Source organism: Mustela nivalis (assembly GCF_964662115.1).
Source record: "Mustela nivalis genome assembly, chromosome: 1".
NCBI classification, from domain to species: Eukaryota; Metazoa; Chordata; class Mammalia; order Carnivora; family Mustelidae; genus Mustela; species Mustela nivalis.
In genome coordinates, this window is record NC_139020.1 from 32,461,168 (window position 1) to 32,533,256 (window position 72,089).

Sequence of the window (72,089 nt, forward strand, 5' to 3'; positions counted from 1 at the left end):
TTCAAAGTCTTCAAGAACAAAGCTTACTATAAGTCATTATTTGAAAACTATGCACACATGACATGTTTCCTCCCCACAGGAAGGAGCGTGGTGTCCTTATGATGGTTCCTGAAAGGTTAGCCTACACGACAGGATTGGAGAAGACGATACCGGGTGAAGGCTGTACTGGATCCCTGCAAAGGGTCTTAACACTGACCAACTAGTCCCTCTCCCTTCATATAGGTTGAAACGGAAGTTAAGTAGAGAGAAATTTGGTCCCGTTTGTATTTTTGGAGCTCATGAAGGTAGTCATTAAAACAGAAGTGAGGGGCGCCTGGGTGGCTCAGTGGGTTAAGCCGCTGCCTTCGGCTCAGGTCATGATCTCAGGGTCCTGGGATCGAGTCCCGCATCGGGCTCTCTGCTCAGCAGGGAGCCTGCTTCCCTCTCTCTCTCTCTCTCTCTGGCTGCCTCTCTGTCTACTTGTGATTTCTCTCTGTCAAATTAATAAATAAAAAAATAAAATCTTTAAAAAAAAAAAAAAAAACAGAAGTGAGAACAAAATGTGCAGACAGGAAAAAGATCTGAGACAAGGATCCTATTTCCAAGTAGACTAGAGTAGACATTGAATTAACATCTCAATTCCTGTGTCACCTTTAAGTATTGAGAATGGAGTGGGTGGTCCTGACTAGGATTCAGCTGAAGACCGAGTAGAGGTCTTCCTATAAGACAGCAAGCTGTCTGGGCAGGTCTAAGCCATAGTTAGAGCAAGAATACAGTGGAGTCTCTGGTTTAAACATCGCTAGAGGGGTGTGGGGAAAAGCCTAAAAGCATCACAGCAGAGTGTTAATTAACTGCATGCATTCAAGACAGTGACTGTGTGGCTTTATTCCAACCACACTTCTTAGGAGCTGTGTGACTTTGGGCAGATTACATAACCTCACTGAACTTCCATTCCATCATCTATATGAGATTATTAATAGTGCCTTCCTTTCAGGGCTGTTATTAAATTAATCAGTTATAACCGTAAGACACTTAGAATACTATCTACTACCTGATAAACATTATATGCCTGCTTGTTAAATAAGTAGAGTCAGCAGAGGGTGATGGTCAAGTTCCTTGTGAGTTATCACAGTGTTTCTCCTTGCAAGAGCACAATCAACTATACTAGCCACAAGCACTTTCTAATGAATGCTTATAGGACAGGGATCAATGCCCAAAGCAAGGTGACATGTGCTTTCCTCCACTAACCAGAGAAGAAGGCAGGAGGCAACATATAGACCAGAGATCCCTTCAATGCCAATGAATTTGTATAAACTTCTTTCTATATCAATATGTCATATAAGAAAAGATAAAAAAGAAGTCTGTTTGAAAGAAATCATAAAAAACTGAGCATTTAACCTAAAGAAAAATAGTAACATGTTTTCTAAATTCTCTCTCTCTTTTTTAAAATAACCCCAGGGACATTTGTGGATAAAAAGAGAGGTAAGATTAATTACAAGGAGGGGTGCCTGAGTGATTCAGTGGGTTAAGCATTTGCCTTCAGCTCAGGTCATGATCCCAGGGTCATGACTGAGCCCTGCATTGGGTTCCCTGCTCAGTGGGAGTCTGCTTCCCCCTCTCCCTCTGTGTGCTGCTTCCTTTGCTTGTGCTCATCTCTCTTTCTGCCAAATGAAAAAATAAATTTTTTTTTAAAGAGATTAATTACAGGTGGAAAAACCACTTTAATTATTTTGTTTTTTCATTGAATTATATTTGGTAGATCTAAATCATTGTGTTAAATTCAGACCCCACAAAAATATCTTCTTGCTTCTCTATTTCTTGTCTTGTTTTAGTCAATAAATATTAAAGTACAAATACTGTCATCAGTCAAATCAGGGTAAGTTTTTTGTTTTTTGTTTTCCTTTACAAAATGTGATCTGGATTTTTGAAATGTTTGAGACTTACACCTTGGACCTATCTCTATCAAACAAGTTGACCTATATCCAATTTCACAACTTTTCATTTTAATTTCAAACTGAATATGAAATCTCTAATAGCAATCTCAGAAACTTTAAAGGAAATATTTTAGAAAATATTTTAATGGGGAAAAGACAGCATAAGTCAAATTTAAGTAACATCACAAGTGTTATGGATCTACAGTGTCTTTATATTTTTAGATAGATTGGGACAATTATAGTTTTCTATGGCTGTTCATAATTAGCTTTTTGATAACATGAATCAATATTAATGAAATATTTAATAAGATACCATATAAAGTTCCTTGGAACATGTTATTGAATTTAATATAAAGTATGGAACATCCATTTTGATTTTACAATTTCTGAAAGTATTAAAATACTTCTCTTTTAGAATTTTATATTAATTGAACATAGTTATACATCTTTTAAAATTATTTCAATAAATATACTTTTGTGTCTGCATAAATAGGAGAGAAATTCATGCAAAATCTAAACAGTCTTAGGTAAAGTTTAATTTTAGTAAAAGAACAAATTAATTGTCATGTTTATACTATTGACAATGACGATCATTATTTGGTTTGAAGTAATGTATTAATCCACTCCAGCTACTCATGTTAGGAAGAAAAGGATATTATTGGAATTCCACAATGTATATAAATCTCCACCCATTTCAGTAAGGCAAAGGGACTTATTAAAAACTAGCAAATTAACATTCTTTTACAAAAAAGAAAACACAAACCCTCATTTAAAAAAATTTTTTTTGATCATAGCATTTGTACCAACCTCATGAAACTTCTAAAAGTAAGGTTGTATACCTCTCTTTCTCCTAGGATAGTAACTCTTTGAAGTGACAAGCAAATAATAAGAGAACAAGGTAGAAACAGAGTGATGAAGTAACTTGTTCAAGGTCATCCAGATAATTAATGGTAAAGACTAGAATAGAAACACAAATCTTTAGGCTAAAGTAACATACATGTAATTGGCTAGAAGATAGTTAACCAGGAAAAATACAATGAGGAAGCAAGCGGAGGGCTTTTAACCCCAGTTTATGCAGCTGTGGCCTTTGATAGTGAATCTCAGAAATGACAAAAGCAGACTGCACGTCCTCTTTACCCCCTTAAACCAGGCTAGTTTTCTCTCCTTTTCATTGCAGTAATAGCAGACTTTCCAAGGAGATGCAATCTTTATTTAAAGAATTTTGTAGAAAGCGTTGGCAGACAAGACACATTCAAAAGGAATATTTAGACTCACCCCCAGCATTTCTATAGGACATTAAATAAGACAGTGAACAACCAGAAGGAGAAATTTAGTCTCTGAAATCTATGCAATAGTATTAAGTGTTTTTCTATTTTAGAGTGCAACATTTGTGCAATTCCAAGATGGTTCCGCAGTATAACGGGTGTACTGGGTCAGGACAAGAGGTCTGCAGGGTTAGAGAGAGATGTGACCCCATGGAGACTGCCTCCCTGTTTTATACCATGTGCTCAGTACCAGAAATCTGAAAATGTCTACTCATGTGGCCCCGAGTCTGTTTTCAGGGCTTGTGCAAGCCCATTTCCCAATTCAGTCCTCCAGTGTGTAGACCTGAAAGTTGAGGGATAACCCAAAGAGGTCTTTTTCTGGGGAAAGGTATTAGATAGAATTTGGAGTCCATATGTGTATGCTTGAAGTCTTCCATCATCTAGGATGAAATCAAATGTGGAATAAGATCTCCTTGAGTTGTTGGGTTCCAGGATGGAACTCCAAAAATTACTGGAATTTCAATCTTTATGACCTGGTCTTCCATGTCATTATGAAGGTAAATTTCCAGGACAGAAGGCTGGATATGTTGTATTTAATAGTTCTGTACCTTGATTTAAAATATTTAAATATTTATACACCGAGTGGGTATACAGCCCTCCCATGCGGCCTATGGCACCTGCTTTCAGTACAATTGCCCCATTCTCATCTCATCCTTCTTTCCACCCAGACTCACCTCTTGTTGGATAAATACACTTAATTAAAAATAATTAGCAGAAAACCTGGTAAGAGCATTCTGTTACTAAAATAACATTTTGACCCCTCCCATCAGAGTGCTATATTCACACTCCTTAATCGCGCACAAAAGGTATACCCAAAACTCTCCTATCTGTCTACTCTCTCTGTCTCTCATCTTCCATGCCTTTACACGTATTGGTCCTTTACCTGGAACCTCTTTCTTATTACCTCAGACTGAATAGTTCTTATTCCTCCTTTAAGATTCAGCTCTTGTGGGCACCTGAGTGGCTCAGTTGATTAAGCAACTGCCTTCAGCTCAGGTCATGATCCCAGGGTCCTGGGATCAAGCCCCACATGGGGTTCTCTGCTCAGCAGGGAGCCTGCTCCCCCATCTCTCTCTGCCTGCCTCTCTGCTACTTGTGATTTCTGTCTGTCAAATAAATGAATAAATAAAATCTTAAAAAAAAAAAAGATTCAGCTCTTGTCTTCTCTCTTCTGTGAAGCTTTCTTTGGTCCAACACACCAGTTAGGGGGCTGTTTTTGTGCTCTTACCTCTGCCTATTTACACTGGAATTCCCAACTATTCTTATTTCTTTGTCTGTCAATTCTAAAAGCTAAGCAGCTAGAGATTAGTGGTTGTGTTATTTTACTTTATTCATGAAAGCATCTACAAACATTTGTTCAGATCTGCTCCAGTCCATACACCATGCAAATCACTAGCTATGTGATGATGAAATACATGGGCCTTGTCAGCGAGGATACAACAGTAAAGCAAGGTTACGGTCACTGAACTCTGTGACCCGGGCTTAGATGGAGTTAAGATAGGTGGTCCCAGCAACTCGGAGGAAGGCCACACACTTCAGTCTTCCTAGAGGAGAATCACGCTGCAGAAAGTGGCTTTGGGCTGACACTTGTGTGGGATGAGTGCCCGATAGACCCAACGGTGTCTCATAGTATGCCTTTAGGAATGCTTTCATAATCACTATGTTGGCACTAATCCAAGATTGTAACAAATCTGGTGTGTCCTGGTGTGGACTGTAGAAGTACTAGAAGCAAATAAAGTAAAGACAGAGGGATGAAGGAGGAGGTTTTAATCAGAATCACGACAAAGTCATTGTCCAGCCACTCTAAGCTGAGAAGGCACAATTAATAGAGTCAGTGTAGGGGTTTAGAAAATGAATAGAGCATTTATCTAAGCATTCTAGAGGTGAGTTAGAGTCTTCATGACCCATTGCAGTATTTATTCTTATTTTAAAAGACCTGCGCTTATAAATGAAAAAAAAAATATATATATATATATTTTACACTGTATAAGTCATGTTACTTAACACAAACTAAGTACTTCATTTCAACTTTTTGGTTCATAGGAATGGCAGTTGATCCTTTCCTTGTCTCTGGAATATGATGAAACAAGTATGCTAGGAAAGAATAATCTAATAATACAGTAATTATGAGTGAATACTGCTTTAATCAGTCACACATTGGAATAAATTATCAATTCCTAATGTCTATCTACACATAGATTTATGATAGCTGTGGAGTACTATTTAAAATTTATTCCATATGATATGTTCAGGTTTTCTCAACGATTTCTTTATTCTGTTTATAATGTATCAATTTAAAAATATCAGTTATTATTAGAGATGGATGTTTATTCACTTAATATAGGTTTGCAGTCTGAATTCCCTCCCTTCCTCTTTCTTTCTTTCTTTCTTTCTTTCTTTCTTTCTTTCTTTCTTTCTTTCTTTCTTTCTTTCTTTCTTTCTTTTACCTCTTCCTTTCCTCCCTTCCTTCCTTCCTTCTTTCTGTCCTTCCTTCCTTCCTTCCAGAGATCAATAGATAGAACCCCATACTGAATGAAGCAAAAAACATGCCCATTCTTGTTTAAATGTGTCAGGGTTAACATGGTTTCCTCCTTTTCTGAGCAAATCAGTTTGGTAATACATAAAATTAGCCCTTAAGAAATCTTTAAACAAATATAATTGTATCTGTTAAAAATCATACCATGAGAATAAGGCTTTGTCTACTTGACCTTTGCTGATTTCAGTAATGCCATTTCCCAAAGCAATTGTGATAGCAAGTACACTGGTGAATTATATTGAATAGTCTAGATTTAATGAATTAGTTTAGGTCATGCTACTTCAGGCCATAGAATAGACTTAAGGGAAATATTTCATAGATATAATTTATAAAAGATAATCTTTATGAAAAAGCTCTATGTAATCAGTAACTTTTTGGAGTACATATTGAAGGGGGATAAAAACCTAAAATTTGTTACAAAATATAATTTATTTAAAATTATTTTTGGAATAGTTTCAAATATCAATTACATTTAACAAAAGCTACAATTAATATCTCTGATCAAATAAAAAAAGATTAAATAGTTTTAAAATATGTAAATACTATGTTAATTTCTACTCTTTTTTTCATCATATATGTAAGTTTATTCCTTCCAAAAGTGTTAACAACAACCTATTTTTATAGCAGGAAGCTTCTTTTTTTAAATTTTTTTTAAAAGATTTTATTTATTCATTTGATAGACAGAGATCACAAATAGGTAGAGAGGCAGGCAGAAAGAGAGGAAGGGAAGCAGGCTTCCTGCTGAGCAAAGAAGCCCAATGCGGGGCTCAATCTCAGGACCCTGAGATCATGACCTGAGCCAAAGGCCGAGGCTTTAACCCACTGAGCCACCCAGGCACTCCATAGCAAGAAACTTCTTGACAGAGATTTAGTACATGGTAAACTGAACATTAAAATTAGACATATAGATATATAATTAAATATCATGTATATATTTAACAGATAAATTGCAATTAAACAAAAGAGAGATGGAACCAGAAACTGTAACATAAAAAAGATGATATTTACCAATCAGTCATAATGTGTGACTTTATTTGAGCCTTTGATAAAATAAATAATCTTTAAAGCATTATAAAATTTGTGAGATACTTAAAATTTTGAAGATGTAATTAAAGATAATTGTTAAATTCTTTAGATGTGATAATGATATTGTTAGTATATAATAAAAATAGATCCCTTATATTTTAGAGCTACACAATGAAATACTTAAAGAATGTTAGTTTGGGATTTGTTTAAAAATAGTATAAGGAGGAGGGGATGGAATAAAAAAATGGATGAAATTATATTGACCAGGGGTTAATAACTTTTAACATGAGATGATAAGTTTATAGAAGTTTATTGTTCTAGTCTGAATATATTTGAGATTTTCCTAACAAAGCAAAAAGTAAAGGTGTGTGTTGCCACAACACAGATTACTGACTTTCTATGAAATAGCTAACCAGCAGTATAAATTTCTTGGTAGTCTCACGTCTTTCATTAACTGAGAGAATAAATAAGCAATGCTTATCTTGATCTGTTCTCTCACCAAAATAAAAAAGAAAAGCAAGCAGAGACTCAAGACAATAGCTCTCATTATTTGTGTCTTTTACATGCCAGGAACTATATTGAATGTGGAAATCAAATTTTCTGATTTAATTCTCCAATTATTCTACAGTATTCATTTTACACATAGGAAAACTGAGGCTCAGGTATTGGGAAAGCCAACATTAACATCCAAGTATGTTCAGTGCCATTGTGATCCAAACACTAAGTGCTTTCATCCAAAGCAACTAAGATGGTACCTTAACATTCAAGGATCATGTAATCGAAGTACATAAATGCCAACTAAATCAATATCTGCAAAATCAATTGAATAAAGGAAAGATATTAATTTGTATTTTGTATAGGAAATGGAAACACCAGGAATTTCAAGTATACAGAGAATTAATACGATGTTTTGAAGATTATTAGAAGGGCTGTGGACATAGGAGGCGTCAAAAGACGACTACTGCACTACTGATTTCAAAGGTACAAGAGCAAAGTTGGTGTTGTGGACTGAAAAAATGCTCTTTAAAAAATGTCCATATCCTAATCCCTGGAACCTGCTAAAAAGTTATTATAAAAGCAAAATGGATTTTGTATATTTGATTACATTGAGGATTATTTCATATTATCTGAGTTGGTCCAATATGATCACACCAGTCCTTAAAAGAAGGAAGGAAGATCAGAGTCAAAGAAAGTGATAGGATGGTGTCAGGAAATGTGGCCACACACTGGAACTAAGAACCAAGGAGTGTTGGCTAGAAGGGACAAGGAAACAGATCCTCTCCCTAGAGCTCCCAGAGAGAATGTAGCCCTGTTGACCTGTTTTGGACTTCTTGTCTACAAAGCTGTGAGATAATAAATTTCATATTATTTAAAGACACCAGTTGTATGGTGAATTGTCACAGCAGCAATAAGAAATTAATACAGCTGGAATCCAGATGCTGCTGCTTGCCATTGCCATGGTCACTTGTAGCCAAGAGCTAGTGACTGTATTTTGGAATCCTGAAACTAGCCGCAAGCAAGAACATATCTGTGGTCCTGGATGGCAGTAGCAATCATGGCAAGCAGATGATCTCTCCCTGACACCTTCCAAATAATTCACAAATAGTACTCTAGCTACAAAGGTCAGTAGGAATATAGTTGTAAATTTTATAATTATTTTGGTACATCAAGATACAAAAAAGGAGGTAAGAATGGATATTGAGGACCAATCAATTCTATTCAGCACACACAATTACCCTATTTACCTGGATATTCCTTAAACTTAACACAGTTAACTTTCTTTGGTAAAACAGATGTCCTTTTGTATTTCTGAAATTTCAAAAATGCTTATTAAATATATTAATACTTAAACAATTTTTGCCATATTTTGTTAAGACTTCATTTAAAATATATAGATTTTGCTTTCACTTGAAAAAAATTCCTTTTTTTGAGTAGACGTCTATATAAATTGAATTATTATCTCATTGTTTTATGCAATAGCCAAATTGAACCCGGCTCTCTAATTGTGATTTGTATTGCTCTTTACTATGTACTCACATTCAAATTTTATGACCTACTCTATTTTATAACCTACTGTGTAATAGTTCAGCCCTTAATTAATGTGTTTTCATAGCAAGATTCAACAAAGGACTTAATATGGACTTTAAAATTTAGACAGATATTAACATTTTAGTGGTATATTTATGTCTGCATGTAAATAGTCATTTAATGAACACAGTAGTAAATTCAGGATAATATAAATTATAAGAGTTTTTATTGGAAATTATAAAAATTACAATGTTTTCATCTTTCTTCAGTTATGACGCATTTTATAATGAGTACCATGTTGTCTCAGAATTAAAGAACACAAATAATTTATGAGTTTTGTCCTAAAATATTGACGCCATAACAAAGAAAGAAATTGGAAATAAGCATCAGGCAGACATTTTTAAACATTATAAAACATGATCCTCCAGTGCAACAACTGTTTGACATATTGTTACATATAAGAATTGTATTAGTAACATTGTTTTAAATTAATTTTTCTAGTATTACAAACTTTTTTATGCAAATATTTGAATTTTTTTCATTTTTGAGCAATGATTTGAATATTTCTGTTTTTTTTTTCTTTTTGGTTACATGGTAAGTAAGAGAAAATTATGTCTACTACATTTCTATATTTGAATTTATCTTAGCTAAAATACCTCTATAAGCCAGTAAGAATCATTCACATAATTCTTAGCAGTTAAGCTGACAGATGAATCACATAAAGGACTCAAATATGTAAAAATTTTCTGGTAAGCCTGAAGCTATTTCTCATATAGATTACTAAAATTACTCTTAAGATAACTTTTTGTTCTCCTTGTCGTAATTGTGGTAGGTGTATTTTTCTACTTAAATCACTCATATTTCTTTTTAATAAGTTTGATTTAAATATAAGATAGTTGAAGACTATCAATTAGTAATTAAAATATGAAATAGTATTTAATTTTTCTTGTAATACTAAACATTCAGCAGGAAAAATATATGCTATAAGACTTACATAACATGGGACATACAAACTTACTGAAATGAAGATTTATTTGTATTTTCCAAGTTATCAGGATAGCCCAGTGTGGTTCCTAGGCGCTGGAGACAGTGGACTCGTAAGGAACACTTGCAGGCTCATTCCTGCACACAGCGCAGTGATTTGGAAGCATGGCACCAAGGCATCGGGGGTCACTGTCACAACTTTCTGAATGGTTTCCTTTGCTATCATCCATTTTATGTTCTATCATGATGTTGGTGTGATTGCCTACAATCTACAGCTGATAACATCAGTCTCTAACTTCAATTATCATTAAATTGAGGCCGACTTTCTAAATTTGAGGCGCATACAAAGACAAACTAGCCTGTGTCGAATTCTCTCTCTTGCACATGTTTCTTCATGCCCTCTGGTGTTTTTACCCATGATGCTCTCTGCGCCTGGAAAAAGTATCTCCATCCTGCTTGGCTCCTGTGCATCCTTCAACACTTGACTCATGTGTCATCTTGTCTGGGAACTTATCCAGCCCTCATCAAGACAGAAAGAGTTGCCCTGTTCTGTGTGCACAGTATCACCCAGTGGGGTTGGAGGTGTGAAAATAGTGTGTCAAAAGAAATCTTACTTTGAGGAAATATTCATAAGGTTCAAGGCTGGCTTCATATTTCTGGGCATCTCAGAATAGCCCTAAAGGAATAATTTTTCCTTTGTGTGGAAAATGCTTCTCCCCGCCATGTCAGTGACTGTGCTTTGATCAACATTTATTATAGCAAACATGAGCCAATCTCTATGGTTATTCTTGTTTTGGCAGGTAGAAGAGGTGGGATTGAATCTGGAATTAGCCAAGCCAGGAAGTCCTTTCTCCATGAATGGGGAATGGAGATTATCTATCTATCGAGATAGATAGATAATCTCCATTCATAATGGATTATTATTAATAGATATATATATCTATATATAGAGATATATAGATATGGGTTTTTTTTCCCCCTTTATTTGTCTATTTATCTGGCCGGCATCTCTAATCTCTAAACTCAGGAGAGATTTTTGTGTTTTTTTTTGTTTTTTTATTTGGGGAGGGGGCAAGTATATATTTACAAAATTTGTTATTTTAACATTCTTACTTATCTTATCTGGTTTTCTTTATTTTTACTATGGACGTGAATTACTACCTGGTATGATTTCCTCATTATAATATAGTTTTGACTCCAGACAATCATGTTATAATATTATTATCAAATATATTACTTTTCTACATGTGTTAGGTCTAATGCTACAATTACATACACATTGTTTTACATTATAGATTATAAAATAAGTTCAGAAAAGGAAATAGAAGTGTCCATATGTACTGTCTTTTATAATTAAACAATTATCTTTGTTGGTGCTGCTTGGTATTTTTGTATGTGGATTTTGTATGTGGATTTTTCAGTGATTTGCTTTTAACCTGAGGAACTTCAATTATTATTTCTTTCAAGCCAGATCCTCTAATAACAAATTCTCTCAACTTTTAAATTTTTTTTAAAGATTTTATTTATTTATTTGGCAGAGAGAGAGAGAGAGATCACAAGTAGGCAGAGAGGCAGGCAGAGATAGAGGGGGAAGCAGGCTCTTTGCTGAGCAGAGAGCCCGATGCAGGGCTCCATCCTAGGACCCTGGGATCATGACCTGAGCTGAAGGCAGAGGCTTAACCCACTGAGCCACCCAGGCACCCCTCAACTTTTTTTTTTTTTTTTTTTTTAATAAGTAATCTCTACACCCAGAATGTGGAGCTCAAACCTACAACCTTGTGTTCGAGTTATTTGCTCTGCTGACTGAGCCAGCCCCATTTTAGCTTTTATTTGCCTGGGAATTTTGTGAAAATATTTTTTATAGGAAATTTTTGACAAATACAGGATTCTTGGTAGACAGTGTTTTTTCCAGCACTTTATCATCTCACTGCCTTCTTTCCTGTGTTGCTTTTTATGAGAATTTGGTTATTTCTAATTGGGATTGTTTCACATGATGTATCATTTTGTCTTGCTGCTTTCAAAAACTTTTTTGTCTTTGGATTTCAACATTTTTAATTTGATCTGAGTATGAGTGTCTTGTGTTTACCATATTGGAGATGGTTGTATTTCTTGGTTGTATAGATTAATATTTTTCATCAAATTTGAGAAGTTTCTTACCATTAATCCATTATATTTTTTTATTCATTTCTCTCTTTACCTGATATTCATATAGCATGTATGATTATATGCTTAATGGTATCTCTCATTATGTTTAGAACCTGTTCATTTTTCCTCATAATTTTTTTTTCTTCTGTATTTTGGATTGACTAATCTCTAGCAATCTAAAAGTTTCCCATTTTTTTCTTTGTCATTCAAATCTATTGTTGAGCCTCTCCAGTAAAGTTTTTATTTCAATTTCAACTCTAGATTTACCATTAAGTTCTTTTTAATAATTTCTATCTTTTCATTGATATATTGGAGGTTCCAGCCATCCAAATTCTTGGGTTTGATTAATTTGCTAGAGCTGCTAATAGTACCCATTTCACTTGCTAGAATACTGGTTTATTAAAAAAGGGAATAGGAACAGGCTGATGGAAAAGATGCACAGGGCAAGGTACAGGGAGGGAGAGTGGAGGTTCATTGCCTGCTCTAGGTGTGCATCTCCCCATATCTCCAAGTGTTCACCAACCCCTATCCTTTTGGGTTTTTATGAAGGCTTCATTACATAGGCATTATTGATGAAATCATTGGCCATTGCTGACTAAACTTAACTTCTGTTAGGGTATGGAGTCGACCACCCCTCAATTAGACAGAGAACACTCTCGATGATGCAAGTCACACAGCGAGGTTTATTTCCAGCTAGCTGGGGTCCAAGTATCTGCCTGGCGCAGCGGGTTTCAACAAAGATCCCGAGCACTCAAAGTCAAGGGTTTATATAGCATTTTTTTAAAACACCCAACTCACAGTAATTTTCCATCACTTCAGAGACCATACATATTTTTGACTTGTGCCCCCCTGGTGGTTTAGTAAGATAAGCTCTTTTCAGCATCTGGTCCCCATGGTGCAACCGCAACCGCCTAGCCACCCTGGTGGTTTAAGCTGATTAGCTGTTGCTGGGGTGTTGCAGGGTGAGGTACTTTCTTGGGACTAAAGCAGGGTGGGGGTCCCTGGTAGTAAAGTCGGGGAAAGGTCAGCCCTTGGGCCTGAGATGGCTGCCCAAGCTAAGATGGCTGTACTTATACTAACCCACTCTTAATAACTTCCAACCGCTGAGGCTGAAGTGGGGTGGAAGAGGTGGGACTGAAATTTCCACCCCTGCAGTCACATGGTTGACTCCACTGGTAATCAGCCTTCCTTCTCAGGTATAGTCCAAAAGTCACCTCCTTAATATAATAAACAACACCTTTGTCACTCTCCTCACTTAGGAATTTCCAAAGATTTTAGGGGCTCTGTGCCTGGGAAAGGAGATGAAGTCCAAATATGTATCTCTTACCATAAATCACAATATTCAATTTACTGGAAACTTGAGCTACAAGGAGAGAGACCCATCTTGGCAGTACTTACTCAATACGGAACTTCTAGCAAGCTGAGCTAGGAAGTAGGAAGAAGTGGACTGTACCTTAAATGTCACAGATGCTTGTGTTTACTGAAATTTAGCAGATTCTCTTGAACAAATGTTTCTTGATTTGCTGTATGCCTTATGACAACTTCCACAGATTCTAGTAATTTTCCTCAATTATGAGTGTTTCACAGGGGAATGGGTACCATGGGGCTGCTCATGTACACATCTGGCCACTGATTTTAAACATGAGAGAAGTAGTAGAGATCTATCTAGATATACAAAGGTGCTCGCTTTGGCAGCACATATACTAGATATACAAAGGAGGCAGACACATAGAAAGAAGAAGAAATAAGAAACAGGACAAACATCACCCTGACATCCCTATGACTTTCCAATCTGGTTTTCATTTGTAAACTTGCTACTGTATTCTGAGACACCAGTATAACCTTAAAATACATAAGTTTTTTGCTACTTGTGGGCAACTAAAGGCACTCCAACCAAATAAATAATTTATGAGTTAAACCACAGAAGCTTTGAAAGCCAAGTAGTAAGAGGTGTGATTCAAGAATGGCCCTGCCCACAGACTTATTTATGAAATTCTTTTTATAACAATCTAAACTTTCTAGAGTTCCAACAGAATTCTTTTCAGAATGGTTATTCACGAGGTGTATGACTTTGGAAATATTCTTCCCTCAATTTTCCCATCTGCAAGAAAGATATAATAATATCTTGGAAGTATCTAGAAAGAGAGCTGAAATGAGTGAAATGAGTTAAAGCCTATAAAGTGTTTTTTTTTTTATTTCTTTTTTTAAGGAGGGCACATGTGATGAGCACTGGGTATTACATGCAACTAAGGAATTTTTGAACACTACATAACTGAACATAATAATGATAAAAAAATAAAATGTTTTTTTCAAAAAATTTATTTATTTATTTGACACAGAGAGAGAGATCACAAGTAGGCAGAGAGGCAGAGACAGAGGGGGAAGCAGGCTCCACGCTGAGCAGAGAGCCTGATGCGGGCTTGATCCCAGAACCTAAGATCATGACCTGAGCTAAAGGCAGAGCCTTAACCCACTGAGCCACCCAGGTGCCCCCAAAATAAAGTGTTTTTAACAATGTCCAGCATAGTAAGCAATCAAGTGGAGTCTAAAAGTCCTTAAGCAAAACTTTGGAGACAGTTTTCTTAGAACTTGGAACAGTTATGATATAAACCATAGTGCAACTGTATTAAATACACAGATATTTATTCATGTTAAGTTTTACTTTATAGATTAAATCATGTAATAAATTTAATTCTACTTAACTAGAGTCAATGCAAGGATCTAATCTTCTATATTCTTACTAAATACTGAGTCCCATGTAAAATTCACATGTCAGTTGCATATATCTAAAATATTTCTAGTATTTCACTTCTAATTACAATAAAATTAAATAACTTGTCTCAGTGACTGTTTAACTGCCTTGAACCATATTTCATCACATCATTTCAGCATTTACTAAGTCATAACTATTCCAAAGATAGAGCTGTGTAGTCAAACATAATCTATTCTGGTTTTGCAAAAAAACTAAAATCAGACTGGTGAGAGACCAAGTGACACTTGGAGAAACAGGAGAACTCAAATTTATTTTGCACAGCAGACCCAGATGAGCTCCTCCTCAAAATTCTGGTCCCCGGGCAATAGGTTATAGGTCTTTTATAGGGGAGTGTAGGGGGTCAGTTTCCAAGGACTATGCTGACTGCTCGTAAGTGGATTTAAACTTGGAGGTGGGTAGGCTGCTTTAGGTAGAAATAGTAGTGCAAGGGGCCTGTGGCAGGAAGCCTGTTTACAAAAGCAGAAAAGATTGGTTATGTCTTGCTCCCAGTAGGGCTTCTGGTTATCTCTGCTTATTGTTAGTAGTCTCCCATCTACTGGGGCCTGTCAACCTGGGCCTACTCTGAGTAATTTTCTTCTTCATTTCTAAGGTGGTACAGTAGTTAAGTTGACAAGAAAAGAAAAAATATCCTCATTCTAAAAGATGTCAATGAACAGTTATATTCTGGACAAATTACTGTTAATCTAAATATAGACAATTTCAAAATCTGACAAGTTATGCTGTCACATCAACAAAGAACATGGTGGACTTAATTACTTTTTTTATAAGTAAGAATGTGCCACGTGAATAAAACATTTAAAAATTCAAGTAATCTGGGAAACCTGGGTGGCACAATCAGTTAAGCATTTGATTCTCGATTTTGGCCCAGGTCATGATCTCAGGGTCATGAGATGGAATCCTTCATTGGGCTCCACACTTGGCAGGGAGTCTTCTTGGGATTCTCTCTCTCCTTCTCTCTCTGTCCCTCCATCCCACCTCTCTGTCTCTAAAATAAATAAATAAATCTATTTTAAGGGGCTAAGAAAATTAATCTTTGTTATTTGTAATACTCTTACGATATAAAATATACAGAATTTTTATAGGAAGCTCTAAAATTTTTATCGATATTCTAGATTTAGAGTGATTTTTTAAAAATTCTATTAATTAATAAGGTGTGGAAATGGGAGAAGGCTGCTTATAAATAGTGGAAAAATGCAAGTCGTTTCTTTCAATTACTTTTCATCTTCAACTTATGTTTGCCATTGTGATGATTTTCTCTGATCTTGAATAAAAAAAAATGAAAATTTAAAAATATAGTCCTAGAGCTTTGTATTCTATTTTTAACATGAAAAATCATAACAAACTATTCAATGCCAACTTAGTGTTAATTTTAAAGGAGGTAAAATGTACTAAAATATATTTAAAATAAATGATGATTTTTGCTTATTTTACCTAGAAACTATAAATATGGAAATGTATTTAGAGTACGGATCAGACAAAGCACAACGTATACTTCATAATTTCAGAGATATCAAGTTCTCCAGAGGAGTACCAAATCTTAACACTTCCATAATACACATAAGTCATATTCCTTAATATTTACTGTATTTCATATTCATCTATTTTCCCCCTCGGAGAATGGAAGAAACATACTATAAATCAAACAAATAACTTCTGCATGATAGATTATGAAAAACATTTGATCTTTTGATCTTGAAACTGCATAGCCAAAATGCTTTTATTTCCTGGCATGAGTCCCAGACTCCAAGTGTCATTCAATGGAAACATTTTCATGATATAGTGTTTGATATTTTACATTTTGTAATTCTATTCTTTCCTGTTGTGCTTCTTTACAATTTTTCTTACAAATAGCTGCAAAATACATTACCAATGGGGGAAAATTATGAAACTAATTAAAACATGATTTCTTAGCTATAAAAATAGCTAAGACATTGTAAAGAGAGAGAGAGAAAGAGAACTGAAATTAAACATGTAACAGAATTGCTCACCTTTACTGCCAGCTAGACACAAAGGTTTATGCTCAGTCCCTGAACACATCAGTCCACCATATCTGCGAACGTCATGAATACTTGATAAACCCATAGCAACAATAACAGAATAAAAACTGCGTTAATGTTTGCACAAGCAGAACTGTCCGAGGATTTTAACTATCCCAGGGCTAAAACCAGAAAATACAACATGAATCTCCTTTTTCCAATGATCTCTGAAACTTCCACTAGGTTTGCACACTCAAAATAATGGAAAATTAAAGATATTTCAATTTGCATCAGTTCATTTCTTGCTATTTTAAATATTATTTGTTAATACTGCAATGTAAGAGCTATAGATTATTAAATGTATAGTCAGGCCAAGAACAATATTTAGTAAGTGTATGTCTTCTGGGCATTAGGCAAATCTACTTTGTACATTAGAAAACTAAAACATATAGAATATTCATTCAGTAAGCATAATGTGAGCAAGCCTGCTGGTTCTTTAATGCATAATATTCGACATATTGTATTTGAAATATGTATATGGGGATATTTTGCTCATATAATACTATCTACTTTATTGAGAAATGACCTGAACTTTGCCTTCATTAAGTTACAAAATATTCAAACAAAAACATTTGGGAAAGTTTCATTGAGGAAAATAAATGTATAAGTCTAAATGTTTATTATTTTCAGAGTAATGCACACTTGTTAATTTAGTTTAGTTAAAATTTGTATTTTTTATAATGCAGTTTTGTAGAATTAAAATTTGAAAGATATGAAATCTAGTCTCAACTTTCTATCTGACTGAGTGGTTTGTCTCTCTGGGTCTGTTTCCTGATTCGGTGACTGAAAAACTGTATGCCTTCTACTTATACTAACAAATTATGTTTGGTGTCAGGAATACCATTGTCATGTAGTCACATCTTGGTTTTTGATTTCAAGCTAGTTATGAGACTACTTTCTCTATAAAATTATCTGTTGGTGATGTGTCTTTGGTCATATTGCAAAGTAATTTTGCATTGTCAAATCTTTTCAAGAATTAGAGCAATGTTTGAAGCAGAAAAACTTTATGATAAGGTAAGTAAGTTAAAATTCTTATGACACAGCCTAGAAAGCTAAGAGCTACAGAATAAGAAAAACCCTTAGTTTGGTGGACCATGATTTCAGACTTCTGTGGGAGAGGTGAAAAATGTTGCTTGCTAGAGAAATTGTACTCCACAAGGCAGGAGCCAATCAATATCTCTTAGAAGAAATTTTTGAGTGCATTTGCCAATCACAGACAACTGGAAAATCAGAAGCAGGTCACAGAGCAGGAAAGGAATATTATGGACACTAAAATTAAGAGAAGACTGAGGGGATTCTAAGAAATAATTTGTAGATTACACATAGTCATGGTGAAAGAGGTGAATTAGTCAGTCAGTCAGGAAATTCTGGGAGCTGAATTAATAGTCATTGAGACCTTGAGAGCATACCAAATATTAAACCTCTGACTATTTTTTTAAATTCTGTTTTCTGTTTCTTAAAATAAGTACAATCTGCAGCAGTGAAAGCCCTGGCAAGAAACACACTTAGCACACTTGGCTATAACTTTGTTAAGTTAATAAAATCACATTTCTGTATCTATCTCTATATCTATTTTCTATTATCTATCTATTTTCTATCTATCTATCCTCATCTGTTTATCTTCTTTTCTATCTTTCTATTTAATAAGTCCTACATACAACTCAAAAGGCATCCACAGACTAGTGGTAACAAGAAGCCACCTGCAAGACTGAAGGGGCAAGGAGAGAAAACTCTGTCACCAGAACTGGTTAAGAGCTAGATCATGGAGTTACGGTAGGTTGACGGGTGCTATGGTACAATTTAGAGAAATGAGATGACCACTGCAAGAGAACAAAAACAAAAATAAAACAAAACAAAAAAACAAAAGAGAGAGAGAGAGAGAGGGAGGGAGGAAGTGGGAAAGGGCTGATGAGGGAAGGAGGGAGGGGAGATGAGATATTCAGAACTCTGTCCTCATACCCTCAGATCTTTTGTCTGAGCCTCCTTTTGGCGAAATCCAATTGGATGCCAGAGGACAAGAAAGCTTGGGTGCTGTGAATTGTAGGAACCCATCTGAGGGCATGAAATAGAGCAGAGGTGGTGGAGAATAAGTGTGTGTGTAGGGAGAGGGGAGAAGGATGGACTGGAGGTCAGAGATGAGAATAAGGTTTTCAGTTCAAGTAGAATAACCTTTTGGGACCATTAAGTAGTTGAGACATTGAATTTCTTGTCTTGATTAATATATAAGATGGGGAGTTTTATACTGACTTCCACTATACTCTATTAATTTAGTAAGATTACAAAAAGAATGGGATTAACCATACATTTTACCTTAGGTATAAAACGTGAAATTTAATTCTTCGGAAATTAACTATATATAAAAATCACAATTTAAATATTTGATATTACATATATATACATGCATACAAACATATATAATATAAATATACCAATAATTTTATATATATATACACATACACACACATGTGTGTGTATATATATGCGTGTTTTGTGTATGTGTGTATATATATATATGAGTTTTGTTTAAACTACTTTCTTCAACATACTCTATTCCCTGTGGAAATCTCATAGGAAAACCAGAGTTCATTGTAATTGACTCCTAAGGTCAAATGTCTTTGGATCTTGTACAAGGTCAAGCATGTTATCTAATGTAAGCATTAACACAGGCCAAAAGAGACTCTAATAGTAGATGAAATCATTTCAAAGGGTCCAAAAGGTAGGGACAAGGACTAGTGATTCATTCACTGAAGATTGATGATGTTTGTAAAGCAAAAGAGATTTATTGACTTATTTATTGATTTGATTTATTGGTTTAGAAGGATTTTGTACCCAAGAAGCATGCATGAGTGTGCCACAAATACAATCAGAGAAAATGCAGCGTCTGCAGTTTGGTGAGGAGGGAAGCTCAGCAGGCAGCTGTGGGTGCAGAGGATTTAACGAAGAAGAATGATTTTTGTGGCAGAGATATATTACAGACCACAGCACTATTCTAAGTCAATAATGATGACCAACCAAGATGGAATGAGAATTAGCATAGCAAATGATGCCTGTGGAGTGCATACAGTAGGAGAGAAGGAAAAGACACCGTGTAATTGCAGCTGTTTTATTTTTCTGCCAACTATGGAGTATTACAGAATAAAAAAAAAAATGGATGACTGGAGAGGAAGTCACACAAAATAAGTAAAACCAATAATGGATTGCAGTTTGAATAGACATCCAGAGAACAGGAATTTGCAGTATAAATGAATAAAACAAAGTAATTTATAAATAATATAAAATGTGGAGGCCCCACCTCCTGACATAGGTAGACCTAATTCCAAGAGTTCAGAGTAGAAAAAAGAGGAACTAATTCTGGATAACTGATTCTGGAAAACAAATTTGTTGGAAAGATAATGGACAGCTTGTAAGATCTTGGAGGTCACACATCCAGAAATAGTTTTCAAATCATCATGCAGATCTGGTCAACAAAAGGCACAACTTCTTCCACCTCTGGGAACGAGATGATGCCCCAAGGAAACGGCTGATACCAAGTTGTAGAAACTGCCTCTAGTAATGCAACCACTACTAAGATTGGCCTCTGGATTTAGCTACAGTCATTCCAGACACCTGTCACCAGATGACACTTTATTATGTTCCTTCTTTATGTCTCTAGTTTCTGTTTTAGACGCAATGTATGATTAGCAAAAATTTATGTGTCAGTACTTTAGCCATCAAGGACTGGGGAAGAAAGGATTCAGTGTATTTGGCTTCTACATGAGACTTGGTCTATTTTATTAGTTGGGGAATTCTTCAAACACTTAGATTTAGATGTTGAGTGGACAAAATGAATGACAAAGGATTCTGTGGCAAATAAGCAAATAGAACTAAAGCATCCTAGGATATGTCTACTAATGCAAAAGGACATAGACTGAGAACAAGATGTATGTTGGGGAATCACACATTTAGGTTTGACTGTTAATGACTCTACAAGCTCCTCTATGGAATTAATGATCAAAGGTGGTGGTGTAATATGGAGAAAAGGATAAAGGTCAGAATTTGGGAAGAGGGGCACCAGGTGGCTTAGTCAGTTAAGTATCCAACTGTTGCATTCAGCTCGGGCCGTGTTCTCAGGGTTGTGAGATCGAGCCCCACGTTGGACTCTGAGCTCTCAGTGTGGAGTCTGTTTAGGATCCTCTTTCTTTCTCTTCCTTCCCCTTTGCTCCTCTCCTTTTTGTCTCTCTCCCTCTCAAATAAATAAATCAAATCTTAAAAAAAAAAAGAAAGAATCTGGGAAGTCATTTGCATTTAGAATGTGAGCAGAGGAAATAGAGCCAAAAATTAGTGACTCCAGAGATAGGAAAGCAAACATAAATATGAGGTAACATAGAAGCCAAGGGTACAAAGAACCCAGAATAAGCTGAACAGTAGAAATAAAAAATGACAAATATGGTGGAGAATGAGACTGTGGAAATGCTTCTAGATTTACCAACATGACAGTTCTTAGTTACCCATCTTGCAAGTCCAGTCCTCAAAGTAATAAGAGAGATAGTTAAGTCCCTAGGTATTCAGAAATGTGTCACCAAAAGACCAAAAATGGAGATAAACATTATATACACATTTGAAAATCTTACTGAGAGTGGTACAATGGTCGCTCAAGGAGGTAACAAGAACCAAGGTGTTACAGGACAGGTAGAAGTGTGCTTGCTTTCCTCTGCTTTCAGAAAAGAAGTAGCTACTAGAGAGCAAGAATTAAAAATGAAATTATGAAACCATGAGTTTCTGTAGCTTTTATACTGAATGAGATATGATTTGGCCAGAATAACCAAATCAGGTAATAAGAACCTTAATTAATAAATGTCTTAAAAGGCAGTGGTCAGTTAGGTCACTCATCTAAACCATCAACATGAGTTTAATCTGCTTTAAAAATCCAGATTGTAATGGTAATTCTATTCAGTGATACACATTTGATGGTAAGAAGAACCATCAAATGATGGTGATCTTCATAGCACTGGACTTTTTATTTATAAAACATTATACACCTTTATTCTTAATCCCTCTTCCAAGCTCCTATTCCATTTATATAAGCATCGCAAATTTACGAGGTCAAATTCATCAAATTCTCTCTCAAATTTGCTATCCCTGCAGAATTAGGACTTCTTTATTATGTATACTTTAGGGCTTAAGGGAAGCCTAGTTGAAGGACATCTGACATCTTATCCAAATTCCTATCTATTGAATCCTAACCTCACTCCCCTAGAAATGGGGATTCTGTATTTGCGTTATTGTATTCATTAAATTTTCCATGGATGACAAACCATTAAATGCCTCAAAGAGGATGATGACAATTAGAGAAATTCTCTCAAATTTTCTCTAATTTCTCAAAGAAATGAGAAGCTCAAAGCAGTATTTTTAAACTATATATGGTCTTCATTGTCCTTTTATTCAACTTTTCTATGAGCCAAGTGATGAAGTTGGTACTCTGTCTTTAAAGAATTTGCAGTTATAAAATTTCAATTTTCCAACTGATGATTGTCACATCTGAAAGAATTTTTGTTGCTGGTCAGCATTTTATCGTATTCAATTTATTCTGATTCTAGTAAAATTCCCTAGCGTTCTCCTAGTGACAATCCTCTTCATCATTTGGTTTTTGTTTTTTTGTTTTTTTTTTTAAAGATTTTATTTATTTATTTTACAGAGAGAGAGAGATCACAAATAGGCAGAGAGACAGACAGAGAGAGAGATGAGGAGAAGCAGGCTCCCTGCTGAGCAGAGAGCCCTATGCAGGACTCGATCCCAGGCCCCTGGGATCATGACCTGAGCCGAAGGTAGAGGCTTAACCCACTGAGCCACCCAGGCGCCCCAGTCTTCATCATTTGTTTATCCCTTCAAAATATCACACACACACACACACACACACGTCATGTACAAATACCATGCCATGGACCTTTTTTGCTGAGCACCATACTTTCATTGGCCTTCTGACTAAAGAAGTGAATATAATACTCCATATACATTCATTCTAGTAGAATGATATATAACTGTAGACTCTTGGCAGTATTCTCAAGGGCTTTATAGGCTGAACCAGCTAAAGAGTAACATTTCAGCCCTGACATAAGTTGTGTAAAGCTAGAGCTATCTAAAATAAGTAAAAGTCTAGTGATGAAGCCCGAGTTTAATTAAAATGTTGCTCAAGTTCTGTTATAAGAATTTCATAAAACAAAGAAGATTCACATATTCTATTTCTCAAAGCTCTTGGGATTAGACACTGAATTGTTCTCTTAGAGCCCAACTACATTAGATAAAACATTAAAAATGGTTACTTGTGAGAACCCATAATGTGCCATTTCATTCTCACCTGTATGATAAATTTCAGAGGCAAAGATTCAAAAGTGTATTTTCTTAATAATAAATATCAGAGCAATGTCATTGTTACTAATATTTCAGAGCTGAGATTGTCAGTCATTGATTAATAGTCATGTATAATTTATCAAACAAAATGATGGCTGACACAGATGCACAAGAATGTTATGCATAAGGTGTTATGAATTAGATCAAGTCTGTCAGATTTTCATGTTGAGAAGCCAACATTCCTCTAACAGAGAAAAACAGGATCTTGAGAGGGATTAACTTACTAGTTATAAGTAAAGAAACTCAGTCAGTAGGAAGACAATGTCGTGAATATACTTTTCATTTTTTTCTTAAAGCCAGTTTCCCTGGGATTAAGAAAAAAGAAAAAAAGAAAAGAAACACAGACTTTGGAGTAAGTATATTTATTTATTTATTTCTCTGTAAGAGAAACATGGTTTTGTACATTTAAATTTATGAGCATAAGCTGATGGCCAAATGAGCAAGTGGCATTGAAAGAAATGTAAAGGGGTTATTTCTATTTGTCTTCTGTTCTTTGTTATTAAGAATGAAATTACTTTGAACATTAGTGTAAAACACTTTTTTATCCATATTCAGACATTCAGCATGGTCTTTTAGAATATCAATATAAAAAGGGAAAAATGTAAGGGTCTTATTCCACTCAACCCTACTACCAGGATTATCCACCAAAATCACTTTATCCTATTCTTATGTTTATGTCTTTTGTAGTTGTTTTATAATGTTCAACAATGGACATTTAACTTTTTATCTAGCTAGAACATTGAAATCATTGACTCCCCTTTATAAAGTGCTGAAAGATTTAGCTTCGCCCATTATTCCCATGGGCTCATCACATCCTTTCTCAAAATTTTCTAATTATATTTTCCTTTAAGCTATTCTAGTACTTACTTTTATGACTTTAAATATAATTAAACCTCCATTTCTTGTTCCAGTGACTTTAAGCAGAGCTTCTAATAAAAGATGAATAAAGTAGGATGTAGAATTTCTTCCATCTCTTCCCCATCAATCAGTTTGTTGTTGTTGTTGTTGTTGTTGTTGCTGTTGTTGTTGTTGTGGAGGGCAGAGACAGTGTCCCCCCAGAGATGTATTCATTTCCTAATCTTAGAAACCTGCGAACATTACCATATACATAAAACGAGTGCACATTCCCTTATACATCAAAACATGTGACGAAGATAAAGCCCAGAGGAGGCTTAAATTGGGTTATCTGGGTGTGTCTAAATGCAGTCATATGTCTCTGTGAAAGAGAAGCAGAGGGAAATTGGATAGAAACACAAAGACGGCTACCTGAGGATGGGAGCAGAGTTTAGAGTGACATGTAGCCATAACAAGGAATGCCAACGATTACCAGAAACTATGGGAGTCAAGGGAGAATTCTCCCTTAAAGCCTCTGGAGGGAGTGTGGCCCGGTCAACACCTTGATTTCAGACTTTTGGCCCTTAGAACTGGGACAGAACTCCTGTCTGCTATTTAAAGCCACAGGAATAGGTCTGTTGTTTTAATCCTATTGTTTTAGCCACAGGAAACTGTGTGGTTGCTTGTAACAAATTACAAGTGATTTGTTATTTGTGACAATTCCTTACAAGCAACCAGAGGAAACCTACACAGTTACTATATGTTATAAAATGTTTCAAATCTTATGTAATATAAGTATCATACACTAGGGAGCAAGTGCTGTGACCAGACTCCTAGAAAGAAAAATGTCAGTAAATTTAGGGTCCTTGAAGAGTGTCTTAAAAGGAAGTCCTTTTTTATTTTTTTGTTTGTTTCATTTATTCTACCAATGACTCAAAATCATTTCATATTTTAATTTATTTTGCATTCGGACTATGGCTTTATTGTTTAGCTTTTTCCTGTCTCTTTTGGGATTGTTTTCCTCCCTTGCCATTCACTAGAGAAACACTGCCTTTACCACATTAATCATACAATTTGGGTAATAAAATGCACTATATTATTAAAGACATTCTTCTCAGAACCCTTTGACTTTCTATTCCACATTACATTGATTGCTTCTTAGACTGCTACATGGCTGCCATCCTGGAGCGTTCTTGTTGTTATTGTTTTTCACTTTTGAATTACTTCCAATACTTTCTGTCTCTTACATTTCCCTTTTTATTTTAGTCTTTTGGTTTTCTGGAATTTATCAAAGTTTGTTTGTTTGTTTGTTTGTTTTTCCCCTCAAGAGTTACTTATTTATTTGAGAAAGAGACCAAGTAAAGGGGAGAGGAGCAGAGTGAGGGAATACTCAAGCAGATTCTCCCCTGAGCTAGGAGCCCATTTGGGGGCTTGATCTCAGGACCCATGAGTTCACAACCTGAGCTGAAACCAAGAGTCAGATGCTTAACTGACAGAGACACCCAGAAGCCAAATAAAATGATTCTTTTTAGGAACACCCTAAATTTTTGTGTATCTGTATTCTCCTCTCCCACTAGAATATTTGCTTGGCTTGTTATTAAATGCTAGTCTGAAAATCGTCTTTATTAATAATTGTTCTCATTATTTTTGGGATTTAGAATTGATGAAAATTCTGACAAATATCATTGTGTGGCCTTGGCCATTTTCTCTATTAATGGCCAAATAATTAATATTGTTTCCTTTCATTTCTTATCTCTGGAAGGTCTTAAGAGTTTTTTGAAGGGACCTGTTTTGTTTTGTTTGTTTTTATTTTTTTTCCATTTTATTTTACTTCTTTTCAGTGTTCCAAAATTCATTGTTTATGCAGCACACTTAGTGCTCCATGTAATACGTGCCCTCCATAATATCCACCACCAGGTTTACCCAACCCCTCACCACCCTCCTTTCCAAAATCCTCAGTTTGTTTTGTTTGCTATTTAATTATCTTATTAGCATCTGTTTAAGGAATTTTCTGCCATTATTTTTTAACCCCTTATTTTACCTTTCTCTTTCCTTAAAATTCCTATTATATAGATTTTAATATTCTGGACTAATGCTAAAGTTTTCTTAATTTTTTTGTCTCATTTCTCATGATCTAACAAGCTTCCTCAATATTATATTATATTCATTGACTGACGGAATCTGAGTGGTGAAATAAAGTAAATTTGGGCTGGGGCATAACGACTACTATTTGCCTATCAAGTGGGGCTCAACTTGACTTCATGCTAGGCATGGGCATGTTCAGTGCTGTACATCAGATAGAAAGGGAGGACACCAAAACCTAATCAGAAAACATGTGCAAATCCATAAAATTAGGCAAAGTCTATAGGGTTAGTCATCGCTTGAAAAAAAGCAATTCATTTCAAAGTTGATCTGTAGTCCAGTTATGGTCTTAGTCAAAATGCACAGATCTTTTTATGATGCTTAATGGCAAATGAATGTGAATCTTATACTTTTATGTTTATGTGCATTAGGATATTTCCTAATGACTTGTTGACTATATTAGGAAAATTTGGTGTTTATTAATCAGAATTAGCCATTTTTGAGAAGTCAATGATTTTTTAATTTCCAAGAAGCAGTGGATACCCTGGTCATGGGCTCCACTGACACTTTTTTTTTTTTTTTCTATAGACTGGGTTCCCTTCTTTGAGGTGATAATACAAGGAATCCCATGCTGATGGATCAAACATTTCATAATCCTTTCGATTCTGGTATTGACTAAGGCTCTGTGAGCAGAAAGACAGACCCATACTTGAAATATATCTTATTCCTTTCAGAATCAATGCTGGTCACTTCAAACATAATGCTGACATGATACTTAGGGAACTCTGGGTATCAGTGTCACCTCAGGCCAACAATCCTCAAAAATGTTTGGATATTCCCATTCTCCAATGTATAATTCCTTCATGAAATGGTGGTAATTGCATTTACATAATAATCAGGATGGTAGTTTCCAAGTACACCCATCATCTGTTGTGTTGTCCTTGCTTTTAGGGACATGACCTCTACTTCAGTGGATTCCAGATTAAAACCAGCTCAGGTCTGAAAACTGGAGAAGAGACTATGGGTTTTTACTGAAGCAAATGATATCAGTGTCTTTTCATTCACTTTGCTGGATGTCTGTCTATTTTGTGCCTCTGGACATGTTTTCAGTTATCCATTTCCATTTGCTGATCAGGCCTCTTGACCACCTCCCTGACCTCATTAAGATAATTACATTCAATTGTCTTCTACCTGCTGTCTTCTGGCCTCATTGTTCTGGAGTCCTATCAACCACTTCTGTTCGCCTGTCAGTGAGACAAGTTCTGGAACCACCTCTTCTAAGATTATCCTCAATGTGCAGAGAAAAGCCACCACAGAGCCTCTGGCAATGCTGATACCCTTCTCCCTGGTGCATTTTTTATGGCCTTTACACATGGCCTGTCCTCCTGACTACCTATAGGACATGATAATTGGGTTGTTTTCCAGCCTTACATGGTATAGCTACTGTAGCCTTCCGACTTCTTTGATACCTTTAATGCCTTCATCTTTTTTGTATTATGGCAATCTTGCATTTCAATTTAGCATGGACCACTACCCTTCCATGGTTTTGGAACAATCTGAGAAGAATGGATATTAACTCCTCTTTAATGTTTGGTAAAAATCACACTGACACTTCTAGGAGATAACCCAGAAACAAATTTATACCACTTCCTGGAATTCTTGACAGTATTAAAACCCACATTAAAAGAAAGTGCTCCTGAATTATCTCTCTTATTCTACTTCCTTTTTGAGTTTCTTCCCTTAATCAAGGACCTCCAGAAACCCATCCCATACCTATCCTCCTAGTCTTTGTGATTTTTTTTTTCTTTTCTGGCTAAGTCTTAGAGCTCCTTTATATATGACCTCTTTCTTCTTTCATTAGACCAAGCATGTCCCAAGGTAAAGCTCTTGCTACTTAATCTTATATTATAAGCATAGAGGCCATGAGAGGAGTTTAGAGCAGATTATAAGGAGGACACTGGTTAATTTCAAGAGAATTTTCTGAATGATTTTCAAGCAAGGTGGGGGTGGGTGGGTGAGTAGGTGGGTACTAGCTCCTATTAGGAAGATATTGGGAACTTCTGCAAGCCCAGGGAAGGCAGAGAATCTAGGAATTCAAGATTTTTAGGGGCACCACCAAAAAAATGAAATCTTGCCATTTGCAACAATGTGGATGGAATGAGAGGATATTATGCTAAGCAAAATAAGACAGAGAAAGACTATTATCATATGATTTCACTCATATGTGGAATTTAAGAAACAAAACAGAGAAGCACAGGGGAAGGGTGGAAAAAATAAAACAAGACAAAATCAGAGCAGGAGAGAAACCATAAGACATTCTTATCATAGGAAACGAAACTGAGGGTAGTTGGAGGGAAGGTGAGTGGAGGGATGGGGTAACTGAGTGATGGACCTTAGTAAGGGCACATGATGTAATGGGCACTGGGTGTTTCATACGAGTGACGGAATCACTGAACCCTACCTCTGAAACCAACAATACTCAGTACATTAATTAATTGAATTTAAATTAAAAATAAAAGAAGATAAAAATAGAAAAGAAGAAAAAGAAGAATAAAAGAATAAAAATAAAAAAATAAAATAAAAATAAAAGAAGATAAAAATAGAAAAGAAGAAAAAATATAAAAGAATAAAAGAAGATTTTCAGGGGCATCACCACAAATGTCTCTATTCTTTATCAGCATCATATTCTTTTCAAATCAGGGTCCTGAACTTGACATGGAAGACCCATGTTAGGTGAGAGTTTAATCTTATTTGGAGCTTTGCTAAGCTGATAAGCATAGTTTTTATTGTTGTTGTCTTTTTTTGTTTTTGCTTTTGTTTTTTAATTTTTACAGAAACACATGCTGCTATAGAGTCTCTCTGGCTTTTACCTTTCCTTCAGGTGATCAATTTTTCTTGACATTTTGTTATTTTGCAGAGTCCCATTTGAGTTTAGTAAGTTTAATAACAGCTACCTAATCCTCTTATACTCATGATTACTATTTCTCCTATGTTTCTCAAATATCTTACACATTGCACCAGCTAATTCATTCTTTTCATCCCAATTCTCCACTGGTACAATTTAACAATTAGTCTGCCATGTATGTCAGGAAATCTCTGTGTTCCTGATATAATGATGGGACCAGTGATGGCACCTTATTCCCAGCAGGACTCCAAGAAATTCAATCCCAGAATCATTCTGAGTGTCTGCTTTCCAAAACCATCTCAGATTGCATTCCCTAGAAAGCAGATTGTGCCATGGGGTTTAGCATGCAGTATCTTTATTAGTTTCTCTGTCATCCACACTTGGAAAAGGAAGGGGAAGAAGCAGAACTGGGCAGAAAGAAGAATTAAATTGCACTGAAGGCCCAGTGGCAAACTCAGACAACAGCACAGGGAGCTCTGAAGGAAGAACTACCTTTTGTAATATTTTCTCATTGTGCTCCCAATGACTGGGCTTTTCAAGCCCTGCTTGAAGGACTTTGGGTATGACAGCTCTGGGAAGGGGTGTGGCCTTGGATAGGGCAACTCTTGCTCTGAAGGAATCTCTAAGCAGGTTGACCACATTTCTGGTGGCTGAGGTAACAAATCCATCCATTAATGCTGAACTGCACAGCACATCGCAGTGTCTGACTTAGCTGCTGTATACCCAAGGCTCATATCCACCTAACCTGGAACCCTCACTCAAAATCCTACCCAGTGGAAATCTCCCTATGCATGCAGTGAGAATTCTCACTGTTATAGAAGTATTTGAGTCAATTCAGAAAGGTTTTGAGTTGTTCTTAGTTTTAAATTAATAGGAATGTTAGTTTTCCTATTACTAGTTACTTCTAGTAATTGTTTGAGATGGACTATTTGATTACAGTAACAGTTCATGGTAACCCATACTTGTTTTGATTTTTTTTTTTTTTTTTTTTGGCTTATAGTTCTTTGGTACTAATCTTTTTGTAGTGTAAGACATGTTCATTTGCTTTTTTTTTTTTTTTTTAATAAATAAGTGAGGCTTGACCAAATGTTTGGGATCATGAATTTTCTAAAGAATTCAAGGGACCTCAGAGAAAATACATTAAGGAAGAGAAAATTCTAAGGAACAACTTGATTATTGTTTCTTCATTCAGTATACATTTTTTAATGTTGTACAGAAAACACTGACTACAACCTTTCCAAACATAAGAAAAGTATCAGATTTTGTTACAAAACATACCTTTGTAGACATATATATATTTTTTTAAGACCAGAACTGTAAGTTCTGGAAATAGTTACTTAACAGATCTACTTTATGTATCTGTTTCTTAAATAACTCAAAAGAGAGAAAGACTTAACTATATTTTAGTATTCTACTTTTTAAAACTTGAGAATGACCTATTTTTATCCTTGCTTGTATCCACCTTTGATACACTGAACAACTTGTAACTAAATATAACATGTCAGATGCAGGGTTAGTTTTGAAAAAGATTCCCAAGTGGCTTGGGTACAGTCAAAGAACTTAAAGTTCAAATGCTAGCTCGAACACAACTAAGTTTGTAGTGTAATTCTTTAGTAGTAGTCTAATTCTTTTTGTAATAAAGCAAGAGTGAATTCAAATTCTAATACTTTCTCCATGATGCTAAGTATATGGTTAAAGCTTTGACTGGTGGCCAGATGGCTGTATTTTATGATAATATTTTCTGTAATTAATGGTATTTTAAATAATGATGTTCAATTAGTATGAAATAATCGCATGAGTGTTAAGAAAGTGTTTCTTCAATCTGTTAATATTCTGAAGTAAATTTATTTACTCAAATGATGTACTAGTTTCCTGGGTTTGCTATATCATCAAGTAGCCAAAACTGAATGGTTCAAAGGAATTGATATCTGTTCCAAGCCTCTCTTCTAGTTTCTGGTTTTTGTTTGTTTGTCTGTTTGTTTGTTTGTTTTTAAGATTTTATTTATTTATTTGACACAGAAAGAAAGCACAAGTAGGCAGAGAATCAGGGAGAGAGAGACGGAAGAAGACTTCCTGCTGAGCAGAGAGCCCAATGGGGGGCTCTCCCAGGACCCTGAGATCATACCTGACCTGAAGGCAGAGGCTTAACCCACTGAACCACCCAGCACCTTAGCTTCTGGTTTTTAACTCGCATCTTTGGCATTCCTTAACTTGTAGTGTGTCTCTCCAGTCTCCACCTTCACTTCCACATAACATTATCCCTGTGTCCTCTTCCCATAGTATTCTCTCGGGACGGGTCTAACTCTGTGTCCAAAACCCCCTCCTCGACTCTCAACCCGCCTGTTTTTATCTGAGCATAGTTGACATACAACATTACTTTCCTTGCAGGTGTATAACTTAGTGATTTGACAAGTTTACATTTTACACTATATTCAACGTGAGTATAGCTACCATCTGTCTCCTTAGATCACTATTATAGTATCATTGACTGTATTCCTTATGCTCTGTTTTTTATTCTGGTAACTTACTCCTTCCATAACTGGAGGTCTGTATCTCTCATTCCCTAACCCATTTTGCCCAACTGCCCACCCTCTCCCCTTTGGCAACCATCAGTTTGTCCTCTGTATTTATGGTTCTAATTCTGCTTTTGTTTATTCATTTTTTTAAAATTTCCCCGTTTTGTAAGGATACCTGTCATATTGGCTTAGGGATCACCCTAATGATTTTATTTTAATTTAATTAAATAGGGTCTTTACAAAGACCCTTAAGTCACTTATAAGGCCACAGAATAAGGTTACATTTTATTATACTGTTGATTAGGATTTCAACATATCTCTTTTGAAGGATATGATTAACCTCATAATGGGTGAATAATGATTATTCAAAACTATGACCATATTTGCAGCTTCAAATTTCAAATAAAAATTAAATTAAATTATCTACTTATTGAGAAGTCATATTTCTATGACATTTTTAACCTCACAAAAGTTATGTTGCATACATTTTTAAAAACAAGTGCTCTTTCAATTCTTGAAAATTTTCTGTCTTGTGTAACTCATATCTTTTTGTGCATTTGATTTTTCTGGTTATGATACACTAATACACAAATAATTTTAAAGCCTAAGAGTTTTACATCTGCCCTGATCTACTTCTAATTTTAAAGGGCTTAACGCTCCAATACCTTTGGATCTAAGAAAAAAGATACACCTCTAATTGGAATCAATGTTTTTTCTTAATTCCCTTTTAATGTTCTATTCTACCAGAGCCTCCTCTTCATCTTCTATAATATCTATATGCATATATTCTGTAGGATATGATTTTTTAATTAAATATGAGGTTTTATAAGACAACGGTGCATAGTTTTGGCTACACTTTAAAATAACTTGGGGAAAAGGAAATATTGAGAAATTTAGCTAAAATTTTTTTAATGAATAATTAGATCTCTATAAGGAAGTAAAAGCTGTAAGTTGGCTGTACTGTTAGTTTCATGTGTCTTTTAAAAAATTTCCAGACAGGTTGTGATACTTTGACATTCGATTTGCTTTGAAATGATTTAATCATTCAATAGGCTTAAGATATCAGAAGGAAAATCAATGCAGTTATATCATTCCAGGAAAAAAAAAAAAACCCACCAAAAAACCTTTTTTAAAAAAAAAACTGCATAATGTATCATAAGAAGAAATAGAGATTTTGTATGAATTATTCAAATAATTTTTTCTGGTAAAAATAGATATTATAGATAGACTCTTATTTAGCATATTTGAATCTTCTTTGTTCCACTTTAGAAATGTCAGAAAGTCTTTCGGATTTTTGATTCTTCTCAGTCCAGCATTCTTTACCGTATTCTCCCCTATCATTTCAAAATGGAATAATAAGATTCCATAAGATTTCTCTGCATGAGATAACCACAAATACTCTGACACATGTTTAAGAAGTTTTTCTCATTGAAACTAGATTGATTTCTTTAAAATACAAATCTAGTAGCATCACTTAAACATTGTGAATGGCTTGGCTTTTTTTTCCCCTGAAAATAAAAATGGTCCCATTATACTGAGCATCCATGTCCATAATTCAGTCTAAGGTTAAGCAAAACAGAAGTTTTGCAGCACCTTTTGGTTTTTTTTTTTTTTTTAGACAATTTTATTTATTTATTTGAGAAAGAGGGAGCATGAGCAGGAGGAGAAGCTGAGGGAGTGGGAGAAACAGACTCCTTGCTAAGCATGGAGCCCAGTGCAGGGTTGGATCTGGGGACTCAGGAGTCATAACTGGAGCTGAAGGCAAAAGCTTAACCAACCGAGCCACCCAGGCACCTCTGCAGTACCTTTTTGATATTTCCTCTCTCTCTCCAGAGTGAACCCTTGGAAGTGCTTTTGTTTTCATGCCCCACAACTTTCATTATTCTCCAACTTCCTGATCCTCCACTACACATCCTTTTCATCCAGAATCAGATGAAAAAAAAAAAATAACAATAATATTGTGATTCTTACATATTGCTGTATTTTCAAAAATGTCCCAAAGGTACTGACATTACTTAGGTCAACATGATTATTTTGTGTGTGTGTGTGTGTGGAATTACACATTCTGGAGCATTTCAGTGATAGAGATTTGTTGGCTTTGTGGGATTTTTTATAAACACAAGTACTTGCCATGTATGCCATCACCTAGTGCCAAATTAAATTTCTTACCTTGAAATTAGTGCAGACAACATTGAAAAATATTTTTTGATATGATGACATATTGAATAACAGTAAAATATTATAGACCAAAATTCTTTTTTTTTTAAGATCTTATTTATTTATTTGACAGAGAGAGAGAGAGATCACAAGTAGGCAGAGAGAGAGGCAGAGAGAGAGGAAGGGAAGCAGAGAGCCTGCCTAGCAGAGAGCCGGATGTGGGGCTCGATTCCACGACCCTGGGATCATGACCTGAGCCGAAGGCAGAGCCTTTAATCCACTGGAGCCACCCAGGTGCCCCTGAGCCAAAATTCTTATATAAAATTCAAATATTCAATGTTAAGAAACATCTGAAAAGTAAATATTAAAAATATTTCTATTAGAGGAATAAACATCTAATTATTTAAAAAATGCCATGGGGGTGAAAGGTGTGACTACAGATACTATGGTATAGTTATTAATACTGCAAATACAGTGTTTATATTGCATATTTGAAAGTTAGAGATTAGATCTTCAAAATTCTCACAAGAAAAAAATTTCCATATATATGTATGGTGATGGATGGTTAACTAGGCTCATTGTGGAGATCATTGCACAATATGCACATTTATTGAATCATTATTGCACACCTGAAACTAATTTAATGGTACATGTTGATTATCTTAATAAAAAATAGTTCCACAGGAAATTAAATCAGATTTTATTTTCTTACTTACATATGTAACATCTTAATTTTATTATGTAAACTTTTTATTTATAATTTTAACTTTTAAAAATTTATTGAGTCTAATCAACCTAATATTCTCAAATTCATTTAAAATTGGATGATCTTATTGATAAGAGAAATTCGAGAGGCAGCGTGGGGGGTTTGGGGGGTAGAGAAGGAAAAAATGAAACAAGATGGGACCAGGAGGGAGAGAAACCACAAGAGACTCTTAATCCCATGAAACAAATAGAGGGTTGCTGAAGGGTGGGGGAGTAGGGATAGGGTGACTTGGTTATGGACATTGGGAAGGGTACATGCTGTGGTGAGTGCCGTGAAATATGTAAGCATGATGATTCACAGACCTGTACCCCTGGGGCAAATAATACATTATATGTTAATAAAAATAATTAATAAAAAATTAGATGATCTTAGTCCAGAGTTAATACGTATAGGTCAACTTAAAGTAACAATCAGGATAAACTAAAGATTTATAAACAAATTTAAGGTTATGATTCATATTCAGAGAACCAGCATAACCATAAGTAGAGCTGACATCCAGTTTTATTTTTATTTTTATTTTTAAAAGTTTATTTATATATTTTTAGAGAGAGGAAGAGAAAGAGAGAGAGAGAGAGCATGAGAAAGAGAGCACAGGGAGGAGGGGCAGAGTGAGAGGGAGAGAAGCAGACTCCCTACTGAATGGGGTGCCTGACATAGAGCTCCATCCAAGGACTGTGAGATCACGACCTGAGCCAAAATCAAGAGTCAGATGCTTTTTGATTGAGCCACCCAGATACCCCTGACATCTAGTTTTAGTATATTTCAGAAAATCCTTCTAAAAAGGCATTAGATGAATGCTTTCTAGTTTGTAACCAAGTAAGAAACAAAATTTCTCAGAAGCATGAAAAAAGATTTTCTGTAAAATCTCTTGATGCTGTACACATCATTCATTTTTATTTTGGTTTTTAATAAACTGAAGAATGGATATACCTCAAAGCAAGTAACTAAGACACAAGGATTCTGGTCTTCACTTTGTCAGGAAGAATCCCTTTTAGTCATTTACCTCATCAAAGAAACAAATGAGGAATTTAAACAGAACATAAATATCTGTTGAGAGATGAGAATTATGGAACATTATAGCTTGTGTAAGGCTGAGTAGTTGGTACATGGGCAGTATGGGTTGATTTCCTGAGGAGCTAAGGCTAGAGGCTAAATAAAGAGATTTGTATACTTAAACAAGGAGTACATCATTTAATTCTTTAGAACAATGGTACTCAAACCTTGCTCCATGTAACAGTAAATAAATTATTATGAAACTCAGATCCTGACTCTTCCACTAGAAATTCTTATTTAGTAAGTCTCAGATAAGGGCAAGGAATGTTTTGTTTTAACAAGCATTCCAAGTGATTCTGATGATAAAGTTTTCTTTGAGAAACACTGTTCCGAGCCATGAGAAGCTAAGAGGTATTTTAAAAATTGGGGGGATGAAAACTGATTGATATACTGACATTTCACATTAGAGAATATACATGGTATCTTTGCATATGCATGTTCTATGTTAATTTTTACTAAAAAAAATCATGGGCTTCCAAATATAGAAGTAATTCTACATAGAGTACACAACTGAGAAAATATACAGAATCCATGTCCATGTATACAAATAAATATTCATTTTCTAAGTGATAGATGACATGTTAGTGACATTAAATATTATAAAAACTTTGTGCTATGGGTATTGAATGTCAAGGCCTCTTTAAAAAATATGAGTTTTTAATAGGGTGCTGTTTTACATAATATCCTCTGTCAAAAACATTTACATTTATAATTGGTATATAAAAGATCATGAAAACTGAAATATTCATAAGGCAAGGAAAAAGTTTTATGAAGAATAAGAAATTGATGGATGCTTCTGTAAAAATGAACTGTCTGCATTAAAAAGTGACAAGTTTTATAACTGTTCATAATGGTGATCTCTTACTGGCTATAAAGCATTTAGCAATATATAAAATTTTGATGATAAAAAGATTCATCATACTTTATTGCATTATAGAAGTTATTATGCTCATTATTATTTTTATTCATGTATTTTTCTGTGTATTTTATTCTAATATAAAAGTAATTGTGTATATTTAAAATATGTATTAAATTAGTAACCTTGAAATTTTCTCCTTTTAACAGAAACTAAATCTCAGAACATGAATTCCTATCATCTTCCCTTAACATTTATTATAGTCATTGCATTTCCTAATATAAAATGTGATATTTGAAAAATCTAACCAGAGTATAAATTTCTACAATATTTTTTAATTTATTTAAGTGTTGAGTTGCTAATTTGGTGGAGATTTATACTATAGTCAATGCTTTTCTTTATTGTGTTTCCAAATTATTTTCAAATATCAATTGATGGTCTCTAAAATATTTGCATATTTATAGACATTATTCAAAGTTGATTGAGGTACTACACCCATTGAATTATTGGCTTTTATTCTTAATCAAGAAAATGGATCTACAATAGAATTTTAAAAAACTGTTTCACAGAAGAAGCTTTTTTGTTGTTTGTTTTTAAGTATGTCGCCAAGGCAATATTTTGAAATGAATGTTAGACCTAGACACTTGAGAAAATATTTCAGTGAGAGCCCCCAAATTTGGTTTTAATATTAAAATTAAAATATTAAAAATAAATAAACTTATTTATTTATAAATATATAGATAAATATGTATATTATATATAATGTGTATATAATATTTATAAAATAAATAAATAAAATATTAAAAATTAAAATATTAAAAGTTAGATCTTAGACGAAGCAAAGTATATAGAATTTTTGCAATGCACCAATAAGGTGGCTGTATAAAGAGTTTAAGCAGAGCTTTCTTCCCTGAACTATGAGACAAAACCAAAAGGAAGAATGGAATTGTTAATGGGAACATTTCCAAAAACTTAAACAAAGAGTATCAAAATCTTCCCTAAATAAATATGGCAATGGGGAAGTCAGCGAGAATATCCAGTAGTAGAAACTTCAGAGTAGATAAAACCACTGTCTTACTTCTCAGTGTGGAATAGCAGACCTCACAGGAAACCTCACTTCAGGATGGCACTTGACTGGTGGTGACAGCAGCTAAGAGTTCCTAAAACCAGTCCAAAGTGTGAAAGGTCAAAAAAGACGGCAGATCAGAGGGGACCCTAAAGCTCTTATCAAGGAGGACTTAGCACATGTTTTCTTCTTGATCGGTGTACGAAACTTTTGGTACAAGGATATAATAGTGAACATCAGTGAGAAGTGAAATGAAAAAGTATACTGCGCTGGAGGCCAGTGATGTCTCCTCATGTATGAAAGCACACATATTTCTCATTTAAATTGCTTTGAGTTTGGGAAATACAATCTTATTAGAATCCTAAATATAAATATTTTTATTTCTGAGGCCACAAAAAATTCTTCAAAAAATTGCTTCTACACAGATGTTAAAAGTAGGTATGACATCCCTGGAAATGCAAAAGTTATCTAAATTGTTACCCTGTAAGCTGCTTGATTCCCACTGTTTCACGTTTTCATGTTTAGAATTTAGTAGTGTGTTTTTTCATACCTGGTTGGAATGTTTTCAGAAGAGATTTAACAGACTTATTTATGAATTGTTGCTCTCTTAAGTGAATATTATGCATAGCAACTATATTAAGTCTGTAGATTCATTATACATGTTTTATTATACTTTAACATACAAAAGAGAAATCTATAATTCTGGCCACATCCTTTGGGCTCAGTTTAAACAAGTACATTATATAAAGTGACATAGTTAATGCATTGCTTTTACCCGGTCCTCCAATTTTTTAATGTGTAAATAATATTATGTCTTTCTCTTCCTTAAACCTCTCCCATGGATTCCAACTGTGATTAGAATATTAATAAAGTCCTTTCAGGTAGTATGCATGCAATTATACCACCTAGTCCTGGTCTAGCTTTTGACTGCAATTCATGCCATCCTTCTCCCTGCTCACAAGCTCCGGACATCTTGAACTATTTATTTTGTGAGGTTATATCAAGTCTTTTCCAACATCAATGACTTGGCAGTTGCTGTTTACTCTTAGATCTCCAAATGTTTGATTCCTTCTTGTAATTAGGGTCTTATCTGACATATTATCTCAGGGAAGAGGAATTTTCCTGAATATATTACAGAAGTAGCCTCCTCCATATACATCCCCACACCACAGGCATACAGCTGTACTGTTTTCAGTCTTTTCACTATCTACTGGAACCTTTTATTGGACTTCTTAATCTGAGATTTTAAAATATCATAATAAACATCAAAGGTTAATTATTAAATAATAATTATATAATGGCTAATATTATTACAGGAAGGGGAATATTATTTGTCTATTCATATATGTGTTTTATTCATTTTTGTTTAGGGGATAATTAAATGAGCTTTATAAATGAAAGAAACTGTAACCAGTAACCACAGGATATGTGGGTGACTATGCATAGTTCCAAGTTACTAGAGCATACATTACAAAACAGTGGGTATAGAGATCTAAGTTTGGAGAGTTACAGAGGTCCTCGGATGTTTTGTTAAAACATTTGACTCTGACAGAGAAGCAATGAAAATTCTAATCCCTGAAGTGACACCATTAAATGTTTAACTAGGGAAAACATATCTTGGGTACAATAAAATAAAATATTTGAGAGGATGTTGTCATGTTATTCATTTTCATTCATTCATTCATTCACTCATGCATCAGTTATTAGTTGAGCACTGTTTCAGACACCAGCGGGGGGATACAATGGTGAACAAACAAAATTCTTATCCTTATGGGGCTTATATTCCAAGGGGAGACACAGAAAATAAACAGGTGAACAAAAAATAAAAATGAAAATATGAAATTCTGAAAAGTGTAAATGCTTAAACAAAGCCAAGGAGATGCAATACAGTGGTATTGTTATTTCAGGAAATGTCTTTTAGTAGGAAACTTTTGAATAAAAGTAAATTTATTTATTTATTTATTTTTAGATTTTTTTTTTTATTAAAGATTTTATTTATTTGACAGACAGAGACCACAAGTAGGCAGAGAGGCAGGCAGATGGAGAGTGAGAGAAGGAAGCAGGCTCCCTGCTGAGCAGAGAGCCCAACGTGGGACTCGATCCCAGGACCCCGAGATCACAACCCGAGCCGAAGGCAGCGGCCCAACCCAATTTATTGTGGGAGACAGATATGACACAATACATGAAGATATATAAATATATCACATTTCTCAAATACAATGATCTTAGGACTGTATATTCTTAAAATTATTGAGGATCTTGAGGAACTTTTATCTGAGTCATATCTTTGTCTATATCCATATCTGTATTTATAGCCACCTCTACATCTAAATCTATATCTGTATCTCTATCTTTATACCCATATAGCAATATCATCTCTCTATAAGTTATCTTGTTAGGAGTTAAAATTAATATTATAAAATAATTATTAATTTCTTTTAAAATAACAGTAGCAATCCATAACATGTTAATATAAAATATATTTATAAAAAGTAACTGTGTTTTCCAAAACCAAAAAAATATAAAAAGAGTTTTATACAGTTTTACAATTTTCTTTAGCTTCAGGCTAAATAGAATCTATCCGGGTTCTCACATTTTTTCCGTAATCAATGTATTACTATGTGTTGTTTATATTGAAGTATATGAGGAAAATATGGCCTCGTGCAGATACGTAATTCGAAACTAAAGAGTATTTTAATAATCTTTTCAGATAGATATGAATATTCTTTGTTGATACTATACCAAAACTCAACAAGCAGTTGTTTATTATGTTAATTTCAATGTGGAATTTGAAATCACAGCTATGAATTTCTCATGCTGTATTCTAATAATATCCATTGATGTATCTTGTACTTTGAATGGGTATGTTATCTATATATGACTTTATAACATCATGTGTTGGTCATTTGGAAAATACTGATTCATTGAGCTATAATGTTGGTACCTTCTGTTATAAAATAACAAGTAAAATTGTATTTGTTATTATCACCACCAATCTCATAGAAAAAGTCTTTAAATCTTTATAAATGTTACATCCTATTATTGGATTGGTCTCTTTATCTTGCATAGCATGCTACTTTGTCTATTATTACAGGCTCCCCCACTGCCCTGTGTCCATTTTGCCTGATATGAGTATAAATACTCTACCTTTTTAAAAATTCTGATTGCCATTTGCATGAAATATTTTTTTTTCATATCTACACTTTCAGTCTGTCTGTCCTTATATCTAAAGTGTGTATTTTATAAGCAATATACAGATGGATCTTTTTTTTTTTTTATCCATTAGCCACTCTTCTTTTTCTTTCTTTCTTTTTTTTTTCCTTGCCACTCCGTCTTTTGATTGGGGTCTTTATTTTATGTATCCAAATAGGAGTACCTAAGTACATAAGCAATATTAACAAACCTAAAGGAAAAAAATAGTACATAAGCAATATTAACAAACCTAAAGGAAAAAAATAGACAGCAATACAGTAATAGAAGGGGACTTTAATACCCCCACTTGCATCAATGTATAGATAGTGCACACAGAAAATTGATAAGGAAACATCAGTCTTAAAGGATATATTAGACTAGATGGGCTTAATAACTATTTAATGGAACATGGATTTTAATAGATATATAATGGAACATTATATCCCAAAACAACAAAGTGCAAACTTTTTTCAAGTGCCCACAGAACATTATCTAAGATGGATCTGTTAGATAGGCCATAAAACAATTATTAGTAAATTTAAGAGTACTGAAATCATATCAAGCATCTTTTCTGCCCATCACAGTTGAAACCAGAAATTAATTGCATATATGAAACTGGAAAATTTACAAAGATGTGGAAATTAACCAATTTGCGGCTGAACAAGCAGTGGGTCAAAGAAGAAATCAAAAGAGAAAACAAAAAATAGTTTCAGACAAATAAAATAGGAATGTAACATACTAAAATTTATGGGATGCAGCAAAAGCAGTTCTAAGAGAGATAAATGCCTACCTCAAGAACATTCTCAAATAAACAGTCTAACTTTACACTGTAAGGAACTAGAAAAAGAAGAGCAAATGAAGCTCAAAGTTAGTAGAAGGAAGAAAACAAAAATTAAATCAGAAATAAATAAGAGATTAAAAAGACAATGAGAAAGATCAATGAAATTAAGAGTTGGTTCTTTGAAAAGATAAACAGAATTAATAGACTTTTAACTAGACTCATTAAGGAAAAAAGAGAAATCAAGTGAGTAAAATCACAAATATAAGAGGAGATGTTACAACTGATGCCCCAGAAATACAAAAGATCATAAGGGACCACTATGAACAATTATAGACCAACAAATTGTACAACCTAGAAGAAATGGATAAATTCCTAGAAATGTACAATGTGCCAAGATTAAATCATGATGAAAGAGAATCTGAAAAAAGTAACTATTATTAAGGAGATGGAATCAGTAATCAAAAACCTCCTGACAAATGAAAGTCCAGAACCAGTTGATTCTAAACCTTCTAAACCTTCTAAATCTTCTAAATGTTCAAGGAAAAGTTAATATCAATCCTTCTCAAACTCTTCTAAAAAATAAGGGATGGAGAGCTCTTCCAAATACATTTTACAAAACTGGTACTAACCTAATACCAAAATCATATAAGGGTATCTAGAAAAAAATTATAGTCCAGTATCCCTAATGAACATTGATGCAAAATTCCACACCAAAGTATTAGAAAAACAAATTAAAAAAAAAAATACATGATAAGGATCATACACCATGATCAAGTGTGATTTAGTGCAGGGTTTCTGGGATGATTCAATATCCACTAATCAATCAACATGATACATCACATTAACCAAATGAAGAATAAAAAATCCTACAGCCTTTCTAAATCTCAATAGATGCGGAAGAAACTTCAAAGTTCAGCATACATTATGATAAAAACTCTCAACACGTGGGTAGAAAGGGAACGTACCTCAACATAATAAAAGCCATATGGCAAGCCCTCAGCTAACATCATACCTAATAATGGGAGGCTAAAAGCTTTTCCTCGAAGATCAGGAGCAAGACCAGTATGTCCACTCTCACTACTATTATTCAACATAGAATTGGAAGTCCACCACACCAATTAAGTAAGAAAAATAAATAAAAGATATCTAAATTGAAAAGGAAGAAATAAAACTGTCGCTATTTACAGATGGCATTATATTATATATAGAAAACCCATTAAAACTGTTAGAACTAATAAACTGTTAGAACTAATAAACAAAAGTTGAAGGATACAAAATCAATACACAAAAATCTATTGTGTTTCTTTACAATAATAAAAGAAAGAGAATTTAAGAAAGCAATCCTGTTGGGGAGCCTGTTGTAGCTCAGTCAGACTGGTGGCTGACTTTTGATTCTGGCTCAGGTCATGAGCTCAGGGTCCTAGGATCAAGCCCCATGTTGAGCTCCCCCACTCAGCAGGGAATCTGCTTGAGTATTCTTTTCTCCCTCTCTATTCTACCCTGCTCCCCTCTTTCCTTCTCTTTCTCTAGAATAAATAAATGTCTTTAAAAAACAATCCTGTTCACAATCACATCAAAAATAATAAATAAATTTAAGCAAAGAGATGAAAAACTTGTATATTGAAAACTATAAGACATTAATGAAAGAAATTGAAGACCACACAAATAAATTGAAGGATATTCCATGCTTATGGATTGGAAGAATTTTTTTTTTATGATTTTATTTATTTATTTTTGTGAGAGAGAAAGAGCACAAGCATGGAGGAGGGGCAGAGGGAGAAGCAGACTCCATGCTGAGCAGGAAGCCTGAGGTGGGACTTGATCCCATGACCCTGGATTCATGACCTCAGCCAAAGGCAGACATTTAACCAACTGAGCCACCCAGGTACCCTGAAACAATTAGTATTTTTAAAATGTCTTACTGCCCAAAGCAATCTGCAGATTTAATTCAATCCCTACCAAAAGTTCAATGATTTTTTTTTTTTTTTTTTCACAGAAATAGAGCAAATAATCCTAAAATTTGCTTGGAACCACAGAAGACCCTGAATAACCAAAACAAACTTGGGAAAGAAGAGCAAAGCTGGAGACATTAGGCTCCCTGATTTCACATTATATTAAAAGTTATAGTAATTAAAACAGTGTGGTATTGACATAAAAACGACATATAGATCAAAGGAAAAAAATGGAGATCACAGAAATAAATCCACCCATACCTGGTCAACTAACTTACGATGAAAGAGCAAAGAATACATAATGAGAAAAGGATAGTCTTTTTTAATTAATCATGTCAGGAAGTTGGACAGCCACATGCCAAAGAATGAAACTGGACCACTAGCTTACATAGTATACAAAGATTAACTCAAAATAGATTAAATACTTGAATGTAAGACCTGAAATTATAAAATTCCTAGAAGAAAAATAGGCAGTAAACTCCTTGACATGGGTCTTGGAGTATAAGAATAAGTAAATGAGACTACATTAAACTAAAAAGCATCTTGAGATGGACCTCAAGAGCATTATGCAAAGAAAACCATCAACAAAATGAAAAGGCAAACTACTGAAGGGGAAAAAGAATTTGTAAATTATACATCTGATAAGGGACCAGTATACAAAATATATAAAGTACGTACACAACTCAATGGCAAAAAAAAAAATCCAATTTTTAAAAAAATGGGCAGAAGATACTAATAGGCATTTCTCCCATGAAGTCATACAGATAGCTAGCAAGTCCATGAAAAGATGGTCTACATCTACTTGTCAGAAAAATGCAAATCAAAATCACAAGGAGATATCACCTTTTACCTCTTAGAATAGCTCTTCAAAAAGGCAAAAATAACAAATGTTAGTGAGGCCTTGGAGGAAAGGGAATCTTTGTGCACTGTTGATGGGAATGTAAGTTGGTGCAACTACTATCAGTAAACAGTGTGGGTGTTCTTCAAAAAGTTAAAAATGAAACTACCATATAATCCAGCATTCCATTTCTGTGTATTTATTCAAAGAAAGTAAAAATTCTAATATGAAAAACTATATGCATCTCCATGTCCATTGAAACATTATTTATAATAGCCAATATGGAAATAATCTAAGTATCCATCATTGGATAAATGGATAAAGAAATTGCAGTATATGTATACAGTGGAATATTATTCAGCTATAAAGAATAAGATCTTGCCTTTTAGGACAACATGGGTGGACCTCAAGAGCATTATGCTAAGTGAAATCTAAAGAAAAAAACAACAGCACCCCCATAACCAAGTTCATAGATACAGAGAACAGATTGCTGTTGTGAGAGGTAGGGAGTGGAAGGTAAAAGAAATGGGTAATTATATATATTATTTTAAATTGAATTAAATTGAATAAAATGTCAAATAAAATAATAAAATGTTAAAAAGAGAAAAGAAAAAAGTCTTTAAATGAGAAATTCTTAATATCATGGTGGTCAAGACAAAATCTCCAAAATTCCAAATGCTTGGAATCAATACTGCTGGGTTTTAATTTGAAGCAGTAGGTGGATTCACTCCTTTCATTTTTGACAAAGTAGCTGTCAAGTCCCAATGTACATGGTTTAACAGCAATTCATGAAATAAAACAGTGTTTCATTAAAAAAAAAAAAAAAAAAGCAGCTAGTTCAGCTCACAACTCATTTACCCAAGTTATTTTCCTTGAGAGAAACTTTGTATTTTAGTATACCTCAGAAATAATTCCTGTATGCTTTTTCCTATTTTATCACACAGAATATTTAAAAAGGTGCTTACTCAAGAATCAATATTTAGGGACACCTGGGTGGCTCCATCGGTAAAGCATCTGCCTCCAGCTCAGGTCATGATTCCAGGGTCCTGGGATGGTGGTCTCTATCTGGCTCTCTGTTCACCAGGGAGTCTGCTTCTCCCTCTCCTTCTGCTTCCTGCTCCCCCTGCTTCTGCTCTCTCCCTCTTTCTCTCTGACAAATAAATAAGCAAAATCTTTAAAAAACAAAAAAAAAAGAGTCAATATTTAAAAAATTTTATTGGGCCACCTGGGTGGCTCAGTCATTAAGCATCTGCCTCTGGCTCAGGCCATGATCCCAGGATCCTGGGATCAAGTCCTGCATCAGACTCCCTGCATGGCTAGAAGCCTTCTTCTCCCTCTCCCACTCCCCCTGCTTGTGTTCCCTCTCTTGCAGTCTCTCTCACTGTCAAAAAATAAATAAAATCTTTTAAAAAACAAACGAACAAATGATAAATAAATAAATAAATCTACTGCTTCATCAAGAATATTTTTTAAGTCAAACTGAAATTTTATTTGTCAGCTATGTGAGTGTTAGTGAAGAATTCAATGACTTTTCAAAGTTGCTGCTTTGATTCCACAAGTGCCTATTCTTTTACTTCCATCAAGACCCATGTCAACATGACAAAAAGGGCAAAGACATCATAATATTGTTAGGAATATAGTTTTCAACTAACAGATTCCCGGTTGCCTAAGAATTCACATAGTTCTTGAGCATCACTGACTTACATTCTGTATTGGACTGTGCAAGAGGGCTGAGTCTATATAACCCAGTCTTTACAAAAAGGCTTTAATATTACATTTGACATATAGAAAAGACATCCTGAAATTAGAACAGAAGAGCAGACAAGAGCTTATGGAAGACTTACACCAGCTATAAATTTGGCCATCCTGCTATCATAGGCAGTTTCACTTCATTACATGATAAGCGCCCTAAAATCTCTGGGTATGGTGAGCATTTTGGCTGATACTTGTTTTCAAATGCCTGCATAACACATGCAATGTAGGATATCTAGTGAGAGTAGCTGTAATACAGTGTAGATATATATGTACAAGAGTCTCCTATTCCTGGCAGTTTATTTTGGGAGAACCCTGGAAAGGTCATTCTTACATCTAGTGATCCAGCCAATACACAGAGACAATTTTAATACTTGTCACCTAATCTCATTCTTCAGGTTCTTTCACCACTTCTGGGGCAGGGGTGGGCACGAATCAGATCCCTTCCTGGGAGACTTTAGGAGTCATCGAAGTGGCCACATAAAACTTTATAGGTGCCTGGAATAATTCTAACGTATTCCATCAAGTACAACAAATTGACAATCTACATTGTTTGCACAAATTCCCTATAAAACAATTTCTGGAACATTTTCTGTATCCAAAATGAAATGCCCTCTGCAGTTTACTAATAGGTGCCTCTACGTTATGTAGCTATCAATAACCTCCTATCGTTTCCATGCACATCAATACTGGGTTAGTAACAGACAGAAAACAAAATTGAAAGGCAGTAGTCATATCCACAGAACTTCTGTGAATGAGCCAGTTCTGTTTTCAATACTTGTCACATTTTTTCTCTACCCACAGCTAGATGTTTAGCTAAAAAAGTACTTGAGAGAGGCTCTGCAATCACAAAGAAAGTCCTGCCTCAAACTTCCTTGATCAATTTAACATCTCCTGCCAGTGTCCACACTGATCATAGTTTTGTCGCAGTAGGTTTAGCATGGAAACTTGAAATGTGGCTGAAATAGAGGTGAAATTTCATCAAACTACCTAGTTCAAATTCATTAAAATCCATGACCTGAGACATGTTACTTAAACTCTCTGTGCTTACTTTCCCCAGGAAGATAGTAACTGTATCTACTTCATAACGTGGTTTTTCAGATTAATTCTATCTGAGGAGGATACAGAACAGTGTCTGTCCTTAGTAACTGCTTAAAAATATTATTTTGTCATTATTATCATTTATGCTAGTTTATATGTTCAATCATCTCTCATTTAAATTAACAAGGGTATTTGTAGCATGCCTACATTTATACCTTAATTTTATTTTTAAATTCATAATGTTTAATTATCTACCTATGATATATTAGTCACAGGGTTATTTTCTTTCTAATTTAGCTTCTAGATGTTTGCCTTTGGCTGCAGAGCCAGGGGCAAAAATCATTTGACTGCAGTTTCGGTAATCCACAGTACAGAACTAAAAGCATCCTTCTCAAAGAATGGTAGAGGATAAAAAAATAGAGTGCAGCCCAAAATTATGAATCTCCTTCCAAGACTATCATTGGCTAGAGAGATTGCTTTTTGGTTAATAATTAACTCAAGCTTTGGAAGTGCATTGTTTAATCTGTTTTACAAAAGAATACAAGACAAAGCCAAACCAAATAAAACCCTACAACCATTCTTTGTATATATCAAATTAAGGCTGTGAAATAAGAGTAATTGCTGGGTTCGTTATTTTTTTAAAAATATGCAATTATAATTGAATAAGGTTGAAATAAGATTGTAATAAAACACTGGTAATTTTTGGAGTTTAAAGATAAAGGCTATCATCTCCCCTGTGTGTTGGACAGACATGTGTTTTTGGCAAACACCTTGAATTTTTGCCCGGACCCTATTACAGCCATGCTTATCTACATTTCATACAGAGAAATAGAGAAGAAAGCAAAATCCCAGTCTGCTGAGGCAGGAATAAATGCATTGTGCATCTGATATAGTTCATTCATTCCACTGAAAAAAATACTGGCAGCACACCAATTTGCAGTGAAAGAAGATTTCTTTTCAGCGTGAAATTAATTTCTATTAATATTGCAAACTTCACTAGCAGACAGTCTTTTGTTAAGATGAATTGCAAAACAAAATAAAACAAAGCAAAAAAGAAGAAAAGTGATATGAGAGAATGGAGGAAATTTATCTTAACAAAACAATATATATCCTCTAGCAGCTTGTTTTCATAGTGACTGTTATCTGTGGGTGAGGTAATTTACGCTACTTTGATGGGCTTGGGAAAGGAAAAATGGAATATTTAAGACATTTCAAAAAAACAGATTTATAGGTGAAAAGATTTGGGAATGTACTTAAAGTATATATACTGTCATATATATACACAGATAGATAAAACATATGTATATATATTTTTTCTTATTTATTATATATTTTAACTGAATATTGATCATTCTACTATAATGGGATTTCTGGAGAAAGTAACTTAATTTTATTAATGATCATAGACTGATGACTGTGAAAAAGAATGAAATTATTTCAAGTAGTAAGAAACAGGAGAATATTTCTTGCTAATGATAACAGTTTTTAAGGAAAATACTTGATTTGTATAATATACTACTAAAAAATGACTTTTCTTACATTATCATTTATCAGGGGAGAATTCTGAGTGTGACAGAGTGCTAAGCATATCTCAAGAAAATGGGAAGCAGAGCTAGGATATGGTAGAATACCTATCATAATAAAATAATGAGCAGATTAAAAAGTCTTTCAGATAGTAACTAAAAGCATACACACACAACACACACCTCCATAAGTATGAGCCAATTAGGTCTCTCTTTATAAAGGTCAGTATCTTAAGGTCTTAGTGATTTTTGTGTGTGTGTGCTTAAATTCATTTTGGTGACAAATTTTTAAAACCATCATTATTAAAATTCCTAAAAATGTATCTTTTATTTCTCCAAAAACATGAACAATGGCTGACTTAATTTATTCATTTGTAGAAAAATATTGCTGGATTAAGAAAACTCTTTGTTAAGAAATCTACATAGTTCCAGATTTCTAAGAGTCATTTCTGTATACTCTAGCTCAATAAGACATATCTACAAAATTCACTTATTAGAATATATAGCCTCTTATTTAAAGGCCATGAAATTTTTATCACCTTTCTTAATAATTTCAAGATGTAAAAATGTAATTTTTTATACATATTTCACAGTGATATAAATGTCTATGGTTTATCTGACAAAAGAGAGTTGTCAGAATATTTCTACGTGAGTCAATTCCTTTCCCATATTCTACTGTTACTCAAATATTAATTATCCAGAGTCAAATAATTCATTCTTTTCTACCTACATTTATTATGTTACTTGCTGCATACTAGCTAGTTTGCTGGGTCCAAGAGAAAACGTGGCTTAAGTCTTATCTATGTCTTTAATACACTCATAGTTTAGAATAAGATTTTAGTACTTTTTCTCTCTGCCTTCTCTGCTACTCTCTCTCTCTCTCTCTTTTTTAAGATCTTATTCATTTTTTTGACAGAGAGAGAGACACAGCAAGAAAGGGAACAGAAGTAGGGGGTAAGGGAGAGGGAGAAGCAGGCTTCCCACTGAGCAGGGGCTACAATGTGGGTCTCCATCCCAGGACCCTGGGATCATGACCTGAGCTGAAGGCAGGTGCTTAACAACTGAGCTTCCCAGGCGCCCCTCTCTGCCACTCTCTTGATTGTCAGTCCTTCCTCTAGAAGACCACAGAAAGATGTTACTTGATGTGTCAGGATATGAAACACCCAAGTTCTGTCAGATGTGCTTTGTAAATTTGGTATTTTTGTAAAATACCAATAAAATACCAATATTTTGTAAAATACTTCTTTTGTAAAAGAAGGTATTTGGAATAATACCTTCTGTTGGCTCATCTCTACTAAATGTTGAAAAAGAGAGATGGGTAAATAGAGGAGAAGGAACTTAACCACAAGAGATAAGAACAATGGCTTCTAGTTCAAAGCAAATGAGAAAACAAAAAGCAACAATAGCAACTACCAATGCTAGGAAAGAAGGGAAAAGATTGCCCTTAACGTTGGAATACACGTGTAGATTTCTCGCAGCAAATGTTTATAGGAGTAATGCCATCTAAGGGTTAAATTATTTAGACTAATTTGAAGAGCTCAGGGTTTGCAAAATGAGAATATTAAAAAAGTTCAGAAATGTCTGTCACTGTACTTACATGCTTACAGATAAAATGAGGATGAAATCACCATTCTTACAAAGTATGTAAGTATGTACTCTTACAAAGAGTAAAGGTAGAAAGCAGAATGAGGACTAAAACAGTTTTTAATTTAAAAATTTTAGGGGCACCTGGGTGGCTCAGTCATTTGGGTGCCTGCCTTTGGCTCAGGTTATGATCCTGGGGTCCTGGGATCCAGCCCTGCTTCCAGGCCCCCGACTCGGTGGGGAGCCTGTTTCTCCCTCTCCCTCTGCTTCTCTCCCTGCTTGCAGGCTCTCTCTCTCAAATAAAGACATAAAGTCTTTTAAGAAAGATTTTAACTTCACATTTCTTTTTCTGTTGAACTGTATTTTGCGATTCAATTTTTATCATTTGTTATTCTCAGTTTACCCCCTAGATTGACAACTAGATTTTTATGTTATCTATTTCCTTAAGAATCTAAATCTGCTTATTACGAAATGGTGATTATAAATAACTAAAAATACTATTTCAAAGGTACTGACTTTGGCATATAGTCTCAAAATCACTTTCCTTAAAAAATGATATGTATTTAATGTTTCTAAATCATATTTTTAAAAGTTCTAAACACTACAATATAGCCAATGAAATTCATTAGTAAAAGGTAGTGCTAATTATTCTCCCTCACACATATTGCTGAAGAGAGAACCAGTTCTACTAGGGAGTTAAGAGGTAGATTAAATAGTATTATGAACAAGGAAACTCTAACAATTTTCAGTGAGACCCATTTACTTACTTTTGGTGATGTTTTAAAAATGTGCTACGTTATAGATAAACCATATAATTTTTTTTTTACAGGGGTGTAGTAGATCCTTCTAGTTTCTTTGCAGGACCAATTTTCTCTTCCAAGGCACTCAGCTAAATAGCATCTTCCGATTTCTTTATCATTTAAATATGGCTTCTTTCCTAGTTCTTATCCAGAGAATGTGAACCACTGTGACGTGTGGCACTTCCCACCCAATATTTTTGAGAAGTACATTTGTTATGCTGTGATCTTTACCCTCTCCCTCTGGCCAGATGGTGGGGAGGCCTTGGTGGCAGCAGAACTGAAGATGAAGTTGCCAGATTCATGGGTGTTTGACTGGAGGAGAGCTGCCCACAAACCAGAACAACTCCCTGAGTGCATGTATGTAAGAGGTGCACTTCCACTCTGCTCCAGTCCATAAACACAGGGTTTCCTGGTGACAAGTGCTAAAATAATTTGAACACACTGAGGCTACAGGCTTATGTTTTCACTATTAGTCTTTTTTGAGAATTCTCTTATTATCAAGAAATCAGTGAAACCAAACCATGGTCTAACTTTAATTCGTGTGTCCAAATGTTTCTCTACTATGTGGTGTTTCAAGCACTTTGTGACTTATGTTAAATATATGAAATGATCTTTTTTTGTAGACCAAATTGGTTGACTATAATAGGCAATTTCATATGGTTTGAACTTATATGTATTTAATGTCATAGAAAGAGTATTTTGATACTAATATAGAAATCAAATATCAAATTTCAGTATCATTTTCTGGATTCTAGAATACAAATAAATACTAATTGTGTTTTCAATAATTTTAATTCCTGTACCCCTACAATAGGAATTCCTTTCCCTTAAAACAATTTGCCATGAGTTTCAATTTCTATCTATCTATCTAGATAGATAGATTGATAACACTATTTAAGAGTACAGAAAGTATGTTTATAAAATCTTGGCTTCTCTCTTTGAGAAATAACATTTCCCGACTTCATAAAAAGTGCCACACTGAGTCAATGATTTCTTCCATTCAATCATAACTCACCCCTGTATACTGCAGTATTAGTAGATTTTTTTCTTATTACAGAAACCTTTCTTTGTTCTTAATGTCCTCTCCCCAACTTTGAACTGGTTTCTAAACAGTTGTAAAGAAAACATGTTCCCTTTCAAATTTACTCTTTGCTTCACTTAATCATGATTTCAGGCCTACATCCTCCAACTTTAATTTCTTCTCTTATTTGGACATGCTACTTCTCCTAAGCCATTCTTTCTTTCACCTACACAAAGTAATAATAGTTATTTAATTAATTTATTTATTTTTAAATTTTTAAATTTTTTTTAAAGATTTTATTTATTTATTTGACAGACAGAGATCAGAAGTAAGAAGAGTGGCAGTCAGAGAGAGAGGAAGAAGCAGGCTCCCCACTGAGCAGAGAACCTGATGTGGGGCTCAATCCCAGGACCCTGGGATCATGACCTGAGCGGAAGGTGGAGGCTTTAACCCACGAGCCACCCAGTTGCCCCAATAATTTTTTTATTTTTTAAATACCTGGATACATTTATTGATTATCACTCCAGCTTCCACATAGATAGTTAAGTAGGTTGAGAGAAGGAAATACCACCTAAGTACAAAAGGCATGGCTAGGGAAGGCTGTAGAGTTCAGTGGTTAAAAGTATAATTAAAGGGCAGAATTCCTGATGTTGGATACAGTTTTTTCTTTTTTCTCTATTTTTACATTTAAACCTTAGCCAGTTCATTTAACCTTTTCAATAGAATAAAAATAATACTAGAATTTAAATGACCTATTTCTGGTGAAACATTTAGAACAGTGTTTTCCAAATAGCAAATGCTTACTAAATGTGAGTTTTTTAAATTGTTATTACACTGATAGATATGTGTTGAGCTGTTAAACGCTATCTGATTGATTTGGAGAATTCTCTGTCTTTCTTCTTAATCCCATTAAGTAAAGCAATATTTGATTCAATTTATCCAAACATAACCTTTAACTTAAATAAAGAAACCTTTTTGCTAAAGATCTTTTTTTTTTTTTAGGATCCAAGTAGATTGAGTCAACAATCAAGGAGCCCTGTATTCTCAGATGAGAAGATGCTGAAACTCCGGTAAAGGAGCTTTGGGTTTGATAGTTTTGTGATCTGAGCCTAACTCTTCTTATTCCATTTCCCCTTGCTAAAGCACGCTCCTCCGCTGTCAGTCACTAACCTGATTCTTAAACCTCCTGACTAATATCTCTCTTCAACACCCCTCCCCCTCTTATCTTTCCAACTTCAATTCACTTTTGTTTACATTACTCTGCCTACAGAGGCATATTTGAATATGTAGTACTCTTATATGTAGTACTCTTTTTATTTACCATTCTGTTTACTCTTCTCTCACCTTTGCAACTTCACCAGAGGTTAGGATGTATTTGTAGACTGACAAAGGACTTAAAAGTCCTCTCTCTCTCTCTCTCTTTTTTTTTTTTAGAAGATAGTCATTGTCATCTCAAGGATTTTTATGTATAAATACTTTGGAACCTAAAAATACATAATATAATATATATTTGAAATATATACATTACGTATATAGTTGTAATAAATAAATCTGGTGCTAACAAATTTCCTTTTCAACCATGTTTAATTTCTACTGTTAAATCTGATTTTTTTTAAACATTGTTAGTGTATGATAGTGATTAATTGTAAGTGTTTGTGGACCCTTTAAAATAATATTTTGGGATGCTTGGATGGCTCAGTCAGTTAAGTCGCTGCTTTCAGTTCAGGTTATGATCCTGGGATTGAGTCCCACATCAGGGCTCCTTGAGCAGATGCTCCTGCTTCTCCCTCTGCCTGCTGCTTACCCTGCTTGTGCTCTCTCTCTCTTACAAATGAATAAATAAAATCTTAAAAAATAATAATATTTGGTATAGACTATACCATTTAAAGCAAACATAATCATCATAGGGCCAAAATAATATTAAATCTTCATGAAGAACAAAAGGAAGGTATAGCTAACCCTTTCATTAACTGGCTAAAAGCTTCTGGGTTAGTTGCTTGAACCAGGACTTAAATCTCAAAATTCCCACTTATTAACCTGTGGCAAGTTTACCTTTAAAATTGGGGATAATACTACCAACCTTTTTTGACCTGCTGTATGGAATGAATGAGAATGAGATGGACTGGTTAAAAAGAATAGCTAGCGTCATCTGTATATTCTAAGAAGAGTGCTATCGTTCATAACCAGCTTTAGGAACACATCAGATTCAATGTAACATTTTGGTTTGTTTTTTATTTCAATTGTCATACTGGCACTAGACTGTTTTCCTTCCCCCATTAGGACAGAGCCCCCTTCTTTTATACTAGGACATCCCACTGTGGCTAGGTCATTATTTAACCATGACCAAAGTTTGAAAATTATTAGCATGTGGGACTTGGACCACCACATTTTGCTTTAGCCATTACAAGTGGTTTGTTGATGCTAATGTATGGCACCCCATGGTGATTCTTTTCCCCCTTTCTCTTTGACTTTCTCTTTTGTAACATTTCACATGTGGAGCTGCAGTGATTAATATTTTATGCAGTTGTTCTTATGTGCAGCATGAGAGTGAGGGTTCCATTCAACTCTCCAGTACCTCTGCTGCCACTGAAAGGTAACTAATAGCTTGTGCTGGGCCTCTTCTGGCTCTGGGAGGTCTCCTGTGAAAAAGAAACAGACAATATCTTGTCACATCATAAATTTATAAGGAGTTAATTAAAGGCTTTCTCTTGCATCTTAAACACATTCAAAGTCCCATATCACAAGGAATGATTCCTGTTTAATTACCAATGGCTTGTAAAAATTTGCTGCTCAAAGTGTATTTTAATGTCAGGCAGATTATGACTACAAATGGAAAACTGTGCCTGGAAAATGTCCGGAGACATTTATACCAAACTATGTGCATATATTTTTCTTTTAATTATTTGTGTGGAGAGACCTATAATTTATTTTTAAAACCTTTGAAACTGTTATCATGAGTATTTATGGTTTTATTTATCACATTGAACTGCAAAACTGAATATTCATTTATGATACTATTTGCATTTTCCCAACTAGTACACTCTATGAACTGCTGTTTTAGACTTTTTTTTTTTTTAAATGAATGAATGTTCAACAATTGCACTGCTAGAGGATTTAGAGGATTGATGGTCAGTTTTTAGAATCTTCCAAGAAATGCTGTAGGAGCAAAGTTTCCAATTCTGATACGGGGCACTGCCAATTATTACATATATTACTGGGGATGGAACAGGGAGTTCAGGGGGGAAAAAATGAGTTTAAAAAAATGGGTTTAGATTAATTTGGAAGAAATCTACCCTGAAGGCTCTTTGATTATTCCTGTTGGATAACCTATTCAAGCTCCTGGATAATGGATAATCCATTTAAGTGCTCTTATCAGAAGCCCTGAAGCTGTTTGTAGTGATCTCAATAGATTACAGCTCTTCAGCTGAATAATAAATAATCAAGATTATAATAGGTAACTATGAGCTATGGTGAAATCATTAGGTAATATAAACACTTTTTTTTCCTAGCATCTGATATTCAGATGTATTTGTTTATTTGAGAAGATCACTATTGGCAGATTCTAATTTACACAGTAGAACAAGAACAAAATATACCCCTGTAGGCATTTTAATTTTATTACTTAAAACACAAAGTTTTAGTAAGGAAGTATAGATATAAAATCTGGAAAAATTCCATTTTCGTTATAAAGGGATTCTTGAAAGATATATACAATTGTTAGGGGTAATAACAGTTTCTTGTTTGTTTTACTTTTATTTTTTAACCCCTTACTCATAATGTAAAACATTTTCCCCCTCCTATTCAGTTAATACTAAGGATAGGAAAGTAAATTTTTCTGTAACTCAGGACCATTTAAGCTGTTACTGAGCAAGATATCTGCCTGTATTTGGAGGTGGCAAACTTAGAACAACTCCAGTTTAAAATGCATTCAATTATATTTATGAATTTCTGTTCTTTCCTAATCTTCTTTGTGGCTCAGGTATAGACATGTGACTTAGGCCTTCAGGAATTCACGACAGACTGTTTTTCAGAAGAAGAAGACGATGTGTGAAAATTTTCTTCTGGGAATTTTGGGAAGGACAACTTCCAGTGATCACAAGTGATCTCCTTGGTCCAGGCATCCAAGGAGATGAGGGCATCCACACTAAGGAACATGATTAGTAGTGACTTAGCTGTAGTGACAACCCGACATTGATCTTGGCTAGGTAAGTTCTGTGCTTAACTCAGTATCACCCAGAGATTTAGTAAGCTACCAAATATTCTTTCATAAAAGGCCTTTTTTTTTTTTTTTAATTGACGGGATTTGGTTCTGTTAATGACCAAGTTAGTATGTATGGAAATGAACATTATATCTAAAAGTAGACATGTTCTGGTGTAACATATTATGAGTTATGTACAATGTCGTCTTCCTTGAAAACATACACTTGGTTAACTAAAATTCTTTTATAATATCTGCATTCCTCCTTGTTTCAGAATGACTCCTTACAAAGCATCTTTGGTAAGGTTTTCATAAATTATACTGCCGTACCTTAGTATGGATTTATTATGACTGCTCAAGAATTAGTTTGATAGAACCCATCTAGAGGTGCCCTGAAAGCAGAAAGAATGGGATGGACAGTGGAATTATTGAGTCAGGGCTAAGGAAGACCCATTTTTACTTTCCTCACAGTTTTACTAAAAAGTTCTTACTCACATCATAAATACTTTTCCAGAATTCCCTTACATATTTTGATAATTATGTTTGTGTTTCTTTTTTATAGCCATTAGACCTCACTCTTATTGATACTGAGTATGTACAAGATGAAATACTGTTTGTTAACATGTCTTAACCATTATACTTTATGACAATCTCCTAAAATATGGATATTACAGTTTGAAAGGAGGGGCACTCAGAGTATTTAGTAACTTGTCAAGGTGCGACAGATGATAAATACTGTAGCCTAGATTCTTATCTGCAGGCTTGTTTGCCTCAAAATTCAGTTTTTGCCACCATATCCTCTCCTGCAACTGAATACATCATGATTTTATCATTCAATTGGTTGCTAAAGGAGTTTTCCAAATCTACTAGTGATAAATTCCTAAATATCTCTGGATTTTGTGTTCCCAAATGACTCCTTAAAAGACCCAATTCACTGAAGTCCTGGCTTAAGTATATAACCATTTATGATACTGTGGAGAAAGTAATCTCATCAAGTAAGCCACAGACTAAATGCAGGGACTACACCTATACAATTACCTCTTCTGCTTGTCTCAGTTGAGCACTTAGTTTAGTTATACAGTATTTCAGAAATAAATTACAATTTAATTCTGTGGCATTTTAATACTTGAAGGAGAATAAACTTCTAATCATATGTATAACTCTAAAATTGCTATTCCAAGCTCTGAGCTGTCTTTTGAATTTTAAATCCAAATTCTTATTGGAAAATTATAGTGGACTTAATGATGAACACTCCAAAGGATGTACCTATGTTCAAAACCCAGAATCTATTAATATAAACTTTTGGAAAAAGAGGTTTTGCTGATGTAATTAAGGATCTAGATATGGCATAGATGTTGGATTATCAAGGTAGACTTTAAATACAAAGACAAGTATCTTCATAAGAGACACACAAAAGAGACACATGGAAGAGAAGATCACAGGATGATGAAGGAAGACACAAAAGTTATGCAACCCACAAGCCGAAGAATGCACAGAGACACCAGAAGTCAGGAGAGACAAAGTTCGATTCTCCCCTAAAGCCTCTGGAGAGTGCACAAATCCGTGAATGACTTGATTTAGGACTTCTGGACTTTTGAAATGTGAGAAAATAAATTTCTGTTGCTTTTAGGTACCAAGATTGTGGTAATCTATTATGGCAACCATGGGAAATGAATAGACATTTAAAAAAATATATATTCTCTCTTTTGATCTCTAATATAATCTCTTTGAATGCAGTTTATCATTCTTTCCTTGACATTTCTTTCTTTACTTTTCTCTTAACCAGAAAGGCTTAAAACTTTGGAGCTATTTTACTCCTCCACTTACTTCTGTCTTGTGTCAATCTTTACTTGCTTCCTTTTACAAGTTTGTTTTTTTTTTTTTTTTTTAAATTCCTATTACTTGCTAGTCATTGTAACAGGAGATAAGGAAACAGTTTTTGAGCAAAACACACAATCTCAGACTGCATAAAATATTGAGTCTCATAAAGTTCTTTAAACAATATATAAATAATAAAAAAACCCTAATACTTTGAATTTAAGGAACTTTCCTTACCCCCAAGATTCCTGATCTTCACCAATATGATATTCATGCCCTGTCTGTTCCATAGGAATCAGGAAATAAGAGTAGACAGAGAAAAGTGGACTTATACGTGAATAAATCCCGAGTGGGAGAGTTCCTTGGAGAACTTGGCGAGCGAAAGGAAAGGAGGGAAAAACACAATTAAATTTGAGAAATTAAGTCTCATTTAATGTGGGACATTTCCCTAAGAGGGAAACTTATAAGATTTCCCAGTACCAATCAAGCAATACATAGCCTGTGTGTATGTGTGTCAAATTGTTTTGGTAGCCAAATTTGACCTAACTGCCCGTGTATACTATGTGCATGGGGGGAGAGGTGTGTGTATGTGTGTGTGTAATATTTATTTTTTTACTTATAGTGAGAATATATTTTGCTTCATAAATGTTATTTTTTTTTAATGGGGTACTCCCAAGACTGGATTGGTAGTGTTACATAATACATGATAAGAATATAAAAGGATGCTTTTATCTTTTTACAATCTGGAAAGTTATATATTCCAAAAACCATCTGGGCCTCTTCAATTTAAAAAATAAAGTGTTTAGAGGGGACAATATTCCTTTCAAACATTTGATAGAGCATAATTCTGTAGAAAACACAAAGCAGCACTTTGCAAACACTGCTGTAATGAGACTTCATGCAACTTCCAATAGGACGAATGATGTAGTAAGAAATTGACACTTCAGCATGTAACAAAAAAGAGCAATAAATACCTTGGGTCAATCTGTGAGAACAGACATACTTCCTACTTTCATTCTGAAATGATAGAAAAGGCAGGAACTCTGGGACTCTTGGCCTCCCTGACAGACTAGATTACTCACTACCTGAGGGCTCTTTAGACCAACAAACTTCTTAAGCTTCAATGGAGGCAAGAAGGGGTACATGGAATCACCAGAGTTTTGAACTGTGAAATCATTTCATAATGTTTATCTAAATGCAAGGATGACCAGACTATCTGCCTAGGAACATTCTGTTTAATTAATACTGTTACTGTGTAATTTTCAGTAGTTCTCTCTTTTGTTCTTAAGAGCATCTTGATCTGTACAATAATGTAGAAGCTGTAATGGGTTGAATGGTGTTGCCTCCAAATTCATATGTTGACGCCCTAACCTCCAATACCTCCGAATGTGACTGTGTAGAGTTAAGACTTTAAAGAGGTAAGTTGAGGGGCGCCTGGGTGGCTCAGTGGGTTAAGCCTCTGCCTTCAGCTCAGGTCATGATCCCAGGGTCCTGGGATCGAGCCCCACATTGGGCTCTCTGCTCGGCAGGGAGCCTGCTTCCTCCTCTCTCTCTGCCTGCCTCTCTGCGTACTTGTGATCTCTCTCCCTCTGTCAAATAAATAAATAAAATCTTAAAAAAAAAAAATAAAGAGTTAAGTTGAAAGGAGGCTATTAGAATGAGCCCTAATCCAATCTGACTGATATCTTTATAAGAGGATATTTGGACACACAAAGATACAGGAATGTGTGTACACAGAGGAAAGACATGTGAGAACACGGCATGAAGACAGTTATCTACAAACCAAGGAGAGCGACCTCAGAAAAAATCAACCTGCCATCACCTTGATCTTGGACTTCTAGCCTCCAGAAGTTTAAGAATCTAATTGTTTTTTCTTTATGCTACCCAGTATGTAATACTTCATTATGGCAGCCCTAGAAAGTTAATGGATATGTGCACTCTACTTAGTCTCACTCTTTTTCTCTTTTTATTGCTCACTAATTAATTAACCTCACTGAAAAATTAATAAGAGAGAACTAATGTCTAGAAAGCACCGTGGTCAGTTCAAAGTGGCCACTGTTTATTTTCACCATTTTTTTTTTTTTTAAAGTATGCTACATGCTTTGCAGGGAACCCAATGCAGGGCTTGATCTCACAACCCTGAGATCAAGACCTGAGCTGAGAGCAAGACTCAGATGTTTAACCGAGTGTGCCACCCGTGTGCCCATGTTTTCAGCATTTTTAATAAAAGCAACAATAACACCAGTTTTGTCAGAACCAATGACCATGGTATTTGTAGGATTTAATACTTTTCTTCTCTGTAGGTAATAATCCCAGACACTCGCTCATATATCAGCTTTGCACTGAAACCCTGGGGCTAGAAAGAGGGGCTGGGCCCTAAATTTTTCCAATCTTACTTTAAAAAAAATATAAAAACATTGTTTAATAGAATGGTTCAAGAAAGCATTTCTGAAATTTAGTCAGAGTCAGAGTTGGATGGATGACCTCACATGATCTATTTACACTGACTTTTGACCTGAACATATTTAAAATAAATTCAAAAGCAAGTGCATTAAATAGGATAATCCTTCTTCTCAGTATTTAAAGAAATGCTCCCAGGACCTTTCTAAAGAAACAGATGTAGTCTAAGGGGAGGTCATATGAGCATTTTGCCAAAACTGTGACAGCTGCTTACAGGGGGAATTAATTTAAATTCCTTTGGGACTCTTTAAGCCACATTTCAATGCTGCTTTAAGGAATTAACTCTCTAATGACTGACATATTTGTCAGGAATTTGGTAAAAATCCATTATTTCTCCATTGCTTGAGGTCTTTCTAAATCGAGCCAGCAAAAAGAATAATAAAAAGAATGTCCATCCTTAACAGTACAGGCATAAATACTTTAGTGTGATATTTGGGGTAGGAAGCATTGTCTTTTTCCCAGGAATATGTCAGACAACCCATTCCTGCTATTGAAGTAGAGAATTTTAACTAGATTTGAGTCATGGGCCTCTGATAAGACCTGATGAAATTTATGAACCTTTGTCTCAGAAAAATGGACTTATATACACACATACAAACACCTCCATGAAAGAGTGCCAATAGTCTCAAAGACTTGCCTTAGAAATTTGATCTGTCAGACTTTCTCTGAAAAGTAACTCATTTTATTTATAATATATATAGCCATGTGAAGAATAAGCAATTAGAGTTTCATAACATAACAGGAAACAGGTGATATTCAAAAAAAGCAAAACAAAAATGACCCAGGAAACTATTTTGAGCACTATCTAGGAAAAACAAAATAGCAAAGGAGACTAGTACTGAAGATAATCTGATTTACCTATTTTTCTCAAGAAGACTCTGGAATTTGAGTTCTAAGGGTTTACTTGTACCTCAGAGGTATAAATTCTATGTTAGAAAAAATTATAGCAATAGAAAAATAGAATGATAATTCAAAAGCTGTTTAAATACGTATGTAGAGGTAGAGATACAGAGACATACCAAGACTGAAATATATAATTTTTCGGAAGAAACATGCTAATTGGGAGCTCTCTGCCGCTCACGGAGCTCCCAGGGGAGTGAGCCGGTCGGATGGTGGAAGCAAACGGGTCACACACAATAGCTGAAAGCGAAAGCTGTTTATTAGCGCATACCACACAATAGCTAATACAAGACAGACAACTCTAGCCGCGTGGGCTAGGGAGAGGGCGCAGGGTACTCCCGCCCGATCCCCTTCTCGGGAGCACACCGTTTGGGTGCATCGACCGAGAAGGTGATCGATCCCCTCCCTGGAGCACACCTTTTGGGTGCATCGACCGGGAGGATGATCTGAGCGAGGGTGTCCCAAGAGCACACTCTGACAAGCAGAGGGCCAGTGTTGCTTATATGCCAGTTCAGTCACTGCGTCAAAGGCGCTTGCGGTTAATCTGCGGTCGGCTGTACGTGCGAGGCTGCTCGTCTGCTGCTGCTGAGGTTGCTTGTAGCACGTACCTCATGTCCCGGTGGTCTATCTGCGGTCGGCTATAACATCCTGTGTAACACCTGCTAGTTCACAACAGTTCTTGGAAGCTCTTTGCCTGCTTGGAAGCTCTACAACAGTGGGGTTTATGCTCACAGGACTCCCTCACTAATGCTTTAAAAGCTTTAGCCTTCAGAAGGGACACAAACCCTAGGAGACTCTTAACCTCACAAAACAAACTAAAGGTTGCTGGGGGGGTGGGAGGTTAGAGATAGGGTGGCTGCGTTATGGACATTGGGGAGGGTATGAGCTATGGTGAGTGTTGTGAAATGTGTAAGACTGATGATTCACAGACTTAAGTCTGATGAGTCCCCTGGGGCAAATAATACATTATATATATATATATATTTTTTTTTGATGTAAAAAAACAAAAACAAAAACAAACTCCTAATATTTGCATACAACTGTTATAGACTGATGTTTGTATATCTTCAAAATTTGTTATGTTAAAGCCACAACTCCCACTATGATTATATTTGGAGTGGAGACTTTGGGAGGTAATTGTGGAGCCCTCCTGAATGGAATTTGTGTCCTTATAAAAAGAGACACCAGAGATGATCTCCAGCTCAGCTGTGTGAGGATATAACAACAAGGTGGCCATCTGCAAACCAGAAACAAGGCTTGCATCATGCACTGACCTGTAGGTACCTTGATCTTGGACTTACAAACTCCCAGAATTATTAGAAATAATGTTTGTTTTTTAAGCCACCGAATCTGTGGCAATTTTGGTATAGCCTCCCAAACTGACAATAACAATAATAGTTAATCGTCACATATATTTTTAAATCTTTTTTTTTAACTTCTCATAGATAATAGGATCACTACAGAAAAAGTTCAATTTAAAGATAACCACCTGGGACATTAAGGGAAGAGTTAGTTACAATTTTGTTTACAAGTTCAAGCAGAAAAAGAAAAAAAATTGTATAGGTTATATATTTGAATAGTCAAGGAATAATTTGACTTCAGGCTTGATGTGATTCAGAGATGGATTTTAAGTGGATTTGGTTCCTCTGGTATTTTAACTCTATTGTTCTCAGTGTTGGTTTCATTGAGAGACTATAAGCAAGGGCATGAAGGCTATTATTTTGGTCTGTCCAGGATACCATAACAAAATGCCATGGAATAAGGGTCTTAAACAACAGACATTTATCTTCTTACAGTTCTGGAGACTGGAAGTCTAAGATCTAGATGCCATTAAGGTTAGTTTCTGGTGAGAGCTCTGCCTGGCTTGCAGACTGTTGCCTTCTTTCTATTTTCTCACACAGTGGGAAGAGAATAGGCTCTGGTCTCTTCCTCTTCTTATAAGGGTATCAGTCCTGGCAGACGGGTGCCAGTGTTACCCTTATGACTTCAATTAACCTTTATCACTTCCTCACAAACCCATCTCCAAACATAGTCATGTTGGAGGTTACAGTTTCAACATACAGATTTTGATACAGATATTCAGTCTATAACATTCAGCCTCTGGTCTCCCCAAATTCATGTCCTTCTTCCATGCAAATACATTAATTCCAATTTGATAGCCCCAAAGTCTTAACTAATTCTAGTATCAACTATAAAGTCATGGGTCCAAAGTCTTATCTAAATATCTTTTAAGTCAGACGTGAGTGAGACTTGAGATATGAGTCATCCTGAAGCAAAATTCTTCTCTGGTTGTGAATCTGAAACTAACCCAGTGATGTACTTCTAAAATACAATGGTGGACAGGCAGAGGAGAGAAAACAGGAAAGAAAAAAAAAAAAAAAAAAAAAAAAAAAGGAAGGGGTGACAGGTCCCAAACAAGTCCCAAACCTAGCAAGACAAATTCCATTAGATCTTAAGTTTCAAGAATGCCCTTCTTTGGCTCCATGTTCTGTCCTCCAGGCCCACTGCAATGGTGGTGTCAGCCCATGGTTCTACAGAGAAGCCACCCTTTCAACTCGGTGGAGGGTAGCCCTTTAGCTCTCAGTGAGGGCCCTGCCCTCTGCAACCAAGGGCCCTCAGACTTTGGGGGGAGTGGCAGCCTTCAGGATCCTTACATTGCCTTAGGGGTAATTTTCTCTGCTCTTAAAGGATAACACTTGCTAGTAGCCTTCTTTTCATCTTATTTTCTTTTTCTTCCTTCAGTTCCATCTGGCAGTGCCTCTGCTCATGTAATCCCATTTCTGTTCCTGGCACCTGCTCCATGGGGGCTGATTAAATTTGTCCTTCATACCCATACTAATTTCCTTATCAAATGGCTGTTTGGCAACACCCTTAGTGTTCTCTTCAGAATAAGCTCTCATTTTGCACAATCTGAGTAAGTTGAGAATTTTCCAAATCACCAACTTCTGGTTCCATTTTGCATAACAATTCCTTCTTCGATTCATGTTTCTCCTTTTAAATTTTACTATAAGCAGTCAGGAGGACCCAGATTGCATCTTCAATATTTTGCTTATAAATAGCCTTAGCTGGATATCTAGTTTCCTGTCTCCTGAGTTTTATACTGCACAAAACACTAGAATACAATTCAACCAATTTCTTTGCCACTTTTATAGTAATGATCGCCTTAAGTTTCCAACAACCTGCTCTTCATGTCCATCTGAGACTTCAGCAGAGTAGCTTTTAAAGCCCACATTTGGGGCACCTGGGTGGCTCAGTGGGTTAAGCCACTGCCTTCGGCTCGGGTCATGATCTCAGGGTCCTGGGATCGAGTCCCACATCGGGCTCTCTACTCGTCAGGGAGCCTGCTTCCCTCTCTCTCTCTCTCTCTCTGCCTGCCTCTCTGTCTACTTGTGATCTCTCTCTATCAAATAAATAAATAAAATCTTTTAAAAAATAAATAAATAAATAAAGCCCACATTTGTAGCAATAGTCTCTTCATGACAATCTTGGCTTTTTATTATTTTTTAAAAGATTTTATTTATTTATTTATTTGATAGAGAAACACTGAGAAAGGGAACACAAGCAGGGGGATTGGGAGAAAAAGAAGCATACTTTCCATTGAGCAGGAACCTTGATGTGGGGCTTATGACCTGAGCTAAAGGCAGACACTTAATGACTGATCCACCCAAGTGCCCCTAAACTTGGCTTTTTAAAGCACATACCTCCAAACATTTCCAGGCTCTACTCATCAGCAAGTTCCAAATCCACTTCTACATTTTTAGGTGCAGCAATACCCCATCTCCCAGTATCAAAATCTCTCAAAATTCTCTAGAAAAACGGAACTAATAAGCAAGAGAAAGAAAGAAAGAGGCGGATGCAAACAAAACTGGAGTCAGACAGAAGTTAAAGCAAATTTTATTTAGGACTATTGTGATAGGGGAGAAGAGACCCCAGTACAGAACTGCACTCCATCCCAAATACAGTAAGGACAGTAGGATGTAAAGCTAAGGAATGTGGGGGTTGTTAGATAAAACTTACTTAGAGGAGACATCATGTCTGAGGGAATTTATGGATGAACCAATCTAAATACAGATGTAGATTCAGATGTAAATGTCAATGTAGATATAGATAGATATTGATTTAAAGAATTTGCTTGTATAGTTATGAAAGCAGACAGGTCTCAAAATCTGTAGTCGACAAGAGACTCAGGAAAGTCTGTGATCCAGGTCTAGTCCAAATGTTGGCAAGTGGCAGACACAGAAAAAGAGTGTTTCAGTTTGGGTCTGCAGGCATCAAAGAACCAATGCCTCAGCTCAGGGCAGCCAGACAGGAAGAGTGCCATCCTACTCTTGAGGGAGTCAGATTTTTAAATTCTATTCAGGGCCTCAATTGACTGGATGAAGTTTACTCATTTTAGGGAGGACAATCAGTCTCTTTTCCTCAGTCTATTGATCCAATGCTAATCTCATCTAGAAGCATCCTCATGGATACACCCAAAATCATTTACCAAATGTCTGGGTGCACTATGGCCTAGTCAAGTTGCTACATAAAATTAATCATCACAACTACTAAAAGGGTAGTTTCCTGATCACTTTAAACCAGTCCTGTGATTCACTATGTTTGGATCAACCAGCCTTTGTTACTATCTCTATACCGATGACTACTTATGACTAGGTGGATTTACATGTACTGACTGGCATATCTGGGTTCCAAGTTTCTTCCTTGACTCCGTCACACTTATTCGAGGACTCATTTTTCTTCTTCCCAAGATTTTCTGCTTTGTGACCAGGACTTCTGAGTAGATGGTGTTTAAGCCACTGCAAAGCTGATGGTAAAATTTCCGAAAGGAAGTTCAGAATTCAAGGCACTTTTTCTAGAAAATGGAGAAATGGCAGGCAAAGAACCACAATTGTTTTCCCAAATTGAAAGGTGATAAGAATTTTGTAATTGGTGACTATATATACGTATAGATAAACAAAGTGCAGTGAGTCATAAGGTACCTGACTCAGGTATCTTGTAATATACTATAGATTATGAAAGAATTTCTATTGACACCAAGCAACATCTACTACAGGTCATCTATGAACAAAGGACCTCTTTAGTTCTAGTAAGTCAGAGCTCAGGAATGTTTCTCTCCCTTGTTAGGGTTTCTTCTTTCAGATCATTAGATCTTTCTCTACTGTTTAAAAAAGAACAATGTGAATAACTTCTTCAATGTCTAGATTTGTATATAAGAAAAAAAATTACTGTGGGTTAGGAGTTATTTCCTTTTTCTGCCTCCACACTCTTGCTAGATAAGATCTATCCCTCTTAGTAAAAGTGGCTCCGTATGTACTAATTCTTTTGTAGGTGAGGGAATATGGCAGGGAAACATTTCCAAATCACCATGCCAAATCATTAATCTATTTCAAATATTCCCCACTGTGTTATAATGTTTAAAACCAAGGACCTTGGTAACCACAAATTTCACTGTTTTAATTACCCATTCTTACACATGTCTCTTTTAAAGTTGATTAAAAAGATGTAAATGAATTTTTGTATTTTATAGCATTATTTACACATTGATTAGTTAATTTACTTACTGAAATTTTGTGAGGGAATAAAATTTTTGATGCAATGGAATTGATACTTGAGTGATTAACTGTCTGAGCAAAAGCGGTTGATATCCTGTCCATATTGCTTCAAGTCTTAACATTGTAATACTCACCAAAGGACTTCCAGCTACTCACATATGCATCTCTTTTCTCTGGAGCTTTCTTTGGTGGATGGAACCCACTTTATCTGAAATATGGAGAGCAGGACCTGCCCGAGTCCTCCTATCCTCGGCCACCTCCTCCCTCTCGCCCCCAACAACTTCATCCAATTACTGACAAAAGTTGGTGTTAATTCCTTTAATTTGGGTGTGTGGCATGTACTCTTGGGGCTTCTGTTCTCCAGGGGTTTCTAGAATTTGCCATTGGGATTGAGTTCTAGTTACCTAATAGGGTAATTGTCTGCCTTTTGAAGAATGACCCTTCCCTTCCCCCATCAAAATTAATGGCCATCTGGAAACTCAGATTGAGTCTTTGCATGTATAACTAATCGAGAATCTTGAATTAAGATTGTATTGGATTAGAGTGAGCTCTAAATCCAATGACAATGCTCTTATCATAGTCAGAAACAGGCAGAGACATAAGGAAAGAAAGCCATGTGATAAAGGAGGTACAGACTGAGGGTATACTGCCACCAACCAAGGAGGCCTAAGAGCCATCAAACCTGAAAAGACAAGGAAGGATTAAACCCTAGAGCTTTTAGAGTGAGTGTGGCTCTGTTGATACCTTGATTTCCGAGTTCTGACCTCCGGAACCATGAAGTAATTAATTTTAGTTGTTTGAAGTCACCAGGTTTGTGATAATTTGTTATACTAACCCTAGGAAATGAATGGCTTTCCCAGCCCTGCCTCACTTCCTACCCCTCTATGGAGGTTTCCTGGAATCATCTTCGAAATAAACTACTTGCCCTCGAGTCATTGAACCATGGTCTGGTAACCTAAATTAAGATACTGATCAACCTATTGTGATAGGTACTGATTTTCTGAATTATGGTTTGACCTTTTCAAATGAACTGGGAAGAAGATACAGAATGGTAGCTACACCTTTTGCACATCTACACTCACTTTCTGGCAATTATGTGGTGGATGGAAGATTACAGCCTTGTCATCCATGGGGCATATTTGAGAGTTTGTAAACCACTCTTCGTGCACTTTTCCTCCTATTTCTGAAAGCCAGAAGAATGACAGAGATGGCAGTTACCCCTGTCTTTGGCTGGAGTGTAATCTGCCTGAGCCAGACTTGATGCTCTCTAAGTTTGTTTTAGAATAATAATTATTGTTGACTTGACACACATCCAGCAGAGAGACCCAGAGTGTGCCATCCGTAGACGGGCACAGTCTGTGCTGAGAAATACACTCTCCTAAAGGAGGGTAGTTTTATTTTTTAATGTTTCTCCATTTCCTAAGTAGTTATAAAATATGTCAAAGTTTTCAAACACTCGAGATACAAATTTCAAAAGCAATTCATTTTCTTCTTTCTTAGTTGTTTATATACATTAAAGTAAATGTTCATCTAAGTATATCATTAATGTTTTGCTAGTATGTTTTATCAACATATTTTAATAAAAATTTCTACTGAAAGTTTAAAATGCACCAGAAATATAACATCTAATTCAGTGGATTAAGAAAAAAAATTAAATGTAAGTGAGCAAATTTAAATGGTGGTCAGGTTTTAGGTTTTGATATCTCATAAAATTTTCATCATTAAATCTCAAGTGTTTTCATTTACTACTGAATGCTGCCTTCAGATTTTAACCATTTCAGTTGCTACCAATTGTTCCATGCTCAGTATTCATTCAGCTACTAATAAAAAGAGTTAACTAACTCCCAGATACCTTTTTATGTGGCTCTAATTTCGTTTTCCTAAGATGAGTAGAATTGATTTCTAAACCTAGTAATTACGGCATTTCATAAGGTCCAGCTTGCTAGAAAAACTTTTCATATTCTCTTTGTTCCCTTGAAAATCATCGGCTGCCTAAGCCACCCACTGAAGCTTCACATGGTCTAGGGAGTAATGCCTCTTTCATGTTCTCATCCCTTGGATATGGAATATTCTAGTATTTAATTTGAAACCAGTGGCTTTGTGAGTTTCAGGAAATAGCTATGGTTCTATGCAAAAATATATAAATTTGTTTGCAGAACTATGGCATGCATATCTATCTTCTTATATTTTAACCAATAGTAATAGATGTTTTTCTGTGCATAACATAGCATTTAAAAAAATATGGGTAAATGGCAAGGAAGGACAGAAAATATGCATTTATTTTTTAACATGAGGTAAGTTTATACTTAAAGATACTAAATCCATGCAAATGTTATGGCACATACATAACAACTAAGTCCCTATGTGCCCATGTGATATTATTTAACAAATTTGAATCATGCACTATATGGCAAGTTTTCTATTTAACTATATTTCTCTTTATCTTTTTTATCCTAATCATTATTTGCTTCATAATAAAAGAAACTATCCACAAGAATAAAACCTTTTGCTACAGACAAATGGATTAGCTGAAAATCCCAACTAAGTGTAGGTTATCCTGTGGTTTTTATGCACAGAAAGCTAGATGGAAAATTAAACCATTAGCAAACTGTTAGAGAATTCCCTTCTCCTTATTTATAGCCTTTTAAAATACTTATATATTTTAGGTAGTAAGGCTTAGATATAAGTTTTGGTCATTAGAGTTAAATTATGCCTTAACTTACTGGATTAATACTCTCTATAAGAATCTCTAATTAAAAGTTCAACTTGGGGGGCACCTGGGTGGCTCAGTGGGTTAAGCCGCTGCCTTCGGCTCGGGTCATGATCTCAGAGTCCTGGGATCGAGTCCCACATCGGGCTCTCTGCTCAGCAGAGAGCCTGCTTCCCTCTCTCTCTCTACCTGCCTCTCCATCTACTTGTGATTTCTCTCTGTCAAATAAATAAATAAAATCTTTGAAAAAAAAAAAAAAAAAGTTCAACTTGGAAAAAAGAGTTCAACTTGGTTTTTCGACAGGAGTTAATTGAGTAAGGATATTGGCTATCTAACTTGTTTTTTTGTTTTTAAGTCAGTCATACACAGTGGCAATAATCTAAATTTGCCATATATAATACACAAATAATTTCTCTATTTTCCTTTATTTAATTATGTTTTATTCTGTTCTTCACTCATCAATAAGCTAAGTTCCTACCATATTTTCACCTCAAAGATACCCATTTTGAGAATTTTACACACAGGATATTAGCTACATAGTTTTGTGCGTCTCTTTCTTATTGATCTTCACTGAATATTCTACTTTTGAGTTCTGTCCATGATGACACACATAGATTTAGTTAATTTTTTTTTAAAGATTTTATTTATTTGACAGATATCACAAGTAGGCAGAGAGGCAGGCAGAGAGAGAGGGGGAAGCAGGCTCCTTGCTGAGCAGAGGCTTTAACCCACTGAGCCACCCAGGTGCCCCAGATTTAGTTAATTCTTATTGACTACTTTATTTTATTCTACCATTTGTTTATAACCAACTTTTATTTATCAATTTTTTAATTGAAGGACATTTCCTGGTATATGTATCTTGTAGCTTTGCAAAAGATTCTTTAAGGTATATATATCAGAACTGAAATTGTTGAATCATTGAAAACATTTCCCAAATGCTGTCCAGGAGGGCTGGGCAAATTTATGTTCCTAGCAGCAGTACATGAAAACATGTTTCTCCACAATTTCACTACCAATTTATGTTATTAAAATTAGATTCTTGCTTTTCTGGTGGATAAAAAGCCACTTCTAATTATTGTATAAATATGTATTCTTCTAGTTGGTAATGAGCTTAGACATCACTTATATGTTTATTAGCCATTTTAATTATTTCTTGTGTGAATTGCCTGTCAAATTATGTTAATTTGCATAGATTTAAAAATGTACATTAGACTCAGTCCTATGTTATTATGCTTTGTTGCACCTATCTTCTCCAAATCTGTGCTTACTGTGAGATCCTTTATAAAAATAAACTATTAATGTCCATAAAGCCACATTTTTTATTTTATTGTTGCATATTTTTGCCTTTTAAATACGAATGTTTCTCCCCACCTTGTCCTATATAGATATATTTTTTTATTTACATCTTAATATCCTGTGAATTTATATTCTCACTTGTGTTTTATTCTGGTGGGATAATTTTATGATTTAATATATTATTCTCCAAGTAGGGAGCTAATTTCACATCCCCGATGAGCAATCCATTCTTTCCTAACTGATTGGTCCTGTTATCATTTATAAGTTCCCATTATGTACATGGTTTCTTTCTCTGGTTTATACCATTGCTGTATTTGTCTTGAATACGTTAGTGCCATCAGTTTGATTTATGATGGATTTAAAATATGTCTTAATACTGTAATAGGGAAGTTTTTCATTTGCTCTTTTCATTCTTTCTAAAAAGTTCCATCTACACTTTGTTCTTTCATATAAATTTTAGGATAATTTTGTATGTTTCCACACAAAATCCTGCTGAGATTATGATTAAATTTATATTAAATTTATCATCCAGTTCAATAATTGACATCTTTACAATATGAAATATTATCTATGATTTTATATCTTTAAGTGTCTCATTAAAATTTTATTTATTTTTAGGAAAATCTTTAATTTATGCTTTTATTTTTTATTTTTTAATTAAATTAAATTAAAAAAATTTTTTCAGTGTTCAAAAATTTGTGGGTATTATGGAGGGCACATATTGCATGGAGCACTGGGTGTGTTGCATAAACAATGAATTTATGCTTTTATTAAACACAGATAGAGAGTATAAATGTTAATTTCCTCCATTGATTAACTATCTACTTCCCTAAACTCAGTATTTCTTTTCTTTTTAAATGTTTATTTATTTATTTGAGAGAGAGAGAGAGAGAAAGCGCACAAGTGGGAGGAGCAGAGGGAGAGGAGAGAGAACATCTGAAACATTCCAGCTTGATGTGGGGTCAGGTTCTGACCTAAGCCAGAACCAAGAGTCAAATGCTTAACCAACTAAGCAACCCAAGTGCCTCTAAACTCAGTATTTCTAACAATTTGTGAATTGTATTAGATTTTCTAGATAAAATACCAAACCTTCTGCATTTTCTGTCTTATTGCATTGGCTATGTTCTCAAAACTAATATTTGTAGCAAAGATGGAAATCAGCTGTTATACTCCAGAAGGACTTGACTACATCAGATCTAAATGCTTGGAACTGAATCTGGACTAATTTTTTTTAAAAGATTTAGAATGTTATCCTTAAATCCTATAAATCTTTATTTTGTTCG

At 35.0% G+C, this 72,089-nt stretch overlaps 1 long non-coding RNA gene across 1 annotated transcript; it reads left to right on the forward strand.

Moving 5' to 3' along the window:
* Positions 1–7,671: 7,671 nt before the first annotated feature.
* LOC309859168 lies at positions 7,672–57,722 on the forward strand. Its single transcript, XR_014308575.1, has 4 exons — positions 7,672–7,781; positions 23,450–23,505; positions 52,875–52,942; positions 55,852–57,722. It is a non-coding gene; the product is annotated as an uncharacterized lncRNA (long non-coding RNA).
* Positions 57,723–72,089: the final 14,367 nt, after the last annotated feature.